The sequence below is a fragment of the Pagrus pagrus genome (genome assembly GCF_965226575.1).
Source record: "Pagrus pagrus genome assembly, chromosome: 9".
Classification (NCBI taxonomy): Eukaryota; Metazoa; Chordata; class Actinopteri; order Spariformes; family Sparidae; genus Pagrus; species Pagrus pagrus.
The window spans coordinates 19,198,016-19,258,963 of NC_140193.1; the positions used below are offsets into that span (position 1 = coordinate 19,198,016).

General features: G+C 39.7%; 3 protein-coding genes across 4 annotated transcripts; 1 reads left to right on the forward strand and 2 right to left on the reverse strand.

Annotated features, from left to right (window-relative positions):
- Positions 1-15,770: 15,770 nt before the first annotated feature.
- On the reverse strand, positions 15,771-27,134 carry LOC311262244 (uncharacterized protein). Its single transcript, XM_084361509.1, has 12 exons — positions 26,857-27,134; positions 23,975-24,265; positions 21,808-22,071; positions 21,305-21,403; positions 20,905-20,967; positions 20,244-20,306; positions 19,910-19,945; positions 19,741-19,806; positions 18,797-18,904; positions 18,124-18,387; positions 17,864-17,923; positions 15,771-17,732 (listed from the first exon to the last, which is right to left on the reverse strand). Exons 1-12 carry the CDS (start codon positions 26,903-26,905, stop codon positions 17,335-17,337), a joined length of 1,761 nt encoding a protein of 586 aa, XP_084217635.1. The 5' UTR covers positions 26,906-27,134; the 3' UTR covers positions 15,771-17,334.
- A 912-nt stretch (positions 27,135-28,046) lies between these two features.
- Positions 28,047-38,261, reverse strand: klhl6 (kelch-like family member 6). The gene is made up of 7 exons (XM_084361508.1): positions 37,854-38,261; positions 37,610-37,775; positions 32,846-33,295; positions 31,470-31,707; positions 30,826-31,028; positions 29,372-29,585; positions 28,047-29,000 (listed from the first exon to the last, which is right to left on the reverse strand). Exons 1-7 carry the CDS (start codon positions 38,108-38,110, stop codon positions 28,702-28,704), a joined length of 1,827 nt encoding a protein of 608 aa, XP_084217634.1. The 5' UTR covers positions 38,111-38,261; the 3' UTR covers positions 28,047-28,701.
- Positions 38,262-41,994: 3,733 nt separating this feature from the next.
- On the forward strand, positions 41,995-51,172 carry LOC311263147 (immunoglobulin superfamily member 3-like). 2 transcript variants are annotated; one of them, XM_084363057.1, is made up of 11 exons: positions 41,995-42,400; positions 42,674-42,836; positions 44,179-44,553; positions 44,664-45,080; positions 45,244-45,648; positions 46,098-46,463; positions 47,583-47,957; positions 48,073-48,453; positions 49,373-49,783; positions 50,239-50,631; positions 50,719-51,172. In XM_084363057.1, exons 2-11 carry the CDS (start codon positions 42,764-42,766, stop codon positions 50,910-50,912), a joined length of 3,390 nt encoding a protein of 1,129 aa, XP_084219183.1. In that variant the 5' UTR covers positions 41,995-42,400; positions 42,674-42,763; the 3' UTR covers positions 50,913-51,172. The 2 variants fall into 2 exon arrangements, with proteins under 2 accessions (XP_084219183.1, XP_084219184.1); XM_084363058.1 differs by having other exon boundaries at positions 44,182-44,553.
- The last annotated feature ends 9,776 nt before the right edge of the window (positions 51,173-60,948 follow it).

Genomic DNA, 60,948 nt, shown 5'->3' on the forward strand with positions numbered 1-60,948 from the left:
ATGAGTTCTTATAGCTTTACAGCATGTAACATGACCTGTTGTCTTATTTCTTCATTTCCCCTGTAAAACATGTTTTACAGCCATCGAAAAGGCCTAATTATTCAATCATCAGGAGGGTGGCTACTTCCTTGAGCGCGCTTATGAGTTCAGGCGTCATCTCACCGGGGTGTGGCTCATATCATTTACATTTCATTAGAGCACGCTGTGAGACATCATTGATTTCTCTGTAAAACAGGAGTTTCCATGATGCAAGCTCATGGGTGGGTGGGTGGGTGGGGGAGGAGTGGTGGATGTGTCACCCATCAGGAGCTGTCAGGAGCTGTCAGAGGACAGGATCCAGACCCTCGGCCAGGAGAGGCCAGGCCAGCCAGCTGTCACCTCTCTGACACTGGCTGAGACCATCCATCTGGCTGAGAGAGGCCCACCATGGGTGGAGAGGAACTCGCCAGATCCCAGACGACGTGCACACGAAAGCAGGAATGCGCACACACTAGCAGACATGTTTCACGTGCACAAACATTTACGCACGACATACAAGCACCCCCTCTACGCATGTACAATGCTGCATGCCAGGGCTATTTTGGGCAATCAGCAGCACAATCTGCGGCTCCGTCCACATGAATCATTCCTCCGCAGACAGATCCGCGAAACAGAAGTGACACGCTGCCATCACGCTGAACAGACACAAATAAACAATCATAAAATTTGGCGGCAGCACTCAGCGTCGCATACAGTAACTCTCTGTCTCACAGTGAGCTTTAACAGCAGGAGTTTTTTCTCCGTGTACCTATGCATCATTATAGAGTACATAAAAAGCCCTCTATAATGTTTGAATCAGTGGCAAGCTTCCTCTGGTCCATATTTAGACACACTGCAGTAGTAGATCCATCTTGTTAGGTTTCACTGGCATTTTTACTGCTGCGATACTCATGTAAAGTAAAACAGCAACATCATCGCACACTGGCCGAGCGTGGAGCACATCCACCCTGGCAGTGTTAAAGTAAGAGGGGTCAGCGGAGTTGCCAGACATATGGAGAGCATTTGGACAGATTCAACCACAACAGAGCCAGACAACAGTGTTGTACATCTTGTTTTGGTAACATCTCATTTTCACAAAAATCTTGAATAGCCACAATTGTCCACAAAATTCTGGATCCATTTTACTAAAATAAACACATTTAACTATTATTCATTTGCTATTTTTCTCTATTCTTCCACTGAAGACTGTAATTCATTACGACTCGATTTATTGTCATTTGGACATGTGCTTCAGCTGAAAAGCATGTCACTCTCATTATAGCCGTTTGCATATTAGCAAACGAAAGTGGAATTTCTGTCTTTTGGGTCGGATCTTTGTTGCGCAATAAGGATTTATTCAGTTAGTGAGGACTCTGATAAACCAATTAACCCAGGCACAGTTTAAATGTGGGTGACCTCCATGTCAAACCTTTAGTCTCTACCTGCTGTGCTGTAAAACATCTTGCCTCCTACTGAAGAGTTCAACTACATCTACATATTTTTATTCAAGATACAGGGTTGATAACTTGATGACAATACTCATTTTTCCTGCTCTGTTTGCTTACATTTCTCTCCATGTGCTTCAGGCCAACATAACTTGACTAATATCAAGTGTGCTTCCTTAATTTGTGGTCAAATGACTACTTTTTGTTTATGGTAACCCAGATACAGGGGGTGGCTCATTTTACCCACTGGCTCGACTTATCCTGTTATCCTGTGGCAGAAAGCCATGCCATCAACAAAACAGCCACAAATACACCACCAGACTGGCAACTGTTACCTACAGCTGTGTTCCCAACACATCATTTCCTCCCATTATTAACAGAGGATGTTTAGAATTACAGTCATGTAAAGGAAATCATATTAAAAGCCCGCAACAAAAACAGTTAAAAGTGAATCTTAAGTGCACTCAAATATAGTATGAGGTCATCGTGATTCCTTATCACACTCAGGAGACGAGCGGCTACAGTGAGACATGACAAATGTTAGTGAAAGCAGCACAGGGCAGACTCAAAGACAGACGGAGGAGGAGAGCGGGAGACTGGGATCAATGATAATGTGATCTGATGACGTAGTTGAGCGAGCTGTTCCCCTCTGGTGGTCTCACCATCGACCAACCCCGACTCGAAGAGAGTGAATTTTGTTTGGATTGGCTTTAATCTTCCCATCAGACAATACGAGGCAGGCGGTATGCTGCGAGTGTTTTCCATTTTGTCACAAGAGAATTGTGTCAGGTTCTGCAAGTGCACCAGCGCAGATACGTCAGCGTGGCACACTGACAGGCAGCTTGTTCGAATAAAGAACTGACAAAGCTCTGAAGTGAGCGGCCACAGTGTTGAGAAAAGTATTTACAGGAACACATGCACATGACAACAGAAAACAAAAAACAAAGTGATTCCCTGTGCTGGTTCTCAGAGACTGTCTGTCCATGGTGCTGAAAGCATATATTTCAAATTGTTGAAAAGGGCTATGCATACTTTTTCCACTCCAAAGTTAATTACAAAATGGTTACGGAGTGGTTTGAAAAATGTGGACAAATGGAAAACATAAGCTTTTGTGACAGCTTCGCCTATGAAAAGTCAAGAGTGTTCAACAACTCGTGGGGAGCTAATCTTTGACAAATAGCGTCATATGGTGCTGGTTGTTTTTAGACACAAGAGCGTGAAACCAGATGATGAGTGGCGCTCACTGCAAGAGAAACTGTATGTAAATCAAAAATACTAATGTGTCTCCATCAATTGTATTTGTCTCAAAAGACTCCACGCTCCGCAGGACTTTTATCCATTTTTTATCAATTAACTGCATAACGTAAGAATTTCGTTGCAAATGACCAATTCTCTGTAACTGCTATGTTACCCTACATGTGAATAAAGTCCTTAAAACTTGAGCACAGAACTAGAGTGTGCAGCCATGCTTGCAGCATGTGAGGCTGTAGCTACGTACACGGGCAAAGTAGTGCTTTGTGCTGAATGCTAATATCAGCATGCTACCTTATAATGGCGATGATGACATGTTGTTTTTTGCAAACGTTAACGTTTCCCTTGTTCACTATCTATAGCCCCTTTCACACCTGCAGTCTATCCCTGAGATGTTAAGGAAAGCTGTACTATTAATTTCCCACCTCAAGACCATGTACAGTAACGTTACGGGGAAAAGCGCGTAAGAGCTTACGTCCGTCTGATGAATGACGCTTTCACGTGGAGCAAGCAAATCAATCACAAGACTCCACCGATGATGCATTTAAATCCACGACTTGTTTACGGTTGCCTTGCCAAATGCTGTAGCCAACTTGTTGAATACATTACCAAACCATTGGCATCAGATAAAAACAGCTCCTCGCCCACCAAGTTCAGCCCAGTCGCCGGGATAAAATGTTGGCACTGCAAACCACCGTTACGACCACATTTGTACAAGTCATAGGCTACGCACTATATTGACTTTTAATCAAAACGTATATTATGTTCCATTACATGTTAATGACCTAACTTTCATGTCTGGAGGTGGAGGGGATGGTGGTGGAGTTACAGGCGAGAAGGCTGCCGAGCCAGTGACCACAGTTTGTGACAGCATTTCAACATTTGTATGTGAAATGCGGAGCCATGTTTGTGGCAACCAAAATAAATATTTCAAGCCAGATGATAACCAAGTGTTTTTTGTGCTAAACCTAACCAGAGCATAAGCACAGCGTTGTCACAACATGAAATAGAAAACTGGACCTGAAAAAATGCAAAGTTGCAACATAGCGAAATGTACAGTTTAAACATATCAGTGGTCTTGCAGAAACGTACATTGGGGTTGCCAAATTCCTAAAAATAATTCCAATAATTCCGTTTTCCATCGCAGACACGTACTGTACATCACGACCTTGCACAATTGTCTTTTTCAATCTGCGTTTGCAATCTGTTTGACTGTCCATCGCACCATCCATTCCAGCATTACTACGGCCTGTGTGAAAAAGCGCAAGATGGAAATGTTCCTGAATGTAGTTGCATTTGTGAATAGTGAACATCAGTAGCAATGGTTAAAGGTTATCACTGTAATTTAGTGGGAGCTGTGTGTGAAAGAGGCTTTAGTTTAGCAATTAGCACTAAACACAAAGTATACAAAAGGCTGATGGGACTGTGATTGTGGTAGTATTGCAAGTAGGCCTTTAGTAAGTATAGTAAACATAGCTGAGTGTCTAAACCATAATTTAAGGCAAACCATCCAATATTTTCTCAGAATTCAAAGAACAATTTACCAAAAACCATACAAGTCAACCTGCTGGTGAAGCTAGAGGAAAATCAGGGCATCACTAAAGTTTCATGGGGACTGTAAATGACCAACATTTCATGACATCTATCAAATAGATGTTGAGATATTTCAGTCTGGACCAAATAACCGACATCCCTCAAAACAACATACATTATATGTTGATGAATGTTGTCAGTCATCCAGGTCATGGTAACTCTAAGTCACGTTAAGGACACGTGTGAGCTCTGACGACTAGCGACTCTGAAACTCACAGGTGTCCTTAACAACTCTGTAAGGACACTCCCACACAGAGTTTAACAGCCTGCAGCTCCCCTCCAGTTGGTTGGAACTGAAGAAGCCTCTCGGATGAGAGGTGAACTGAAGAACATCCAGTTTCCTACGACAGAACATACATTATACTACATGTACTACAGTCAAACTGATGCTTTCCAACGCTCGACGAATGAAAGACGCCTCCAAAGCAAATGCCCGAGAGAAACCAAAATGAAAACAAGCAAATACTAATGTAAACATTTCTCCTGCCCATACATAAGAAAATATTTAGTCACCGACTTAACAATTCATGTTTCGGATGGAAACTATTCTGTTATGTGACTCAAGGATGTGACCAAACCCCAAATTCCAGTTATATTTCAAGGAGATGTCTGAGACTCTGTAATTAGCTTCGAGCTGTCCCGGTGTTGAGGAATCTGCCGTGGAATCTCACGCAAACATGGCTGCCACTGTGTACACCTTCGCTCAGCCTGGAGGTCTAATAACCAGTGTTTATATTGTGGTCACCAAATATGAACATGGCAACAGCGCTGCGTTTGATAGATGCTGTGTTGTTGAAACACAACTCAAACAGTAGATAACATCCTCTAATTAAGCTCCTTATTAGAGGCGTTGTGACAACATGATAGCTGTATAAATCTCGCCGGGGATCTGATAAGGTGACTGGAAGTATTTGGGACTACTGAGATCATTTTTGGTTCAGAGAGTTTCTGTCTTCGACCCTACACCTATTTTATCTGTCCCTTTTGTAGCATTTTGGTATATAAGTAGTATATTAATAAGCATTTCCACTGTGTTGGTTGCCGCTGTGGGGATAATAATCTTTCCGCCTTGGGCACGGTTGAATTTTACATGATGAACAAATGTTTGCAGGAAAATAAGAGCATAGAGGTTGTGTTGGAAGCAGATACACAGTCGTAAACATCATCACCCAGGAGGGAAACCTTGTTAAATATAGTATAATAATAACAATGACAAACAATGCTCTACTATCACCTCTCGTAAAAGCCGAGTCCAAAGACAAATCAGGCCTTAATAGAGCTCTTTTATAGAGATAGGAAGGGGATATTATTTCATTATAATGTCTCCACCACACTTAACAATTTATCCACATAATTACCGTGGGCGCCCAGGTTGCAGTGTCACAGTAAAGTATGGCCCAGAAAGAGCCAAGAACTTTTTATTGAGCTGATATTAATTGATTTGTCCTGACCTACCCAGACCCGGCCTCCCCGGGCTCGGCTTCCTCGGTGGAGCAGTGCCAAGGTCTGTCCTAACTGTGCATAAAAATAAATGAGAAGCTATGGGGCTAGTCTCTAAAGCCAGAGGATATTGTTCGATTTCACGTCAGCCCTCCAGGAGGCAATTTAAACAACCCAGCATGCTAATCAACCTGGTATAAAAGGCACTTCTGGAGGGTGGCCCATTCTTCTTTTATTCCCCCCCATCTCTCCTATTGCAGCAAGGCCAAAAAGGACCTTAACAATCTCAGGAGAGGAATGTAATTGGGCCTGTATCTGAGGGAACATTACACTCCAGTGTAATGTAACTCTATGATGTGGAAAAGGAAACAAGTACTCTTGTGTTAAAAGGCTTTCGCTAGCCATGCCATCGTCGTGTTTTTTCCTTGGAAAAACTCAAAAAGGTCTCAAGAAAAGAAAAACTGATGCTTATATGTAATAAAAAAAATGTTGGCACTGAGAAACGATTGCTCCACTAGAAGACTCTAGATGAGCCAGGACGTGAGCATCCCCGCTGCCATCAACACATCAACAGCATCTCAGTGGAACCGCATCGTGACCCTTGTCTGAGGAGCCCCGATCCCCGCAAATAATTCAATACTCTAATATCCCCCTGGTATTTGTTGCGACCACAGAAATACGATAGCGTTCATTCCCTGCTTGTGCCCTGAACCCACAGGTCAGGTGGTAGCAGATCACAGACTTCTCTGTGACTCAGAGGTTAAACTAATCATGCATGACTTTCCCACATGGCCCGAGCAGTACCTTTAGAAATCTACACCAGCTTGTCATGCAGCAGTGGGTGAACCTGCTTTAACATGCGTTTACATCACCGAGCACTTTAGTCAGTCAGGCTGCTAAATTCACCTCCAGTTATTTAGACCTTAATGTCCAAAATGTGATGCTACTATTCAGTATCTCTTTGATCATGCACAGTCTCACACGTTCCTGTGTATCGCATTCACATAACAATTCAAAAACACCCTGCTATGAACTCAAAGTAATATCCTTCATCGGTATGTTTTAGTCTGGAGATAAATGTTCTGCAATAAATTCCTTTGAAAGCACATTTGACCATCATTTTTCCACTGTGTATTAAAGCTCGCCTCTATAGCTGAAGACGTCCTTCAACCGTCTGTGTTAAGATCAGAGCTAAGAAGAACTAACAAACACTGCCCCCTATTGAGAAAAAACAGTTCTTACAGTTATTTACAAAAGTGTATTGCATTTTAACAATCATTTCTCCCCCTGATTCATGGCTTCTCCCGTTAATACATTCCCTCTCCTTCTCTCAGCTTTAGAGGGAATCTACAAGAGAATGGTGCAACCATCAATAAATACTCTGGTGCTATTATGACTTTAAATACATCTGAGCTTTTATTCTATAAGAAAAATAGAAGACAATGGAAATAAACTACTCATACTTTTAATCAAAAACATTGATCACCGGTAAGGGAAAGCTACACAAAATACAAGTAAAATCTAGCTTTAAAGGTCATATTTGTGAGAAAAGTTTATTTTTTCATCCCCAATTTATCAGATAGGCTACTGATGCATGGGATGCCGGCCGACTCGTCTTACAATCCCAAAGCGTCGGTATTTGACAAGTTGAGAAATCAACTTTTCTTACAAATGGGACCTTTAGGCGTTATGCATATCACAAATCATTCAATAAAAACAACTTCACCCTGAGCTCCGAAAATTTCAAACATTGTCACATTAATGAATGAGCAAAAACAAGCTGAATAAATGACGGTACAGAAGAACAGCAAATACAGAAATGTATTGTAATGTAATATATTCATATTTTTCACAGTGGGTATGATGGTTACTTTTCTATTGTCACATACTCACGTGTGACATCACATTTATTTTTCATTCCTTTATTAATCCACGGGGATTATCTGATGTTTATGATGATTTCACTCTCATACAACATTTTCAATAAAGCATTTTTAAAAAAAGGCAAATATCTGTTTTTGTTCTTGTCCCATTGCAGCATGAAGTCTGCCTTTAGAGCAGAGATTAAAAAGATTAGTGGTTATTTCTGTTATTCTGTCAGTGTCTCTTTCATGTAAGTTTAAAAGTCAAAGCACGATGTTCATAAGATTAGTGCTATCAGAGCTTTGATTGAATTAAATATTCAAGTTATTTCTTAATTAGTTATTTATCAAATAAACACAAACATGTAGCCTCTAAGATCAATACTTTTTTTGTATCATTTAAAAAGGCAAGCAAAAAGAAATTTTAAACAAATGTAGTGTATAATGAATCTGTTAGAATGAACAATATTAAAAAGAGTGTAATAGTTAAAAGTAGTAAGACCAGAGAAATCACAAGAGAAAGAGAGTGATGCATGTAAATCAACGCAGTTTTCCTCCTGTAATCTCTGAGATTAATTTCTGGTCACTTCCTACAAATTATAAGTGTCATTTCTGTAGTGTCATTTCAGGTGTCAGCCAGCTGTCTGAGACTGTTTCCCTGTGTATAACATGGCTATCTCTGTGTTATTTTTACAGATCTGTCTAGTTATCTAGTTAGTGTTCTGTTAATGATGTTTTTTATAAAATGTTACATGAGAGAGAGGCAAAGGAGATGCCTCTCTCTCTCCATCTCTCCATAACATCCCTACAGCCATACAGCAAATACTTCCTGAGGACTATCTCAGACTGAAAGTCCTCCATATTCTTTGAACTCTGCATTTACATGTTCTTATTGATCTGTTCCCTTTGTCCCTTTGTCCCAGACTCAGTGTCAGGAGACTCTAGAAAGGTATCGGTGCTCCTGTTGTCTGGTTTTGTTGGTATGGGGCTCTAAGGCTGATGGGACTTCTTTTCTGAATCTGAAACACAGAAAAACATTTTTAAAAACAAGAAAGCTTCAAGAGATCAAACCAGAACAGCATTCTTAGAAACAATCCAGTAAAGTGCCATGTGTAATGTTAACAAAATATAGTACTAAACAATTGAAAACTTTTCAGAGGCAGTCTTGGTTTAAAATCAGTTGCTTTTCCTGTGACTATTCTGAGCGTAGTATCCAAACCTTGGTGTTCAGACGCAGTGGACGATTCCTTTGGTTAATTTTCCTTCTCAGAATCTGAGGAGTCACCATGTTGGACTTCTTCCTCTGCTGGTTCGTTGAGCTGGTCTGGATCTGCACCACTTTTGTCATTACCAGCAAGATTACTGGGATCCAGAGGAGAAGGTGACTCACTGTGTTGACTGGAAGGAGGAGACCCAGTTTGTTCACGCTCATCTGTGTTGTTTTCTAAATATGAAACACAGAAAAAGTTTTTAATAAAAAAGAACGCTTAAAGAGATCAAACCAGAACAGCATTCTTAGAAACAATCCAGTAAAGTGCCATGTGTAATGTTAACAAAATGTAGTACTATTGATTAATGAATTTCAATGTGCTGGTTTCAGCTTCTACAATTGAGTACTTGCTGCTTTACTGTCTTTTTATATTATTTTAAAATACATTTTGATGTTCTGAATAAAATGCTTAATTATTATGAATATTGTTATTACTATAATTATGTACATATTCTATTAGTTTAGACAAAGTTTTTATTGTTTAGTGTTAGTGTTGCAGACGTAAGCTTGGCTCAACTTGTGTCACACATAAGGAGAACCTCCACAGATTTTCTTCTCTCTATTCTCTCTATAACATGCACACACTACAAGATTTTTAGATATTGGCACATCACGCTCTTCAGATAAAGTCATCATAGCAGAGGGAGCAATGTCCAGTTTTGGGAATGTTACATTACGTTGTGACATATTACATATATCACATCTTTAAAACCTTATTCAAATTAAAGTGAAAATAATCAATGTATTAAGTGATATTTAAATCATTAGTTCTTGCTGTTAGCTAACAATTATTTTTTCTTAACTAACAAGAAGGTACCTGCTGAAGGTGAAGTCTCTCCACGAAAGCTTGACTCAAACTGATCTTTTAGTTTTTGGACATGACCTGGACAGAGTGAACAGTGACAAAAAGCAAAATTAATTTATAGCATCCTGAATACTATGTATAAGTTATAATGAATAGCCTTTGTGTTAGACTAACCTTCTTTAGGTATTTCATCCTCCTCTTTATCATCTTCTGTAACAAAAAGAAAGCATTTAGACCAAGAATGCTTTGTGCTGCAGTCTATAATAGTTTCAAGAGAAACAATGTAATGTCTTTGTTTATTATCTATTTGTCTTCAACACAAGTTGTGTTACTGTTTTAGCAACAGTAAGAATATGTGATAAACCTGCATATAGCACAAAACATGTACATACAATTATATGTCAGAAGCACAACAATCAGCCCCCTTTATCTTTTACGATGTCCAGGTCTGAATCCGTGTCTTCTATTTGATTTCTAGTACGGTCATTGAGCTTCATATTCCTATTACCTTGGCTAAGTCGCTGAGTAGAGGGAATTGTGGGTGTTCTGTCAATAAAAGGCCTATGTTCATCAGACCCTGAAACAGATTGAAATGCAAAATATAATAAACTCACAAGTGAGGAAGAGAGAAAAGAAAGATTAAAAAAAGATGTCAGACAAAATGAACTTTGATTAAAACAGTCCAATAAATAGCAGCATGTGATGTTAATAAGAAGCTGATCAACTTTTTCCACAAGAGAATCATGGACTGCATCAAAATAAACCACTGAATGCCTCATCAATTGATCAATTCATCAGTTTAACAGTGGATGCTTTATGGGTCAGCCAGGCAAGGAAATAGGTTTCACACAAACCGCAGAGCTACATGAGTGAATCTGTCACATGTATCCTATTATTTACTATCTCTGTTTTTATAGTGAAAATTGGGGTCCAGATGCATACACTAAACATTTTCAAAACATGCCTTATTATAATTTATTTACTGTATTAAAAGATTTTTTTACGCTTTGAAAGATCTTTACTTAATAAGTGTCCACTATCTGCCTGTAACTGTTTTAACTGACACTGTTGTTGATTTGTATGTTTGTATTTCTGGTTAGCTTTCTTTTTGTGCGCTTGATGTCTTTGTTCATACTCCACATCACAGGAAATGAGGGCTTCCCTCAAGTGATTCTGATGAAGTCTTTAATAAAGTTTTGAATGAATGAACATTTAAGCTGCAGCCCTAAAATCTGAGACTGAAAGAGTACAGTATCATACCTTCTGTTGCACCAGGGTGTGTCGGATTTTCTGGATCAGGTTTATTTCTGTTGGCAAAACATGCTGGAACAGAGAGCGAGAGGTCAGAAAAAGAAGGACGAAACAGTAGGTTTTAGTTTCATGCATTGTGAAGATTAGAGTCAATAAAAACAGCTGCTTATGTTCAGTAATACTACGCATTTAGTTACAGTAAGAATGAAATGGAAAAATGTTTGATCTTTAAATGACCAGAATCTTGCTGCATACAGAACTTATTACACTTGGTCGACTGTTATACACAGCGTTGAGAATCATCTTGGAATCAATTTCTCTGGTTAAGGTGTACCAACTGTACCTTTATTGTGTCGTTTGCAGTAGAATATACCCAGAGCCAGACCCAGACCCAGGAGGAAGAGTGAGCTTACTATGGTGGTGACGAAAGCACGAATCAGCACTGAATTGTCCTCTGCGCGAAAATACAAACATCAAAATATGGCAGCTTCTGTTTCATCCATTTCTAAAACAACAATCAGTCTCATGACCCTTGACGTTTCAGTCTAGTTTTAACACGGGAACACTGTCATCTCTCTTGACACTATAACCTAATATATATTAAAACAATGTCTGTATTTTTTCAGTACTATATTCATTTGAAAAGCCATGGAAAATGACATTTTAAACTCCCCTAACATAACATTTTAATTGTTTCAAACTACCACCAGTGCAAATGTGCAAAAAAGTTAGTGTACACTCCTGCTTGTGACATCTCACGTGTGGCTTTGGCTTACAACGTCCAGCCTACTTCACAGAAAATACCAAGATATTTATAGTGTATCACCATTCAGCCAAAAAGTACAAAATACAGAGATATGAATTTTGGTCCATATCACCCAGCCCTAGTATGATATGAAGTTATACATAAATCAATAAATCTAATGCCAAAAATATTCCTAAATGGCCCTGTGTTTTTGTTGTTATCAGATATCAATGAGTTTAGGAAGATAAAGTTAGTTTGATTAAGGTGAAGAAAACATCTTGGTCATGAACATGGTGAAAGGAAACAAACACTGTCTCCTGGAACAAGGCATTACATTAAAGTCAACATCCTGACTTTTTACTGCAATATAAGAAAGTCACAGTTATTAGTTACTGTGATTTGTACTTAAGCAATTAACAAACAACCAATATTTACTGGAGAGCAAATTCTCTCACTTAATACAAAAGCCATAATAAAAAGCAAAACATGTAAACTGTAAAATGCATTTTTTAGGAGACATATTAAGAAGTAATACTAGTTTTGATATCTAGATCTGTTCAATACAGTGTTGGGTGTTGAGAGGAGGTCAGGTCATGGGTATTTTCAGCAGCCTCATCCTTGCCATTGTACTAAGGACTGGCAAAGTGGCCAGGCAATGATCGTTAGCCCTTAAAGTGTCTCCCGTCGTATTCACAGCACTCCGACAATAAATATTTTTCTGTTGATCAGTGTCAAAAAAAGACATCCAGCAAGGTTGTAAGACAATAAAACAGGAAAAGATCTAACATTTTTAATTGGCGGTGGCAATGATATAATCTACGAAGAAAAAGGACATTATTTGTCTTTTTTTACAGGTAGTCTATTTTCTTTGTGTGTTGGGTTGTTGGTCTTTTAATGGCACTGAGTTGCTATCACTATACATCAACTTTCAGCTATAGAGTGCAAGTACCAATGTTGATTGATCAACTGTGTATAACCACATTGTTAAAAAAAAGCTAGTAAGAAACTTACCTTGGACCTTCAATTTATAATGGAAACTATGCAACACGTCTGTGCGTCCTTGCAATTCATAGTCTCCACTGTCCTCAAACCTGATGTCAGTGATCTTGAGTTCTGCAGAGTCCCGGTTGAGAGAGATCCTGTTTTCAAACGGGCTGTACACCTGTTCCTTCTGGCCGTCAAACTCAACTACTATCTTGCCATCATGTCTCCACTCAATTGCATTAAGGCGTCCAGTGATGTTTGGCTTGAAGTTAACTTCCTGCCCCTTGACTGCATATACTGGAGACTGTCCAGCAACTAGTCACATGAAATAGAGAGGCGTAGAAACATGCAGTGCAATGTGTTAAAACAGGTGAGAATACTGTGTGAACAGAGAAAACTGGGAACATTAGTGGGTCTGAGGGTATGTCCACAGAAGAAATATTTGTCAATGTTACCGATTTAAGGCATCAATCTGACCTAATCTGAAGAGAAATTTGAAAGCGTTGTTTTACTTACAAAATAATTGTTTACCCACACATTGTATAAGCAGGCTAGATACAGTAGCAATATGGAATTTACACAAAAGAGCAAATCACTCCTAAAGCCTTTACAAGACAAAACAAGATGACAAAAAGTGTCTTGGATAATTGTCTCATAGTAGTTTATCTATTATAGATTACACACTTCAGCTGTATCTTGGGAGATGGTAATCAATGTTCAGACACAGCAAGCAGGAAAAATGTAACAGATTTCCCCTAATTCTGTCCTTCTGAAAACAACAAGAGGCGATGTTGGGGATGTTGGAAACCACCCTGCAAAGCATGAAGGGATTTCTAGGATGACACATTAGGTACAATTTGCAGTGTTGAGTGGTTTAGTCCATCAACAACAATAATAATATTTTTTGCAACTTTTGTAATTAATTACTTTTTTAATTAGTTAATCTAATGTCATTTTTTCAAGCAATGTTGTCAAATATTCCTGTTCCAGCTTCTCAATTGTGATAATTTCATCCTTTTGCTCCTGTTATGTGATAGTAAACTGAACATGACATCACATGAGGTTTGTTGTTGGATTGTGATAGGTGATTTTTCACATCTTTTCTGAACTGGGGAGGAAGGGATTGAGTCTATAGGGCCATCGGAGTGACACGACAATGAATAGCTGATCTGATCTGATCTGATAATCAGCTGGGATAATCAATATTCATACTTAAGTGCATCTAAAATCAGACACTTTAAGATGTTTACTAAAGAACTATTTGTATGGGTGACATTCACTTTTACTAAACTCATATTTTAAGACAATATCTTCACTTTTATTCAAGTATGACTTTTGGAGTACTTTATACAACACTGAAAATCCATTCTCTGCAAAGGCTGCTTAAATGTATTAGCATCCATAAACTCTTAAAATCTCTAACACAGTTTGTAGCATCACAAACTTTAAGGCTACGTCTGATAACTAGAATGACACCCATCTCCTACAATGTAAACCAGTGGTGGAGAGAGTACTGAACATCTGTACAACTACAGGCATACTCAGAGTATTAGTTAGTTTTTATTAGTTGATGTTTAATGCATTGTCAATAGCAGACATTCAATCATAGAGGTTTGTTTCTCCAAATCTTCAGTCTGAAGTACTCTCCACTTCTGTTCTGTTCTGCTCAGTGGTCAGGTCACCTCTCCAGACCTGCACCTGCTGCACAGTTCAGTGTTTTCTGTCTGTATGTCAGTTTTCATTGGTCCGTTTATGATCTATAAGCTTATTGTCTACCGCAGATGAAACGCATACATATTAATTCAAATTGTTCTCAGTAAGCTACTCAATTATTATTTTAAAAGTAACCGAGTAGATTACATGGTGTAATGCATAGGCCAGCCTAAGTACAACTAACATTGAAAAAATACTGAAATATTTACCAATTACCCAAAAATGACTTAATTACAGTAATCAGAGTAGCTGTAATCAGTTACTTCCATCCCTCCCTTTAGAAACTAGTTTATTCATTGTAGAAATGTGACGTTGAAGCCGTTATTTCAACAAGTTCGGTTTGCAAAACCAAAACTGAGTTCAACCTCGACTCAAGGCCTGATCACCTGTGAAACACCCAAGATGGACGTTGATTTTTACTGGAAAATCGAAACGAAATTCAAAGTTGATTCAACCTTGATCCTCACTGATTTAAACAAGAATAAATGTTGGGACGCCGACACAAAGTGCACAACCGATAATCTGCAGACCAACTCACCTTGGCAGGAGGTAAAGATGAAATATGCCAGGAAATGCAAAAGAGCCATTTCAAAGAGGCAGAAAGTAACCTGGTCACCTTCCTTTCAGCTGCACCACTTGCACTTCGATCCCGCAGGTCGGGTTTATTAAAATATAGGTGCGTCATCAGTGGTGTGCAGTTATCTGCGGGTTGTAGCCCTTAACTGCAGGGATGCATTTATCTAATCACAAATCGGCCTACATCATATTTATTGATAGATCTAATTTTCAGCCTCTGATTGATAAAATCCTACATGCTCATAAAAATGAATCCTTCTTTCTTTACCTGACATGCCAACATTGCCTGGTCAACTCCATGTTCCCTTGAAATTAGGATATCATTTGTGTAAAGCCTATTTGTACTGTATATTTGTTAAGCTTGACCCTTCACCTAAGGGTGTACTTCAACCACCTCAGCATTACCTTAATAAAAAATGCATTTCTAATTTAATAAAAATCAGTCCATGACTAGAGGAAACAGCAAATAAACAGCCCCCTACTGACACAAACATTTTTATTTACTTACTCGTACTTTCTGTTGAAGTACAGTTTGTTTCAGATTTGTTGTGCTGTCATTAGTTTAGCAGCTTATTTTTCTCAAATGTCTCTGCAAGTTCATTGACTGCTCATCATTTCCCCACCTGATACCTGGATCCTCCTGCACATTAAGTCCCTTTCCGGCTCAACTACCAACTTTCAAAGGAATCTAAAAGAAAATCCTGCAATCTTCAATAAATATTCTGTTATTACTTCTAAATTACCTGGAACTGGGAACCTGAGCTTATATTATATAACAAAGAGGGGAGAAAGTGGAAATAAATAAATCACACTAGCATTGTGTTTATCAAAAACATTTATCACCAGTAAGAGAAGGCATAGAAATCACAAGTCATTCATAAACATTCAATAAGCAACTTCACCCTGAGCACCGAACATTTCAACAATCCCACATTAATGAATGAGCAAAAACAAGCTGAATAAATGACTGTACAAAAGATTTTTTATAAACATAGAACAAATACAAAAATGCATTGTAATGTAATATATTCATATTTTTCACAGTGGGTATGATGGTTACTTTTCTATTGTCACATACTCACGTGTGACATCACATTTATTTTTCATTCCTTTATTAATCCACGGGGATTATCTGATGTTTATGATGATTTCACTCTCATACAACACTTTCAATAAAGCATTTTTAATTTAAAGAAAAAAGGCAAATATCTGTTTTTGTTCTTGTCCCATTGCAGCATGAAGTCTGCCTTTAGAGCAGAGATTAAAAAGATTAGTGGTTATTTCTGTTATTCTGTCAGTGTCTCTTTCATGCAAGTTTAAAAGTCAAAGCACGATGTTCATAAGATTAGTGCTATCAGAGCTTTGATTGAATTAAATATTCAACTTATTTATAATTAGTGATTCATAAAATAAACACAAACATGTAGCCTCTAAAATCACTTTTTGTGTATCATTTAAAAAAACAAGCAATAACACGTAGTAACACATGTAGTGTATAATGAATCTGTTAGAATAAACAATATTAAAAGGAGTGCAAAAGTTAAAAGTAGTAAGACGAGAGAAATCACAAGAGGAAGAGAGTGACACATGTAAATCAACGCAGTTTTCCTCCTGTAATCTCTGAGATTAATTTCTGGTCACTTCCTACATATTATGAAGTGTCATTTCTGTAGTGTCATTTCAGGTGTCAGCCAGCTGTCTGAGACTGTTTCCCTGTGTATAACATGGCTATCTCTGTGTTATTTTTACAGATCTGTCTAGTTATCTAGTTAGTGTTCTGTTAACGATGGTTTGTTACTTTACATGACAGAGAGGCAAAAGAGATATGTCCATCTCTCCATAAAATCCCTACAGCCATACAGCACATACTTATCTTCCCGAGGACTATCTAAGGCGGAAAGTCCTCCATATTCTTTGAACTCTGCATTTACATGTTTCTATTGATCTGTTCCCTTTGTCTTTCTGCTATGTGGTATTTTCAACGTCCGCCATACTCAAGGTCTGAGCAGCAGCCCTTTGCTGTGTGTCGTCCTCTGTCTCTCCATTTATCTTCTATCTTTGGCTGCTTATCTAATTCTAAAAGTTAAAAAGCCCATAAAAAATATAAAAAAAATAATAATTTAAAAAAAACAACATAAAACTTGACTTTCTTCCCTTTTAAAGTTTCTCTTTGCAGTTTGCCAGTACAACAACTTCATCTTTCTTTTGTCCTTCTTTATGCTCACTAATATTCTCATTGGCCTGGCTTTTTTTCTTTTGGGCCACTCTGGACATCATTTTTTATCTTTAAGAGTATCATCTTCACTCTTACCAGACTCAGTGTCAGGAGACTCCTGAAAGGTATCGGTGCTCCTGTCGTCTGGTTTTGTTGGTGTGGGGCTCTAAGGCTGATGGGAGGGGTCTGAATACAGATCTGCTTCTTCACTGTTATCTCCACTACCTGATTCTTTTTCAGCTGCAGGAACTGGTTTGTCCATTTCTTGCTGCTTATCCTCACTTTCACTCTGTGACAGGTTTGGATCTTGGTCATGTCGTGTCTTTTCTGAATCTCTCTGTTCGTCCTTACTAGAGGCGCCTGATTCATTTGTTTCCCCTACGCCTGATGTGTCAGTTTCTCCATTGACCTCATCTAAGTTGGCGTCTTCCTTTTGTCCAGCAGTGGTCTCCTCAGGAGTCATATTTGGAGAGTTTTGGGCTGGGTGTGAACGCGGCTTCGGAACAGGAGTGACAGCATTTGCAGGATGAGACTTTCCTTCCTCATCCTCATCCTTCTCTATATCTGAAACAGACAGTAAAACAATGTATGAAAAGTGCACCTAACTGCTAAGAATTTGTAAAAGGATAATACTTTTCAGAGGCAGTCTTTGTTACTAGCAGGATTACTGGGATCGAGAGGAGAAGGTGACTCACTGCATGGACTGGAAGGAGGAGACCCAGTTTGTTCATGCTCATCTTTGTTCTTTTCTGAATCTGAAACACAGAAAAACATTTTTAAAAATAAGAAAGCTTTAAGAGATTAAATCAGAACAGATTTTTTAGAAACAATCCAGTAAAGTGCCATGTATAATGTTAACAAAATATAGTACTAAACAACTGAAAACTTTTCAGAGGCAGTCTTGGTTTAAAATCAGTTGCTTTTCCTGTGACTATTCTGAGCGTAGTATCCAGACCTTGGTGTTCAGACGCAGTGGAAGAATTCAGATCAGACATCGTGTTTGTTGACTCAGCAGCTGGCTTTGGTTCATTTTCATTCTCAGAATCTGAGAAGTCACAATGTGGGACTTCTTCGTCTGCAGGTTCGTTGAGCTGGTCTGGATCTGCATCACCTTTGTCATTACCAGCAAGATTACTGGGATCCAGAGGAGAAGGTGACTCACTGCGTGGACTGGAAGGAGACCCAGTTTGTTCATGCTCATCTTTGTTCTTTTCTGAATCTGAAACACAGAAAAACATTTTTAAAAACAAGAAAGCTTTAAGAGATTACACCAGAACAGCATTCTTAGAAACAATCCAGTAAAGGGCCATGTGTAATGTTAAAAAAATATAGTACTATTGATTAATGAATTTCAGTGCGCTGGTTTCACCTTCTACAATTGAGTACTTGCTGATTTACTGTCTATTTATATTATTTTAAAATACATTTTGATGTTCGGAATAAAATGCTTAATTATTCTGAATATTGTTATTACTATAATTACGTACATATTCTATTAGTTTAAACAAAGTTTTTATTGTTTAGTGTTATTGCATATAACAATCAGCACATTTCCCAGCAGTAAATAGTTGTAATAATCCTGTGTAGAACATCCCAAATCAGAAAGCGTAACATTCAGCAGTTTATACCTTTTACAGCGTCCGGGTCTCCCAAATGGTCGAGAGGCTGAGTAGAGGGAGGTGTCGGTGTTGTGTCAACAGGAGGCCTCTTTTCATCATCCTCAGCTGTCTCCTTAACTGATTCCAAAAATGAATGAAATTTTAAATATAATGTAACTCACAAGTGAGAAAGAAAGAGATGAAAGATAAAATATCTGAGATGATATCATATAATCTTTTATCGAAACAATCCATTAAAGAGAAATGTGTGAGGTAGATAACAAGCTGACAAACCATTTCACAAGAGACTGCATTGACTGCATCAATCGATATCACTTATATCATTGATATAAAATATAAATGAGATTTAACAGTGGATGCTTCATGGTTCAGTCCATCGTCTATATCCAGCTATAAATCAAGGAATCTCTCTTTGTGTCTGTCTGTTCGTCACATATCTTGAGAACCTTTCATCTGATCAACTTCCCACTTGGCAGGTTTGTTGATAACAACCCAAGGAAATGCAGTGTCAAATTTGGTATAATTTGGACACTCAACACACTCATGTTAATAAATTCTCAATAAACAGAGAACACTGCTCTGTGCAGCAGCAGGGGCATGTCTTCAGCGCTCTGGCTTTATGGCTCTGCAGATGTAAGCTGGGCTCAACTTGTGTCACACATAAGGAGATCCTCCACAGATTTTCTTCTCTCTATTCTCTCTATAACTCTATAACTCCAAGATTTTTAGATATTGGCACATCACGCTCTTCAGATAAAGTCATCATAGCAGAGGGAGCAATGTCCAGTTTTGGGAATGTTACATTACGTTTTGACATATTAGATACATATATCACATCTTGAAAACTTTATTTAAATTAAAGTGAAAATAATCAATGTATTAAGTGATAATGAAATCATCAGTTCTTGCTGTTAACTAACACAATTAGTTTTTCTTAACTAACAAGAAGGTACCTGCTGAAGGTGAAGTCTCTCCACGAAACCTTGACTCAATGTGATTTATTTTGTCTCGGACACCACCTGGAAAGAGTGAACAGTGACAAAAAGCAAAATTAATTTATATGTATGTATGTACATGCATCTATGCATAAGTTATAATAAATAGCCTTTGTGTTAGACTAACCTTTTGGAGGCGTTTCATCCTCCACGTTGTCATCTTCTGTAACAAAAAGAAAGCATTTAGACCAAGAATGCTTTGTGCTGCAGTCTATAATAGTTTCAAGAAAAACAATGTAATGTCTTTGTTTATTATCTATTTGTCCTCAACACAAGTTGTGTTACTGTTTTAGCAACAGTAAGAAGATGTGATAAACCTGCATATAGCTCAAAACAGGTACATACAATCATATGTCAGAAGCACAACAATCAGCCCCCTTTATCTTTTACGATGTCCAGGTCTGAATCTGTGTCTTCTATTTGATTTCTAGTACGGTCATTGAGCTTCATATTCCTATTACCTTGGCTAAGTCGCTGTTTAGAGGGAATTGTGGGTGTTCTGTCAACAAGAGGCCTAAGTTCACCTGAAACAGATTGAAATGCAAAATATAATAAACTCACAAGTGAGGAAGAGAGAAAAGAAAGATTAAAAAAGATGTTAGACAATATGAACTTTGATTAAAACAGTCCAATAAATAGCAGCATGTGATGTTAATAAGAAGTTGATCAACTTGTTTCACAAGAGAATCATGGACTGCATCAAAATAAACCACTGAATGCCTCATCAATTGATCATTTCATCAGTTTAACAGTGGATGCTTTATGGGTCGTTTTTTTAGTGAAAATCAGGGTCCAGATGCATACACTAAACATTTTTAAAACATGTCTTATTACAATTTATTTACTGTATTAAAAGATTATTTGACGCTTTAAAAGATCTTTACTTAATAAGTGTCCACTATCTGCCTGTAACTGTTTTAACTGACACTGTTGTTGTTCTGTATGTTTGTATTTCTGGTTTGCTTTCTTTTTGTGCACTTCATGTCTTTGTTCATACTCCACGTCACAGGAAATGAGGGCTTCCTTCAAGTGATTCTGATGAAGTCTTTAATAAAGGTTTGAATGAATGAACATTTAAGTTGCAGCCCTAAAATCTGAGAGTGAAAGAGTACAGTATAATACCTTCTGTTGCACCAGGGTGTGTCTGATTTTTTGGATCAGGTGTATTTCCGTTGGCAATACATGCTGGAACAGAGAGCGAGAGGTCAGAAAAAGAGTGAAGAAACAGTAGGTTTTAGTTTCATGCATTGTGAAGATTAGAGTCAATAAAAACAGCTGCTTATGTTCAGTAATACTACGCATTTAGTTACAGTAAGAATGAAATGGAAGAATGTTTGATCTTTAAATGACCAGAATCTTGCCGCGCACAGAATTTATAACATTTGGTCGACTGTTATACACAGTGTTGAGAATACATGCACATTAGTGAATATATACTGTATAGATCAGCTAGTACTCCGTAGATGCTGAAAAATAAATCATCTTGGAATCAATTTCTCTGGTTAAGGTGTACCAACTGTACCTTTATGGCGTTTGCAGAAGAATATACCCAGACCAAGGAGTAAGAGTAAGAGTACTATGGCGACGGTGACTACAACGCCAATCAACACTGAATTGTTCTCTGCGTGGAAACACAAACATCAAAATATGGTAACTTATGTTTCATCCATTACTAAAACAACAATCAGTATCATGACCCTTGACATTTCAGTCTAGTTTTAACACGGAAACTCTGTAGTCTCTCTTGACACTATAACCTAAGGATATATTCATTTTAAACCATTTCAAACTCTTCTTATTGAAAAGAGATCTATTAATATATATATTCTATCATTATTACTATTATTGTTTATGTAAAGGAAACACCATTTGTGAATTTCATTAAAGTGCACGTTTCTTAATGAAACCTAAGACTTATGTTGGGTAAATTACAAAAATATTCGATGTAATTTAGTGTCTAACAATAAATTTGCTTGAAATAACAAATCCAACAAAATGAACAATAAATACTCAGTGCAATCTTACCAGGGTAGCAATCCTTTGCTGTGAATGTAGCTGTTTCTTCACTTAAAGGGTTGCTCACCATGCAACTGTATTCTTCATCATCATATTTATCCCCCAGAGATATTGTTAACTCTGGGCCAGGCTGCACGTTTCCATGTGATCGCCACTCAACCTTCATTAAGGAAAGAGGTTGTCTGGGCTCTACGGAGCACAGCAGCGTTCCAGATTTGTTAGAGCCGCCACCATCGTTCATCTCACAGGATATAGTGGGCCTGGCAACCTTGTCTATATGAAGACATAGATGAACAGACAAATTAATACATATCTAAATGAATGTTTCTATTATGTTACCTTTATTATATATATCATGACAAACATTACATTAATGCAACTAAATTTTAAACATGACATTGGACAGTGGCTCTCAAAGTGGGGGGCATAGAGCCACTATGAGGAGAGGGTGAGTAAGCAGGGGATAAATATGGAGTTGGAGTTATATGGAGTTAAATGAATAAGATTGTACGGGATGTATAGGAAATGTACAAAATAGAGTTTTTTGGCGTCTAAATGAGGGCATGCCAGAAAAAGTTTGACATCCACTGGTATAGGGTATAAAGAACATAAAGTTCTTAGTAGGAAAAGTTTTTTTAAAGGGCAAACAAAAAAACACTTTTGGTCATAGGACATGACATTACGTTTTACTGCAGAATAAGAAAGTCGCAGTTGTTAGTCGCTGTAACATTTACTTTAGCACTGACAGTACATTGTTTGAGCAAACCAAGCAAACAATTTTTGGGCTACTCAAGAGCAAAGTGTCTCAATTGATACTATAAGCCATCATAAAAAGCAACGCACTATAAAATTCATTTTATAGGTAATGTATTAAGAGATAACAGGGGTTGATGTCTTGATCTCTTTACTACACTGAGTGTGAAAGGGCCGCACTGGTTAAATATCTCTCCTTCAGCGAGGCTGTGATAAATACATGAATTTAGGTACCAATTACAGTTATTCACTATAAAGAGTGGTTGGGGAACATTTCAGGGGAGACAAATTCCCTGTCTAGAAAGTGAAAGTGAAAACAACAGCACACAATGACTTATTTATTCCTTAAACTAACCCAACAATGTCCTTCATTGACAAGGTTAAATAGAAATGTAAATCCAAAAACTTTAAGGAGTTAATTCAAAAGCATGAAAGGCTCAACAAACCCTCGACCATGATGAAATGAACAACTTGAAACATAAACAGTGTCAAAGGTTCAGTAGCTCTAAAAATATTCCCCACCTGCACTACCACACCCATTTCAGCTTTCACTGCACGAGTGAATGACAAACCTTTCTGATTAATGGATAAAACTTGTGTAGTGAAACCAAATCTGAACAAGTCCCTATCGAATTGGGACACTTCTTGGGTCAATACTAGCAGCAAAACGCCTTGACTCTGTATCAGCGTTAAACATCTGACCACATTGTCTCTGCTATATTTGTTTTTATAGGTATGTAAGCAGCATTAGTAGAGTTTCCTGTTTGTAATTCCCCCGTTCTGTGTTTGTTTGTCTTGTCTTCAAGCCACATGGATGAGCAAAGCGCCATCCATATGACTAAAAATATCGCTGTCAAGTGTTTGATTCATGACACAATGGAATAAAGGATATAGAACAATACGCATTTTTCTATCATCACACAATATATATCATCATATCGCACAACCATCGCCACCAATATGCTTCAAGTCGCGTGTTTCTGATGCAGTGTGGTGTTTGACTTGTGCAAAAAAACTATTTTATTCTATTTTTCCATTTAACTGAATGGTAAGAAAGCTCTTTTGTTGTCTTATCAGAACGTATATGTGAAACCTGCCTTAATTTATTTATCTCCAATCTCCCCTGGAATACACAGCCCCACTATAATGCTGCAACAAGTAAACTAACCAAGCAGCAGTTGAATGCACGTGGTGCAAACAATAAAACATGAAACAATCTAATATTTCTTATTGGCAGTGGCAGTGTTATAATCTATTAACAATATATGTATATATCCTTTTTCTTTATTGCAGGTAGTCTATTTTCTATTTTATTGTGTGTTATTAGCCAGATCATGCATCCCTCAATTCAACAGAGTGCATTTACCAATATTGATTGATTAACTGTGCATAAACACTCAAAATGTAACAATTAAAAACTCACCTATGACCTCCAATTTATGAGCTGATGTGGAGAATTGTTTGTTCATGTATATTTCCAATTCATAGTCTCCGCTGTCTTCAAATCTGAGGTTGGTGATTTCGAGTTCTGCAGTGTGCCAGTCCAGGGAGATCCTGTTTGCATACTGTCCGTACACATCTTCCTCCTGGCCATTAAACTCCACCACTTTGTTGCCATTACGCTTCCACAGAATACTATCAGGTTGTCCAGGGATGTCTGGCTTCAAGTTGACCTTCTGCCCCCTGAGTTCATATCCCGTAAATTGTCCAGTAACTAGACACATAGAATAGAGAGGTATAGAAACATGCAGCATAATGAGCGAAAGAGTTCAATATGTTTTAAACATCAGAGGGTATAATGCCAACTCAAGACTGACTCCAATAAATAAATCTGCAAAAAATACCATTCACATTAAAACTTGCAATGTGCAGAGAGGTGTTGATTCAAATCCACTATCATTTTTGAGACTGTAGTTAGGTGTAGTAGGTATCAGTTTAAATTATTGTTTCTTATATTTTATACCCTTAATGTATGACGCCGGGCAAAATATTAGAAAAGGCTTTTCATTGTAAGTGTGAAAGTTAATTCTTGACCTTGGAAAAGTAGTAGTTTGTAAATAAAATCTCAACTTAAGGTCGACTCATTTGCTTGTTGTGGAGCTTTTGAATGCACAGTCTTTGACTGCAGATGGAGTTTGCTAAGTTGTCATGGAGATAGAAAAATTAGCTGGTCGTACCTGACAAACAGACTGAGTGAAAACAGGTGTCGTGTTAAAATGTTTCCCATTCCTTGCCCTGGTAACAGAATAGTTATAGCTCATATTGTGCCCCCTCTCTCTCTACTTGTCTGCATATTCACGTTGGACTATCTTATGAAGGCAAAAAATGCCAAAAGATAAAAAATACCTTTTCCAGTAGCTTGCATGGTAGCTAAGCTTAGGTTATGGTAGATGTCACAGGGTTGACTGGTGGAGAGCTGTAAGTCAATTAACTTTGATTTTTCAAGAAAAATTACCAAATATTGTTTCAGCAGTTGACAATTTCTTTCTTTCTTTCTTTCTTTCTTTTTTGCATTATGTAAAAATAAACTAAATATCTATACACCAAACAATTAACTGAGAAAACAAACATTAGATGAATCAGTGATGTAAATAACCATTAATACAGCCCTTGACTTGACTTAGGTTAAGGCTAGGTTTAAAGCCCACCCGCGACTCTACTTTTAATACTGATATTAAAGAGGCTCAAAATTCCAATAACAATACGTCGGTCAACATACACGTTTTTGGCAATGATCCTTCAAATGTGGTTATTGGCAATTAAACACTTATGTAATGTAATGCACACCTCTGCACACTGTCATCAGCAGCCAGAGGAGCCAGTTCAGCGACAGGCTGCTCCTTCCAAAGAGCCGGACAAACAGACTAAAAAACTCCTTTGTCCCCCGTGCCATAAAACTGTTCAACTCCTCACTGGGGGGGAGGAGGGCGAACAGATGAATAGATGTACAGATGTACAGTGAGACAGAGAGAGACTGAAGGACAGTCTAAAAGTATATATATATACAAGTGTGTGTATATAATACATTTAACTTTGTTCTTACAGTGTTTTTTTATATTTATATTTATCTATTTATATGTATACTTTCTACTGTGTGTGTAACAGTGCTGTGAGTGACATGGAGCTTCAATTTCCTTGAGGGAACCTCTCAAAAGGATTAATAAAGTTGTCTGAGTCTGAGTCTGAGTAATGTAGACAGGATATTTTACAGATTAACAATACATGTACTTATGAGTGCACTGAAACACTGGTCTCACTGGGAATTAAATCATTTTAAATGATCCCAAACAACTTTCCCTGCAATATAATCTCTAAAAAGACAGTTTTCGTATCGGTCCATATCGGGCAACATATAAGTGACAGGCCAATATTGGAAAATAATATGGGGCAAACACTATATCAGTCAGACTCTAGTTACCTTGACATTAAACACTGCATGAAAGAACTGGTCGGGTGATGAGATTGAGTACAGCAAACAGACAATATTAGCTGTCAGAGTCAGTGAATGCATGGATTTAAAAGAGGTCCAATTCATTGACCAGGAGTCAGTCGGCACCAGAGAAAGATCAACAGGACATTCACATATGATGCAGGAGACAGACGGATTGCAATCTGCTCGCAGGTATGTTCACCTTATCAACTGAACCATCTCTATGTCAGCTGAACAAAAATCCACCTACTGGAGAAGACCATAAGATGCAGTTGAAAACTCCAGAAAAAGCTTGTGAACAGATAAATCAACTGTATTTTGTCAAATATCTCAATATACTTAAGTCCAACATGACAAAAAAAGACACTACAGCCTCAAAAAAGTAGCCTGAGAGAGCTCTCTGACACTGTGTCAGCAAAATGATATCAGCTAGCAAACACATGGTGGATTAAATGCAGGGCTGTTACATTAGATGACTGTACAGGTGTAACTACAGGTGTAAAATCAGTGTCATTAAGAAAACTGTTTTATCAAATCAAAATGTATATTTTATCATTATGTGTATTTCTTAGCATTCCCTTACTAATCAGACGCTTTTTCCATAATAATCACATACTTACTAAAAATCAAACAGTAGGCCTGTTAACTGAGCTTTTTGTTTTAACCACAGGAGTTAAGAAAAAGGAGGTCATTACTAACTAATGTAGTGTAGGCTGCAAGCCACAGCCATTTTAACTGCTGTTACTCAACTTCAGATAAATTATTAACAGGCCTATGGGCTGTAGTTCACTGTAGTTTTCATTTAAACACAAAAGTGCCAAACTTTAAAAAAACAAACAAAGAAAAAAACAACTATAACTCGCAAATAAACTCACCTAGACTGGATGTAAGAAAGAAATAGACCAGAAAATACCGACGAGCCATTTCTGCAGGAAAAAAAGCAGGAAAATGCCGGAGCTTCAGCCTCAGAACATATTTACTTTCACTTTGCTGTCGTCTCAGGTGTTGTGGGGAAACAAACTATTTAACTGCCGTTCGTGAATCTCTGGTGTTAATTAAGTTCCTCGAACAAGCTGGAACAAGATTATAACCACACACTTGATTGTAGCTGCCAAAAGCGAAGGTGAGTAAAAGGGTGGGGGCAGGCGGACTAGTCTCAGCGAAAGTAGTTTATCCAGGGAAACAATCTCAGCGGCGAACAGTTTCCGGTCTCTTTGATTTCCCCTGCCCTTCACAATAAGTTCAAATGAAGAATAGTAGAAAATACTATGAAAAGCATATTTGTCTCTGTGTAGTGGAGTAAACGTACAATGAAGTTGTAATATTGTACAGTACATCTACTCAAGTGCTCTACTTAAATACAGTTTTGAGGTACTAGGTAATTTTCTGCTGCTTCGTACTTCCATGCCACCACATTTTGGAGGCAAATATTGTATTTTTACTCCACTACATTTACTTGATCACTTTAGTCACTGGTTGCTTTGCATTTTTTTTTTAATTCATTTATTTAATCGACAATCAGATTAAAAACAAAAACACAGATTCCAATAATTAGAAAAATGCTGACTAATGGATCCAGGGCTGGTTTTATCAGACACACATACTATACCATATAAACATATACACACCTGTAGATAAATGTATAATTGACTTTTCCTTCTACTTTTGATAGTCAAGTACATTTATCACCAGAAAATAGATAATTAAGTACATTAAATAAAGATGATTTAAGTGTTTTACTCAAGTTCTATACGTATAGGTGACTTTCACTTTTACCAAAGTCATATTTTTACAGGTTATCTTTACTTTTACTCAAGTATGACTTTTGGGTATTTTTTTACAACACTGGTATAAAGTAGCATAAAAGGGAAGACACAGGTACACAGTACAGGTAGCCTACTTCAAAATTTTACTTATGGTAGGTTTGAGTGAATCTTCTACTTTAAGTACTTCAAATTGAACACAAGTTTTTTGTCATTTATTACTGACCTTCATGTCAACATGTTTTATTTTGAAAATATACTGACTCAAAGATTTGTAATTTCTGTGAAAACAGATTTGCAGTGTGGATAAAGGGCAATCCAAGACTTTTTTAGATGAAACTTCAGATTTTTATCTTCATAGTTTTAAGCCTGCATGTTTGTATAAATAAAACAAAACTCAGAGTTATGTTGACCACTTGATGGCAGTGTTCACTGGAAGATAGACACACAGGCCTGCAGAATCACATTTGGTGTAAACACCAGGTGCTGTTGGGCTTTGGTTTGGTTCCTCCTTGAAAGTCACACCTCGTGTTGATGTGCATATTTTTAGTAATTAAAATGCATATATTTGTTTTATTCTGTTAGGAATGTTTAATCGCTTAGCATGATTAAAATCATCTCTCTGTTAACCTTTTTTTTTTACTGTAAAAGCCATGAAACAATGTATCCCATGGTATTAATTCTACTTTAAATCTACTTTTAATTTTACATCCATCTGTTATTATTATTTGTTGTTTTAATCCTAATTATTTAATGTTTATCAGCTGCTACTGTAATATAGCATTATATTGCCAAAGGTAAACATAGTGATTGACTCCTATTTGAAAGTGACAAAAAAATGACATAAAATTAGCATAACAATGCACTCAAAAATGTCCTTTTTCATCGCTTTCTTGCACTCTTCCTTTTCCACCACTCTCTCAACAACAATATTGTCCTGTTCACATGAAGTCTTTGTCATTGGCTCTCTGCAGCAGGTGTTATTCTGTGTATGTGTGTGTAGGATTTCATCAGTGTCACACTGCCATGGTGCGACACTCCCATAGGTAAAACACACTCCTCCGTCAACACCCCTCGGTCAACGTCCCAGCACATCACCGTTGAGATGACTTGGTTCTTGTTATCCCGTCCCCCGGTGATGAAGAGTTTGTTGTTACAGGCAGCAATGGCGCAGCTTGCCCTCTCCCCCAGCCGGGTCACCAGGGACCAGGAGTCTGACAGAGGAGAGTAGCAGTACATGGCATGCATGGCTCCACCTGGGAGCAGACAGGTAAATAATTAAACAGTTGCCATATTAAGGTTGATAGACATGTTCACATATGTACAGTATGAACATTGATTTCTTACACAATAAACCAGACACAGGTGACCAATTTCTTCAAAAACAATAATTATTTAAGCAGGTTTTCCGCTAATAAGTCATCTGTGCTTATTTTAATGTTACACTTTCACACTGTGTTCATCTCATTTAGGAATTTGACTCTTTATATACATTATTATGTGGGATGTATAAAGAAGTATGACACGAAAATGCTCATGTAAAGTAGAAATACCTCAAATTTGTCCTAAAGTACAGTACTTGAGTACATGTACTTACAGTAGTAACCACCCACCACTGCCAACTTACCGACTATATAGATGCAGTTCTTGAATGTGACTGCATTAGTGCATTTGGTTTCAATGGGAATGGGCGCTCTCAGCTCCCAGCAGTCTGTCCCAGGCTCCCAGCACTGGACCTGATCAGTCGCCAGCTTTCCATTTGGCCCGCCACCGATCACGTAGATCCATCTGTCAAAGCTCGAAGCAGCAAAGGAGCTCACACCAACTGCAAGAGGTGTCACCTGCAACAATCAAAGCATCCAAGTATACATGACATGGAGCAGCAGATCTACTTTATTAATATACACAGTAATAGTACAGTAACTATCAAGGTTATTATGAAGCACCAATATGTTCAACATTAAACTTTCATTTCAAGATGCCCTTTTTCATTATTTCACAATGGCATGTTCCCATGCCACTTGTTATGTCATAATGTCACTTTTCATGGCAGTGGTGTGGTCACAACCCTCTCACCTTTCAGCCAATCACATCCTCTGCTCAACAGCTGTTACTAGAATTAGCCAGTTAGCACCTTTTAGCTAGTTAGAGCAACAACAATTTCATTCAGTCATTGTGAATCAACTTCCCAGCTGCCGCTGTAAATAGTAAACAATAAAAGACAAAGGAACTTTTATTGCTTGACAAGGCTGCACATAACTCCACAGCCACTAGCCACTAATGGCATCCACTAGCTCGTTAAAAAGCCATAGTGACATAGAAGACTTACGCAAGAGGGCATTTTGCAATAAAAATGTCTGTAATGAAACAAAACTTATATCCAAGAAAACAGTGTTATGTTATGTTAAAGTGAATGATGGAATAACCTTTCAAAATAATGAGTTGTGTTGTGCCAAACTTTTTCATTTAGGTGCACCAGCGCATCGTTTAGGGGCACCTAATAATACTTTTAAATTTCTTATTTCTCTCTTCAAGAAATTGCAATAACCTCAATTGTTAAAAAAAGGAAACCTCTCAATTGCAGGTGCACTGGAGAAACCAATGAAACATCAAGTCACACTTCACAGGTTTTTGGGCAACTTGACCATATTTGGATTAGAGTTTCCAAATTCATCAAAAAGACAGTTTCATTGGGGATTAAATCAGGTGAGAAGAATGTTTTTTTGTTCATAGGCTTATATACAATCAGACATTGCTGGCCATTAGAAGAGAGTGCAGGTTTAAGGTTCTTATGCATTGGCTTCACTTTTCAGACCAAGAAACTCCAAACACTTTAACACTATTAATACAGTCTTCGATCTTCACCAGCTTCTGGCTCTTTAACTGCTAAATGTTCAACATGTTCAGCAGTAAGTTGCTAACTTTGTCTGCCGCTTGGTGCTGGACAGGTATCTCACAGTTGGAGCATTTTAGCTGGAATTATCTACGTGGCAACGAGGCTGATGAAAGCATTGAGATAGAACTTAAAATAACATTCAGTGTAAAATTACACAAGAGCACATTAATAAAGAATTATTGTACCTGTGACCAGCGATTGTGAAAGGGATCATAGGCCTCCACAGAAGCGAGTCTCTGAACTCCATCAAATCCACCCAGTGCGTACACCTTCCCCCCATGGACCGCCATCTTGTGCCTCCAGCGGCCAGTCGTCAGAGACTCGATCTGGATCCACTTGTCCAGGGCGCCATTATATTTCCAAACATCATGCTGTGTCTCTTTACCTCCTGCAACAACAAGAGGATCATAGAAAACTGTCACCAGCTGCATGGACTGCTTTCATCCCAAAACATGGATGTTTCACTCAGTCTTTAGTAATGACTGTGTCTGTGTGCTCGTCCTTGGGCAACCCACTGTAAAGTCCCATTACCCATTTTTAACTTTCACACTGTAGCTGAACAGTTTAAATAACCTGAAGTGTCACTTCCTGAGTTGGGAAACACCTAAAACCACATAAACTGTCGGTGCAGATGATGTCACGCCTTCCTGTTGTTTTGTTCAGTTGCAGACAAGACATTTTCAACAACCTGCTAACATGATGAAGATTCAAGAAAAATGTACACTTGATAAGAGGACCATAACTTGGCAGATAAATAGTCAGTAGATGGTGAACAATTTCACTTTCACCAGCACAATAGAGGGTAACTTGAATACGTGACTTCTCTCACCACATATGTACACTTCATTGCGGAAGGTGGTGCAGGCAAACTCCACCCATTTTCTGTTTTGGGATTCATCCTCCATCTCTGTGATTGGTAGCTTGGCAACCTCCAGCCGGCTGCGTCTGAGGGGGTCCAAGCAGGTGACAGTGGCGATGAAGCGTTCATCCTTAGTGCAGCCTCCGATTATAAGGAACACCTCCGATAGAAAGTGATGCACGCGGGGTTTGGTTCGTTCGGAGACCACCTGTCATCATGTTAGACATGAACAAAGCACTATAATTAAAAAATCATGAAATACAGCAGAAATGTATTACAAAATGAGGTATCCACAAAAAGGAGTTTTTTGCTCTCACTCTCATGCCTATTTTTACACAAAAAATGTGAATCATTTTAACAGTATTCCATGATTAAATAGTGAGAAAATGGGGAAATAAACTGTGATCGCAAATGCTTTTTCATGTTTTTACCTGTCAAAAAAGATAGCAGACCCCATTACACCCATACACCTGAGATTCTGAGATGGCAGCTGTTTGATTGACAGCTCACTTGAGCAAATCTATGAGCTTCTATGCCCGCCTTAAAGCCTACAACAGACAATGAGTGATTGTGTAGACAAGTGACTCACTCACACTTCTTTCTCCTCTCTCCTGCCTTTGGATGACTGATGCATCATGTAGCCTATGAGATTTCAAATCCAGCAATATATGGTTTATTACAGTTTTTGAAAGCCCTAAACTTTGAAATTATGCAAAAGTATGTAGTTTTATGCATTTTGCTCTTTGCATAGGCTGTTTTTCCACATAAGCGCTTGTTTTGGACTATTTCATATGAATAAAGTTAGTGTAAAAAAGGAAATAAAGAACTTTATTGAGTTTTTGACCCTGTTACTCTGTAACGGCAGTGACAGTGAGTCATTTTCAGTGACATTGGTTCAAAATTCTAATTTGGGCCATGTAAGACTATATGATGTGGACATATGTATTTTCAAGCAAATAGAATCATACAGGACAGTTGCATACATATTTTTCCATCCAGATAAGTAGGCGAGAAAAATTAATAAATAATTCAGTGTGTTCAAACGCCCATAGATTAATGCCAGAAGAAAAAAATCAGCTTTATAATGTTTCAAAAGAGCTCAAACCATGCCTTACACTCCATATGGTTCAACAACAACTTTGAATTTAATTTGGGCTACACCAGGGTAGGTGTTATAGGATAATTTGTCATTAATTTTCAGGAACAAGAACACTTAAAGGATAGTAGATAGCTTCTGCTATGGATGGACAAAGAGGTGCTTCCAAAATAGTGCACCAGAATTTTACAAATTAACTTCCCTAATGTCCGACGTGACAACACATCTTCGGTTTTCCCTGTATACTGACCTCACTGCCGGAGAGGTGATAGGTGCGGGCCTCTTGCAGCAAAGGGAAAGCCTCACTGCAGCGTCGAATCAGCTCATCTGACTCCACTTTTTCCACAAAGTACGCAGGTTCCAACAGCGGCAGTCGCACATGTGAAAGCAACCTGGCCAGTAGAGGATAGCGTTCTTCCTGCTGGGCCCTCACCCAGAGCATGAGTGCCTCAAACACACACTCCTCACACTTGACATCGAGGTCGTCCCTCTGCAGGACGGTCTCCAGTGACTCTACCGGCAGCTCCAGGAAATCCTGCTGCTGGACCAGCTGGGAGAACTGAGTGGTGATGTAGTCCTGAGCCCCGGTCTTCAGGGTCGTCAGGACGTGGCTTTCAGCAAGATTCAGGATCCCAATGCAACTCTCCAGGTGAATGGACTTGCTCAGGAAGCCAGCACATGCGTCCACCACACGCAGGAACTACAGGAGACAAGGCCAACATGGGTGTTATTATCACAGTTAAGACGAAAATTGAGTAAGCACTCTGACTCAGAGTTTCTCTGTGTCACTGATAAGCACATAAACCTACATGGGATTTCTAAGACTGATCAGTGGAATTTAAAGAATGCAAAACTAAAACTGACAAGACATCTTGAAAATTTACTTAAAAACCTCAAAAGTGCCATGGGCCATAAAAAGTTGAAACTTCGTGCTCTAATCTTCAACAACATTTACATTGTTTTGTATACTCCTTATTGTTTTACTGTTTTAGTGTGTTATACCTTTAAATTGTTTCTTGTGATCTGATGATTTTAGCTCTTTAACACTTTAACCATTAACCACTTTGTAACTGAAAAGAAATGATCACATGCATATCCTCAAACTGTACCCCTAATCTTAGTGAGTGACACTATAATAAGTGTAGAATTCATAGAGTTAAGTCATGGTTAACTAATACAGTATGATTCAATGCATTAATTAATGCAGGATGCATCGTGACTTCCTGCAGAGGTGGCAAAAGTATACACATGCATTGCTTAAAATATATCTTACACAAGTGCAGATACTTGTGTAAAAAGGCTCTGGTAAAAGCAGAAGTACTGATTCAACTTCTTTATCTAAGTAAAAGTCAGAAAGTAAGCTAAAGCTAACTTAACCTGACATCATATTAATATAATTCAAAGACTATTAAACTTAAAGGAAGAATCATTAGGATCCTCAGGTTTTCATAAATGCACCACAAAGAGAGTTGATTGCTGAGTCGCATTCCCAGGACGTCAAATAGCCACGTTTCGGGTTGGTAAAGCATCCCGAACAGCAACAAAGTGAGAAAATAAGAAAATCCAGGCAGAGGGCTGCAGGGTCTCTGCAGATGCGAGACACGAACATGTCTTTTCTCCCCATTCCAGTGTCCCTCTCTGTCTTTTTACATCTGTTACGCGATATGAAGCCTACTGATTGAAATCGGTCTTGTGATGTCGGAAAAGGTGGTGTGCAATGACACAAAATAAAAATAGTCAATAATTCCCCCCAAATGCATTAAAACTAAAGTAATGAACCTTTTTTTTTAATGTAAGGAGTAGAAAGTACAGATATTTGTGTTAAAATATAGAGAGAATATTTTAAAAGTCAAGCAAAGTACAGATACCTGAAAAATCTACTTTTGTTGTAGTACAGTTATGAAGTATTTGTGCTTCGTCACTCCCCAACACTGAGTTCCTGTTAAAGATCATTAATTCACAGTTACTTTGTACATTCACATGTGACCAAATTAGCTTGATTACAGTAACATAAACCTTTAATTCAGACCCATGTGTTTGATCAGCCTGTTCTCAAATACGAGGCGCTTTTTTTTTTATCAAACTGGCCATCAGATGCAAACGTTTACATATTTAACATAAGTACACAAATACAGTACATGATCAGTTAACATTCCTTACCTGATCATCTATTTAGTGCAAACTAACAAAGAAAGTCATAGTGACTTGATCATTTGTTAAAGTGTAACGCCACCAATTTTACATTTAAGTATTTTTGACAGGTGTTGGGGAGTACTACCGCATGTGAGGGAAAAAGAGTAGTAAAGGCTTTTGTGGCTCCAGAGGAAGCTGCATGTAATCTGATAAACTGTCTCCAGTGATGTCACTCAGTGGCAAGTTGCATTGTGGGTAATTCAGGTGCCAAGTTTTAAACAGCAGTCCACTGGTCTGGCATTGTAGTTCTATAACACTGTTGGACTCATTATGGACAGTTTTGAACACAAATTTTTAAACATCGATACAGCAGAACCAGAGAAATCGCCATTTTTATTCCACACATTCTTTCATTCATTTATGTTTAAAATCATCATAAATCATGCATAAGTTAATCAATACTTCTGCATACGATTTGTTCCCTTAACCTAAAACTACCTATTGAAGACCAGAATGCCTGAACATTTTCTATTTCTAATATCTAAAACTCAAACTGTCACAAAAATAGAGGTGTAGGTATACAAACATCTGCCCACTCAGTTGACTCACACAGCTGTGTTGTTAATTTAAGCCTGTATGGAAAACTGATCCTGAGTGTAAACAACTGGCCAACTTTCACTTCCCTTTTACAACGACCAGTGAGATGTTTGTCACATGGGGGAAGGACTGTTTAAAGCGAGAAGCTCTGAACAATTGGAGGATTTTAAATGTAGTTCTACACTACAGCAAGGTTGTATTGCTGATTGCTGATAATAACTCACTGACACTGAATTAAAATGTCATGAATATCAACTATATTGCATAAACAGTAAGCTGTTGCTGTTGGATGTTTAAACTTTATGATTTATTTTTTTTATTTTCCACTGAATGATCACATGATCGTTCACGTGGTGACACGAATGTGAAAGTGTTAGAATCCTGTTAAAAACCCCTAACACATCAAATCAGAAATATACCAAGCAAAAAATACCAACTCTTTCATCATTTGTTGACTTATTTTTTTGAGTTCATCGGATTGTAGGTACTTTTCAGTTTAGCATAAGGTTTTTAGAGTCAGTGTCTTTGCATAAGAGCAGTGTTGGGGAGTAGTGATCTACCTGTAATTAAACTAATAGTTTACTTTGGCAGTAGGTTGCTGATAGTTTTACTTCATCAACTACAAAGTGAACCAAGTAGTGAAATTGCTTTTTTTCCCTTTTTTTTTTGCCATTTTTGTGTCATTAACCACTGAAGCTACAAACAATTTTGGACAATAAAAGGAAAGAAGAAACATAAATATATTAGGTATCAATGAGTCATAAGTATTGACTATTGGCAAATGATGTTGTTGCACGCTATTTTAGAAGTTAGCTTACAGTAGCCTGAGTAATCAGTGAACTGAGTCATCCTGCTGGGTGTAATCCCCCCATCTGGACTCTAGTTTCTGGAAGGCAGGTGTCTCACTGATGGCCAGTGTATACAAACCAAAGCTGACAGTCACACTTTCCCAGGAACAGTGGGGTTTTTCATCTTTTTAGTTTATCTATGACCTGTAGGCAGTTAGGTAGTTTTTTTGCAATAAACTCAAATGAGGGGCATTTCTTTCTGACGTGTGACCTTTTTAAATTACATTTTGTTATAATGTAGTATGACATTGTCTTTTCTCTCATTCTTTTTTCAAAACTAGTTTGAGCTAGGGTTACTGTAATATTGCGATATTCACGATGACCGTGATAGTAACAAATGAAATATTAATGTTGTGTTAATAAAACACATATGATAATATTGTGTGAATAATCCAGAGAAAATGTTTGGTCTTTTGCAATTTTTTGTCCATCTGCTTGCCTTTTTGCTAATAATTAAGTGTAATTGTTCTTTTTGTGCATTTCTTACAGTTATGGTTACAGGCTCTCTCTCTCCACCTATACACTCATACACTACACACTTTGAGCATAATTTATTTGCCAAAAATTAGACAAAACACACAGACAAAAAAGTTATGGATAGATTTCATGGTTCGCATTTGTTTCGATATTGCGAAAATTTGTCAGCGTGAATTCGCTTGGCCACTATTTTGAAGTACTTTTTCCTGAAACAAACAAGATTTCCGTGGTAGTTTTCCTATGGTTCAACCTCTTCCAGTGTTTACTGCTTGCAAAGCCATGCTACAAAAGTAGCTTTTACAGCATTGCGTAGAAGACACATTAACATGAAATCGAATTTCAGTTTTTTGTGAATTACAGTCCAAACTAAGATGCCTCTCAGTAGAGCACATACCTCCACTGAGGCCCAGCTGTCCCCTTTAATTCAATCAAGCCTCATCCAATATCAGACTCGACAGCCCTTTATCAATCTAAATTTTAAACCACCCATAACTGCTTAACCATAATTTAAGCTCACCAGATAGAGGATCTGTGTCAAATTGTACTCACTCTTAGAGACCAATGCAAATGTCCAAAAAAAAAAGCCCTATCACAACCTTAAAGAAAGTGAGAAACCGTGGATCCGTCCCTTTATCTGGATCAGCACCAAAACTGAAAGGGGTTTATTCTGGGCCGAGACCCATTCTCTATCCAATTTTTCAGGAAATCCATTTAGTAGTTTCTGCGTTATCCAGGTGACAAACCAACTAAACAACCACCAAATAAATGGACACAAGTGAAAACATAACCTACTTGGCAGAGAAAATCACGTAGAACTTTTTGTCTTTACTGGCAATCAATTTGTGAAGAAAAAAAAAGATTGCTGCTGATAAGCTGCTCAAGATTTACAAGGAACTCTGTCTGTACCAGATAAGGATCATGCAACGTAAACTGATTCAGTGTAAGTGACTGTCATTTACCTGAAACTGACTGGCAGCCTCCAGTATTCTCTGGACATTTGAGTGTGTAATGAGAGCCCGACTGGTGTAGGTATACTCCAGGAGCGATCTCATCGTCCCGCTGTCCAACCCCTTTATTTCAACACGCTCCTCGTGACTTTCTTTCAGGCCACTGCAAAACATCGCCCTGCACAGAAAAACATCTGTTCAGTAAAAACAGCAGCGCCATCACAATCCAGTTTGACAAGACTAGAATCAGTTTTACCTGAAGTACTGACTGGCAGCTGCGAGTATGGCTCTGTGGCAAGGGAAATCATGTCCCTGAACACTGAGCACCACGTCGGTCAGCTCTCTGTTCACTCGTAAGGTCTCCATCCCTCTCTGAAGCTCCCCTGGCAGACCTCCATCTTCCCAGTGTAACTCACTCGAGTCTGTCAGGTTCTCTTTCTCCTCATCTGGGCTGGAGTTATCTCCAGGAGGTGGCAAGGGACAGTCTGTAGTCCTCTCCAGCGAGGCACTCATCTTTAAAGTCAGAAGCTCTTCAGAAACTCCTCTCAGAAGAAGAGCGTGCAGCCACTCGAGGTGCACCTGCACTAGTAAAAGGAGCCCTGTGGTTTACGCTCGCAACAGTTGAGTTGCGCTGAGATGTGGATTTGTTTTTTCCTGTCCTCTTCATACTTCCTATTCCTGTTCTGAGAGAAACATGCATACGTAGCTTTGCTTTTTTCTAGACACTTCCTCTTCTTGCGTCTTGTTCCTCTAAGTTACTCAATTTTCCTCTTAACTCAGAACCACAGTCGCCTGCTCTCCTCCTCCAGACAACATCACATAGAGAACCAAGCAGTGATATCTTAACTGCATGGGAAGTGTTTAATCCCTAACTTTAGATACTGCATGCTGTAATGGGTCTGTCAATTTAACATGAACTCACTTCTCTTTTAAATTTCTGACTCTGTCATTCAGACATCTAAGTGGGACATGACTGATTGTAATCACAAGAAACTGACTTGTGATCTTGAGGTTGGGAGGAGAGAGGAGGCCGGTTTTTCCCTTCACTCATTACCACAGCTAAGGTGCCCCCGAGAAAGCTAGTTGTAACCCCGCAATGTGTCACTGTGTCTACTTGTGACACACATCTGTGGGTTGTGAGCGATGGAATGCGATTCTTAAATTGTTTAATTTTGACAGTTTTTAGAGGGAAAGATAAAAAATAAACCAAAGTTTCATAGCAGATTGTTCGTTGTGTAGGATTTAGTGGCATCAAGCAGTGAGGATCCAGATTAGAACAATTTGACACCCCTCGTCTCACCCTCCCTACGGTGGCACCCTCTCTGTAAGGTCCACTCTAGAGCCAGTGTTTGAGGACCTACTCCCTCTGTCGGCTCACTCTTAGGTAACAGAAACACAAAAAACATTCAGAAGACTATACACTGAAAAAATGATTATGTTTAATTCACAATTATTTGAATTATATACCATTTCTGCAGAAAGATCATCACAAATCAAATCAAATCAATTTTATTTATATAGGCCAAAATCACAATCACATTGCCTCAGTGGGCTTTACAAACTGCAACGACATCCTCTGAAAAAAAAAACCTTTTAACAGGGGAAAAAAAGATGGAAGAAACCTCAGGAAGAGGGAGGGAGGAGGGATCCCTCTCCCAGGACGAACAGACATGCAATAGATGTCGCATGTACAGAACAGAGCAACAAAATCGCAGTTTATAAATTGCACTGACTGAATATCTGATATTATGTAAAGTGTGTGGATCCAGGAGACGACTGAGCAGGTCGAAGCATCACCAAGTGGTGCCCGAGCCAAATAAATCCTACACACTGGACCTTTAATTGATACAACAACAACAACAACAACAACACTAACTGCTGCTAACTACAGCTCAGCTAGCCATGCAGCTTTCAGTCAGAACTGGAAGTTTGGAGTGTTGGAATGTTTACACCACTAGCACAGGAACTTTAGACCGGTCGGGGCTCGCTGGTTAGCATGCTAACTTGAGTAGCTATATATCTTTGCAACACAATACACAGATTTCACAATGTCAGAACTGTTATCCACATTCTATGGATAGTCCAGTTACTTTTTGAATGTTTTCAAGTAAAGTTTATCTATTTAAGTTGAGTATCTTTGACATGTAGGTAGCAGTTTATGGAGCACGAATATAATTAGCACTGTATTGCTTACTATTGCTTATTTCACTACATGATAGCAATATAATTATGTTACTATATTGTTATTGCTTTATTTTCATATTACATGATATTATATCATGATATTATTTTACATTTCCACTATTATTATCATGTATTATCATATTGTGTAGTGTGCATTTATTACGTATACCTAATAAATATCATATATAACAATATATTTTCATATACATTAAATCAAATCAAAACAATTTTGTTTATATAGCCCTCACCTTGCTTCAGTGGGCTTTATTATCTGAACAGTGAATGACTTTCTCTGTCCTTAGACCCTCGATTCGAGTGAGGAATATTGAATAAAATTTTAACAGGGGAAAAAAGATGGAAGAAACCTCAGGAAGAGCCACAGAGGAGGGATCCCTCACCCAGGGTGAACAGACATGCAATGGATGTCGCATGTACAGAACAGAGCAACAAAATCACAGTTTACTGTATATGATTATTATTGATACGTACCTGCCTGTACTTATGCTTATGTTCTTGTAAACTTGATTCTTGGTTCTCCAGTCCCTCTGGGCTATGGGCAATAAGCAGGCATACAATTTGTCTTTGGTTACTTTTCTTTAATCTTCTTTTAATCGACAAACCAACACGGCAAGATGGTGTACATCACACTCTTGGGGATCACAACTCTTCTCCTAATCGCACGTTACTCTCTTACTTTGTTACACTAACACCTGTCCCTCCTCAAACAACAGCAGGTAGGAACAAACATTCACTTAGGCAAAGGGACATAAAGTGCAACTTGAATGTTACACATGTAAATACACCAATGAAATTATTGTTAAATAAATGATGATGAAATAATTGTTGTATTCCAACTTAATTTTGCATGACCAAAATAATGTTGTGGAATCATTCTTACTAGAATAAAATAATTTACTATAATATTCTGTTCAACTTAAAGGTTCACTATGCAACTTTTTTACAGGTCTATAAACAAAAAAGAGACACAGCTCTTGATGTGTTGCAGTTTGCAAGAGCTGACATGAGCTTTAGATGTACTTTAAAGCCATATATTTATATTGGTATATGTTAACGTTAGAGCAAAACAGGCTCGCATTTTGAGTTGTGGTGGGTTAAGAAGAGAAACAGCACTGCCCATCTAGAAGTCCCACAGTGCAAGAATATAGGACTACATACCAACACTGTACTTAAAAAGGTTCAACGCACACAACACACTTCAATATGGGTCATAACAAGCTGCAATCTCTATGGCCATTATTTTTCTGATGAGGAAGGGCTGAAAAAGTGACATAGTGCACCTTTAAATAAACACACAATCAGCAATATAACTAACATAATGAAATGAACCCAAGGCAAATGTAATGTGTACAATAACTATTGTTATTTCATAAATACTTCACATATTATGGCTGCCAGAGTTGTACCACTGGATTCTGGATTTCCTCTCCACAAATATTTTTACAATTCTCTTGTGTAGTCTGGTTGTAATGTTAATTGTATAAATATATTTTAGGTGTCATATAACCTTCCTAATTGTTTCCTATTTTATTTGTATTTAGTTTGTTAGTCAAGTAACTCCATCCTCATCTCATCTCATTTGATTTAATCTCATCTCGTCTCGTTTTGTCTCATCTCATTTTGTCTCGTCTCATCTCATCTTATCTCATTTTATCTCATCTCATCTTATCTCATTTTATCTCATCTCATCTCATTTTTATCTCATCTCACTTTATCCCATTTAATCTCATCTCATCTCATTTTATCTCATCTCACTTTATCCCATTTAATCTCATCTCATCTCATTTTATCTCATCTCACTTTATCTCATTTAATCTCATCTCATCTCAGTTGATCTCATCTCACTTTATCTCATCTCATCTCATTTTACCTCATCTCACTTTATATCATCTCATCTCACCTTATCTCATATTATCTCATCTCATATTATCTCATATCATCTCACTTTATCTCATTTAATCTCATCTCATCTCATCTCATCTCATTTTATCTCATATCATCTCACTTAATCTCATTTAATCTCATCTCATCTCAGTTTATCCCATCTCATCTCACCTTATCTCGTTTTATCCCATCTCATCTCATCCTATCTTTCTTTTGTTAAAACATCCATGGAAAATAAAACAAAAGAAAGAGAGAAAAAAGGAAAGATTTCAATCTGTTCCCATTTGACCCATCTCAGTCCTACAGCACAGAGATGTTCTCCAGCAGCACTGTATACACTCAGCTGCAGCAGACATGTTGCTCTCATATTGTCCACTGGGCGGCACTGTTGCCTCGTGGGTCCACACGACGCCACCACTGAGACACAATCTAAACGAGCCCACACTTATTTCCTGTTTCAAATGTTTGTCGAAGTAGGTCACACTTGGACCCACGCTGTTGCCTAACAACGCAACCGTAGGCCCTTCATCTCCGTCATTGTTTCTTCGTGCGAATGAATAAAACCGGAAGTCGCACCTGTTTTATTCTGAAATCCAGGTAAAGTTGATGCAGTCAGGTGCACGGGCAAAAACTCTGAGACATGGAGGGATGACGGTGTTTGAGGATGCTGCCTGCTGCAGGGGCAGCAGCAGAAAACGTCACAACACGTTATCTGAGGTATGGTAAAAATAAAATGAGCCCTCACATGATGCACCAGGTACCCATGATCGCGTGCAGAAACAAAACGGAACAAGACCTATATGTGGGTCTGTATTTGATTATTTTTTTATATCCACTCCACCACATGCACCTGTGTATTTTTGAAACATATAAGTGACAATGACAGATTTACCAGCACGTGATTGCGATGATGAGTGTGCAGGAAACATTTCAGACTTCCTCTTGGTGTACCTACAGGAAGCATTAAACCCTCTAATGTCTCTGTGACAGCAGACAGATTTCCACAGTGAGACTGACTGACGGCTCGGTCACAACTGGAGGCTGGTGTGAACACTGTGTTACTTCTGAGGGAGGTTCAGGATGAGCTGTTCCCTGCAATCCTGCTCTTGGAGGGCTTATTTGCTCCTGTGTCTGGGGCTTTTTCTGCACTGTGGTGAGTAGTACACTTAGTCCCTTCCTGCAGTTGGATTGGATCCTGGTGAGTGATCTGTTGGTAAAAAAAAAAGAAAAAGGACAGAAGAGAAAAAGTAATTATAAAGTAAGCAGAGTGAGGAAACTTGTTGTCGCTGAGTGCATTTTAAGTGGAATATAGTTATTTGTGCATCTGTAATTATGTCCATCTTAATTATCTTCTTCTAATAGATAAAAAGAAATAATAACAACCACTAAAATTACATTTAGCAAGACTTCTGTGATTAAAACCAGTGAGTCATAACAGATGATTGATGTGTGTTATTCTCTCCGACTTTTTTTAACCAACAATTTAATTTGATGTCAGCGAGAAAATTACTGAAAATCATTTTCACAAAATTGAAAAAGCAGCAATAATCTTCCTGTCATTCAGTGAGGATCAAAGCTCTGCAACAGTCCTTTTTCACTATTTGCAGGGACCTTTTCTCTCAGATATTATTAATCAACACTGATCTAAGTGTATTTACCCAAGTACCGTACTTGAGGACAATTTTGAAGTACATGTACTTATTATTCTATTTTCTGCTCTTGATACTTCCACTCCACTACATTTGGAGGCAGATACTTGGTTGAGTTTAGTTTAGTTAGTTTATTTTTTATTTAATTTATTTAATTAGCAATTGAAAAAAAAAAAAAGATCCTAACCATCAGAAAAATGCTGAATGTATGATTTCCTATACTTGTACTTATGGTACTGAATTACATTTATTGCCAGATAGTTGCTTTTGATACCGGATTACATTTGATATCAGATACTTTAAGACTTTTACTCAAGTGCTTATCCCTTGTGACTTTCAACCATACAAAATGTTTATATGTATTGCAATGCGCGTAGCAATTTGAAGGCTACACTGTAAATCTTTAAAGTTGACTTTACTTGAAAAAAGTAATGGATTAGCTCAGAATCAAGTAAAGTAGACTATTACTGTTGTAATGATGTACAAGCAAAAACGTAACAACTTAAAATGATCAGCCTACTTTACTTGGTAATTTTGACTGTATTCTGGTAAAGTTACAGAAAAAAAGAAGTAATTAGATTACAGATATAGTGAAAAGGAGGACCACTAATTACAAATTAAAAAAACAGAATGATTCCACTAGTGACAACACTTTTTAACAGGTAATTAGTAACTGTATCGGAATAAATGTATACAAATAACCCTCCCAGCCTGGTACAGAGTTATGCTTTATACATCAACACTCAAACATAGTTCAGACCCTGTCGTGTAGCACACTTATAAACACGACTGACACTTAAATAACTGCAGTATTCAACATCTGTGTTTTGTCTGTTCTTCACTCAGGAGAGGCCAGAGTGAACACTGAAGTGCAGGCTGGGCCTCTGTATCGTGTGGTGGGCGCTCCGCTCTCCATCTTCTGCAACGTGAGCGGCTTCTCCGATCCCAACGCCAAGCAGGAGTTTGAATTCCGTGTTAAGCTGCCTTCAAATCCAACAGCTGAGATCAACATCATCAGCACCAGTAACAAAGGCTTCGGCTATGCCATATATTCGGATCGCGTGAGCAGCAAGGAAATCACTCTGACACATGTGTCTCCTACTGCTGTCCTGTTTGAGATACAAAGACTGGAGAAGAATGATGAAGGGGAATTTGACTGTAGTGTGATCAACTCAGAAAGGGTTTTTTTTGGAGCCTACAGCGCTCAGACAGTAGTGAAAGGTAATCTGTCAACTTTTAGCCATTTCAATATGACTACGTCGCTGTACGGTATGACAGTTAAAATGTGTGACTTTCTTGTCTTTGTGTCTTTTCTCCCTGTGCTTCCACAGTGATTGACAACTCTCTGAGTGTTTCGTCACCTGCCTCCGCCTCACTGAGCTTTAACGAGGGTGATCCTCTCACTTTAACATGCCAAGCCTCCAGCAACACCTTCCAGCACACCCATCTGTCTATTGCCTGGTATCTCCATAAAGAAGGCGAGAGCGACGCTCGGCGCATCATCTCTATGGACAGAGACTTCACGCTGAGCCCAGGCTCGGGGTTTGAAGGGCGTTATCAGGCGGGACTCATAAGGTTAGATAAAATGGGAGAGGCCACATACAAGCTGACGATTGCTCAGCTGGAGGTGTCAGACCAAGGCCAGATCTACTGCCAGGCTCAGGAGTGGATTCAAGATCCTGACCGCTCCTGGTACAGTATCGCACAGAAGGATGCGGCGGAGACTACCCTGACCGTCAGAGCCAGAGGTTAGACGCAGCTCCCATTCGAATGATTTTATCTATAACACATCACATCCTGATGAGCTGACACCTTCATCTTTGCTCTTCCTCTACACAGTTGTGGCTTCTTGACAGGATGCGTGCCTCTGTATTTGTCTCACTGTGCTTTTTTTTTTTTTGCTTTGAACAGAGGTGTTGCCAGACACGTCGTCTCTGGTAGTGAGAATCTCGTCTCAGCCGACCACCCTGCAGGAGGGGCAGGAGCTTTCTCTGTCCTGCAGCGTAGACACACAAAACCTGGAGGAAAAGTTCTTCTCTGTAGCCTGGCTCAAGGGAAGTGTTGAGCTGGCCCGCGTCGGCCCTACAGGCATTCTGTCCGTGGGGCCGGAGTACAGCGTGCGAGGGAAAGAAGGAGAGCTCAGGGCAGCCCGGGTAGGGAGCAAAGATTACCGTCTCATATTGCAGCCCGTCAGAACTGACGACCGTGGAGAGTACACCTGTAGAGCATGGCCTCAGGACAGAGGCCAGGATGGTGCCTTCACACAGGGGGCAGCCCAAGAGTCCAGCCCCCAGCTAGTGAGCATCTCAGCCACAGGTCAGTCAGAGAATCCATACTGAGCGAGACACAAACAAACAGACCGTTATAGATTATTTATAGAGATATAGATTTATTCAGGGTTTCATTTTCTCAAATGTATGAGTTTATTTTATCTTCTCAGTTTGATCTGTTGCAAAGGATACTGTTATTAAACTTCTGTGTTTTGCTAGAAGCAGGTTATTAGTTTATGTAAGTGAAATGTAGCGGATTTCTAAGCTAGCGCTAGCTACTATTGCTCTCTGTTAGCGGAACGGAGAGTGAGGAACTGAGACGAGACTGTGTCCAATAAAAAAAGTGGTTAATATCTGTGAATTGCTACAAATAGTTACAAAAGATAGTGATAAGACACTCTCTGATGAGATAGTGTATAATATTTTTATAAGCAGTTGTTGTGATATCTATTTTTATCCTCTCCAACATGTCTGTTGTCTCCTGTCTCATCACAGAAAGTGGGCTCTCACTTGAAATGCAAAACAGTGTGAAAGTTAATGAAGGTGACAAGTTGGAGCTCACATGTAAGGTGCAGGGGGTCAAAGGTCAGCTCTCAGTCACCTGGCAACGCAAAGCAACCTCCACAGCCATTTTTACAAACGTCATCAGCCTGAGTCAGGAGGGTGTTATGGAAACCGCGGGGGAGTTCACAAGACGCAGCGTGAAGGCAACGCGGCCAGCGACTGACGCCTTCACCCTGGAGCTCGATGAGGTCTCGCCTTCAGATTCGGGTGTCTACCAGTGTACTGTGTCTGAATGGAAAATCAACAGCAAGACCAACAGCCAGTCACAGACCGCCACTGTCACAGTGGATCCTGTAGGTAAGACATGTGTCTGTGTGGCAGAAGTGGATGATGGGACATGGATGATGAAAGCTGCATGTTGACACAAAAGGTTCCTCTTATTACGCAGATGGTTTGATGACTAACAAGATTTCACAACGTCTGAGAGGTCAAAACATTTGACACTTAACGGTTTAGTCCAGAGAAAGATATCTGGACAACTGCTGACTGGATGGCCATGACATTTATGCTGTGTACTCATGTTTCTCAGAAAATAATTCCTAATGTTTTCGCAGCCCCTCTGATCTTACCTGCTGAACCACCATCGGGCCAAAACCTTCATCTGAATGCAAGAAATATCTAAATCTAATTGGAAAGAGTTTACTGAGTGCGTTCATGCCCCACAGAGGATGAACCGTTTCCTCAAGAATTCAAACCTGAAAGGGACTTATTATTCTTCCAAGACAATCAGCACAAACTAAGCACTTAAAACCCAACAATGAGTAAAGATTTTAGATTTAAAATTCATCTTTTTAAGTGTAATTAATTACACTATTTTATAATTGATTTATTGGTTTGAGAAAAATGTCAAAGTTCTCTGACTCCTGCTTCTTAAATGTCGATATTTTCAGGTTTCTTTACTCCCCTATGACTGAAACTGAATATCTCGGGTTGTGGCGCGACCTTGGTCTTTAGGAAACACTGATCGACATTTTTCACAATTTTAAAGACCGAACAACTAAAACTTCTAGTTTAACTATCAGACCTAGTTCTGTCAATTACTTTTGTGTTGTCCTTTAGGGTGTGATGGATATTGCAGGGAAGTTTTTTGTGCATGCACATGTTGAAGTGGGACGAACAAAAGTCTTGCATCATATTTGCAAATAATGAGGAACACCTGATTCTCTTCAAAGGATGTTTAATCCTTTAAGTGATCATTTTCATGTAAAGACAAGTATTTTGACATAGAAATACTTTATGTCTAATGCATGAATGAACCTTTTGTTGTTTTAAAGTAGGAAATGATCCTGAGAACAGACGTGCAAGTGTCAGGGGAGAAAGACAGTACTTTTGGAAATGTCGTTTTCTCACATCTCTTTTTTTACTCTGAACAATTGAAACTTCTCCTTTCTTACCAACCAACGCTTTGTGTTACAGAATCCTTTGTGACGGTGAACCTTGTAAGTCGCGACAACATAGTGACCATAGGAGAAAATGTGGCATTGACGTGCCGGGTCAGAGGGCCCCATGTGCCGATAACACTGACTTGGAGCCTCCAGCGTGATGCCACAAGCCTCGATAACATCCTGACACTGGGCTACGACGGTACCGTCAGCTGGTCTGCTGGATTCGAGCAAAGCTACCAGCTCAAAGTAGAGAACCAACAGAATGAAGCCCGTCACTATCTTCTCATCAAAGGTGCGAGCCAACGGGAGGCAGGAAGCTACCGGTGTAGTGCGTCAGTCTTCAGGGAGAATGCGTACAAGAGGCTGCCTGCATCCAACCCGCTGGCCGTGAGAGTAAATAAACCAGGTAAACCCTGAGATCTCTAAGGCAACATCTTTGGAGCATGTTTAGATGAAAGCTGCAGTGTAATCTATTCCTGTTTTCTCAGCATATACGACTCAACTTTGTCTCTTTCTCCTAGTGAGCACGCTCGACCTGACCTCCGCCCCCACCTTGACAAGCAACATCAACACTGACATAGAGATAAAATGCTCAGCCATCTCCAAACAATCTCCTTCCTCCCGCTACGCCGTCACCTGGCTGCTCCAGCAACAGATCTTAGTACGCTCGGACCGGGATGCCCTCCTAACATTTGGATCCCAGATAGAGCCGAGCCACAGACAGCGAATCAGCGTGAAGCGCACTGAGGGCCCGAGCTTTGAGTTGAGCATTCGACAAGCTCAGATCTCAGACAGAGGCTTGTACACATGCAAGGTGGTGGAGTGGCTGCAAGATCCTCGTGGTGACTGGTATGAGCTCTCGCCAGTGTCCAGAACTACAAACATAACAGTGATTGAACCTGGTAAGTTTGTGTGTCTTTAATTAGCTCACTGAAAATGTCTCCAGATGAACATATGTTATCAACAACATGTCGTCCATACTATTTTAAAAGCCCTAAACCTGTTTTCTCAACTAGCTTAAAGGTCCAGTTTGGAAGAAAATCAACTTTCTTAATACCTTTGTAATAATTTTTCTGGGGCCATATTCACAAAAGCGATGGGCAGTGGTGGCCTAAAGGTTAGAGAAGCGAACTAGCGACCCCTACCTCGTTACCACCACTGAAGTGCCCTTGAGCAGGGCCCTTAACCCGAACCACAGTCAGATCTGCAGACTGTGGCTGAACTGGTGTTAATGCCAGGTGTGTGGATTTGATCAGGGCGTTCCTGAAAACCCTCCCTGAATAAATAAAAAGATCTTTTTCTCCTAAACGCAGAGAACGAGGTGTGGCTGACTCCATTGCTGTGAATGACATCATGTTTTTACGACTGAACCTACTTGTTAGGTGACCTGTTTTGTGTCAGTGAAAGGGAAATTTAATGTTCATCAATACAAAGTGGTTATGTGATTGTTTTGACTTGTTAGTGAGCCAACTGAATCCTTTATTAGTGGCCAGGTTCATTGTCATTCTGTTCTTACAAAACACTGACAAGATGACACACCTTACCTGAGGAACATTACTAACTGTGTGGTCTCAGTGACTTAGGAGTCCTCCTGATTGCCTCTAACCTAACTCTCAGAAGCCTCTGTGAAGTGCTTGTTGACCCAAAAGTTTTGTTTGTTTTGTGAATATGACCTCTGAACATTTACTTTTGTTTTTATATTTATTGTGTCTTTCTATTATCTTATTTATTAGATTTGAAAGTTTCATCGACTTTAAACTACAACAATTTCAGTTCTCGGTTGACTCAGTTGTTTTTTCTCTGCCCACTTTCATTTTCCAGTCAATGACCTTCGTTTGGATCAGACAGAGAGGTTGTTGAATTTCCACGAGGGAGAAGAGGTGGAGCTCGAGTGTAACGTCATCTCAGGCGCACCCAGTCCTTCTTTTTTCTACAAAGTCACTTGGCTCTATACTGAACACGACTCTTCCTTCACAAATACCCTGGTGGAGCTTGATCACAGAGGCCTGCTGAGTTACCCAGAGAATGAGAAGGTCCGAGGCCTGCAGGGGCGGCTTCGTCTCTCCAGACCCACTCAGAGCAGCTTCCGCCTTGGTATTCAGAGGGCACATGAGGGGGATGGCGGGACCTACAAGTGCCAGGTGGAGCAGCACCAGCTGGATCATGAAGGTCGCTGGCAGCAAAAGGCTTCAGAAAGCGGAGGTCCCAGCACGCTGACAGTAAATGTTCCAGGTATGATGACATCTTATAGAGCAGCTAAATGAATGTGGAGTAAGACAAGAAGATTGATTATATTCCCATAAAACTTGTAACAAGTCGTAGTCCAGTCATACTAATATCATATGATGGTGTGCATGTTGGTCTGCATGCAGTTGTCTCGCTTCAACCACACATGGAAGTTGTGTCTCGGCAAGAATAACCACTTCCCTAATTTTGCTGCTATGTTTTGCTCTGGTAGTTTTGATGATTTTATGCATTTATTTCTCGCCACTTTGTTACGCACATCTGTCCTATTTGTTCAGCACTTTCAGTTTAAAAGTTTTGTTTTGTTGCATTGTCTGTTTTTGCGTTTTTGCAAAAGACGTACCGTGGAATTTAATTTAAAGTAACATTGATCTGTTTGCCTTGTTGAATTAAAATGTCTTTTTACGGCTGTGCTTATTTCTTTTTGTTTTTTGTTTTTACAGAAAATAACCTGTCCATTGAAAAGAATGAGCTGGAGCTGAATAGGAGCACTACCCAAGATTTCACTATCCCCTGCCACATCACCAAACAATCCAGCAGTGACTCTGAGTTCAAGGTCACCTGGTTTCGGCAGAAAGAGGCAGAGACTAAACCACGCCCCATATTCACCGCTTATCGAAACGGCACCCTACAAGATAGGTTTGGGATGGGTGATCAGCTAAGATTTAGCCACCCTTTGCCCAACCAGTTCAGCCTCACAGTCTTGAAGCCAGGTCTGGGAGATAGTGCTCTGTACTTCTGTGAGGTAGAGGAGTGGATCCCATCTCTGTCTCATGGGTGGAGGAGGGTCGCTGTGGACAAGTCAGGAAATTTGACAGTTTATGTCAACGCAGAAGGTAAGCGTGTGATTTGCAGTTTGTCTCGGCAGGTATCAGGGATTAAAGATCATGTTTAATCATCAACATTTGCCTTCTTCTTTGCAGGAGATGCTAGAGCCGTCTCTGAGCCCAAATGCAATTCGGATATGTGGATAGGGATTTTTGTAGTCTTTGTCATCTGCGCACTGGTGGTCATAGTCATACTGGTGCTGAAATTGTGTCAGAGCAATGGAGGAAAGAAGCCTGAAAGTTCTCTGTGGACCGAGCAACACCCTCTGAAACCCAGTGCAGGGGACTGAACATCGTAGACCAGCTGAGGAGAGGAGAGAAAAATTGCCCTCATATTTTTTTTATGTTACATGTAATATATGAAATAATGTTTTATAATTCCACTGTACATATTTTTCATTCATTTTTTATCCAAAGTTCAATCATTCTTGTTTAAATGAATCTGTTGATAATGTTCCATAAAATACTTGTTTCAGTGTTTTATTGTGCAGCTGGGAGGAACTTTATGCCTTTATGAATTAATAAAATTCATTAAACCTTTAACATTAAACAGGCTCTTTCCATTTTACAGCTAAAACTTCTTTGCATAATTACCAGCTTCTTACCGCCTGCAATGGACAGTTGAGCTAGGCAGCGGATCAACTTTGTGGCTTTGCACCTACAAAACAACATGATCTCTCTGGCAGATTCCTTTTCATGCAGCAACATAGCAGGCAGCTTGATGCTGTGCCTTTGATGTGGGGAAGTCAAAGCATAGCATGTTTCAGGGAGCAGCTAGGCACAAAATGTGGTAAAATGTAAAACTTTTCTTCATTAGTACCACCAGCAATGAGTCAACCAGGATGTGCTCTGTGGTTCTGTGAGAGCACAGTTTGACTGCGGTCTGCTGAGATGTCTGTGTGACAAGCATACGTGCAGACAGAGAGGTTTAAAAGGGTTACTTTCTGGCAATAGAATTAAAATTAGCGGAAATCACACATTACTCATTAGTCCTGCTAAAGGTTGTTCATTGTTTCTGATGAAAGATCCTAAATACTCTGCAACAAGAGGAGATATTCACAGTACAATAACCATCTCAGAAAATATCATGGTTTCACAGTATTACAGTATTAAAACAGGTTTTCTTGGGGTTGAACAAACGCTATATTATCATCTCACAGGATAATATGTGCTGACATACACATGAAACTTGAAATATATGTACTTTTTATTAACACTAACACAATAGAATTCAATACCGTTGGTAAGAAAGTGAATGTGGTATGATAACTGTCAATTTTAATGTCACGGCATATCTTAAAACCAGAATACCACTGCAACCCTACAGAGACAGGGCATTGTGGGCTAGAGAGATGGGCTAGAGTGTTTCACTTCTTTAACACAAGACTAAAGTTAAATCCCATCTAAACATTTAAAGAGTTGGAATCCAGTGTTTAGCTTCTGGGGGCCACGGCCAATTTTAAGGGGGCTTCTGAAGTAGCCAGCAGATATCCAGGGCCAGACTTCCATTTCCATGTGCTGGTCATAGTTTACAATCACATTAGCAACCTGAGATGTGAGAATGGAGACCAAGCCGAGAGATGACGTCTACGATTGGAATGTTTCTGAAGCAGAATGCAGATTACTTTAAAAAAGCAAAGGAGAAGTGAAAATGTCAGTGAATGCCTCCATTGTCATTGCACCGAGTACAACAGAATTTCAGTGCAACTCCTCAGTGGTCGTATGTATAAAACACCAGTACACAGCAAATGAGACGACTCACACACAAAGTATAAAATCAAGTAAGTAAGTAAAAAGTGTATTGCACTAGTCTTGAATAAGACTCAGCAGCATAGTATTGCACTTTAACCAGATATATTGCACAGGATATATAATGAAAATACATGTAAAATATTGCTCATAGTCAGTTTTTGACAAGAGTTCAGTTCTTTGATGGCACGTGGGTAAAAACTGTTGTGAAGTCTGGAGGTGCGGGCCTTAAAAGACCTGCAGCGCCTTCTAGAGGGCAGCAGAGTGAAGAGGGGGCTTCCTGGGAGAGATGTGTCTGTGATTATGTTAGTGGCCCAGCACACACACAATGGGTTCTGTATATGTGCTCAAGTGAAGGTAACTGTGTGCTGGTGATTTGTTGTGCTGTTTAAATGACTCTGTAGTGCTTTTTTGTCAGCTGCAGTGTGGCTAGAATACCACACCAGGATGCCATAAGTGAGTATGCTCTCCACAGAGCAGCAATGGAAAGACAGCAGCAGCTGCTGGGACAGGTTGGCTCTCCACAGTGCCCTCAGGAAGTAGAGCTGTCGCTGCGCCGTCTTCAACCAGAGAGATTAGGTCCATGTGAGGTTCGGGGAGATGTATGTGCCGAGGAATTAGAAGGTGGTTACTCTCCACCATGTCTCCTCGTTTGAATAGTGAAGCAGGTTCATCTCTCTGTTTCCTGAAGCCAATGATCAGTTCCTTTGTTTTGGAGGTGTTGAGTGCCAGGTTGTTGATGGAGCACCATTCTGTTTCTGGACTTCAGCCCTGCAGAAGGACTCGTCACCATATTGTAACAGTCCCACAACCATAGTGTCATCCCCAAACTTAATGATGACATCTATGCTGTGGGCGGATGTGCAGTCGTGGGTGTAGAGGGAGTAGAGTAGAGGACTCAGGACGCGACCCTGCGGAGCTCCAGTGCTGAGTGTCACAGACGAGGAGTGATGGGTGCCCAGCCTGACAGTCTGTGACTGATTTGTTCTTAGACTGCATTTCAGCAGCCCAGTGACCAGGTTATAATGTTAGCCATTAACATTTCTGTGAACCACAGATATGTTCATGGTTGACATTTGTATCAAACGTGGCATATTTCAAGTTCACATTATATGTTTACTAGCTGACTCTCATATTGGGAGATGGAGGGGATGCCGGAGGTGTTAATGAAGCCAACAAGGTTGCCAAACGGCCGACTGCAGTGTCACACCAGCAGACATCTGGGGACATTTCCATCCCTCTATGTGGCGACCAAAAGCTGCTATTTTTCACAGGAAGTCAGACGATCTCCATCCGTGAACCTGGCAACCAAAACAGGTATTTTGAGCCAAAACATGTTGGGTTGTTTTTGTTTTGTTTTTTTGCCTAAACCTAAGCAGAGCATAAGCACAACATTGTGACAAGAGAGGAATAGAAAATGCAACCTAAGCAAACGTAATGTTGCAACATAAAGAAACGTTCAGTCAGATCCTATCTGTGGTTTTGCAGAAACGTACTAAAAATCATTTCCCTTGCCTACAGATTCTTCATTCATATGTAGATATCTGTTTAAGGAGATTAATCATCGCTAAAAATCTGTTGAGTTACAGACTTAATGTAATTGATTGCTAGGGATTTGCAACCGATCTTCATATACTAAACTGTCCTTTTTAATTTTGGTCGCCTTAAGTTGGAACACTGGGCCTGAAGAAGATCTATAAATCCCACATGGTTTGTCTGATGTGGGTAAAAACACCTTTAAAGAGATGAAACAGCTCCCACTGTACCTGCACAGTCGTTTGCACATGAATGCATGTAAGATTCTGAATCTCTGCCATCGTGCAGTTGCCACTTTTTAACAGATGTTCCTACTCAACAAAATTGGATGCCGGAGAGTAATCAAGTCGAACCTAGAGGAAAAAGGGAGTAGTGCCTCTCTGCCTCTCTCTCACTCTCCCTTTCTCCCTGCATCAGCCCTATCAATGTTTAACACCCCATCTGTGTAAGAGACAAGAATAGAAGCCATTTCTTGCTTTCACTTTTGAGGAAACAAGCCTCAACATCACATAACTCCCATACAGAGAAAGGCTCTTGTCCGATGAGTGTATACCAGTTATGTAAAGCTTAAGGTAAAAGTAACAGCGGTTTCTGAAAGATGTGAGACCAAAAGAACAATGAGGAAGTTTAAGAAAGGCTGTAGTCCTCTCAGCCCCCGAGAGATGATGTAGCACTGCCTTTGGTCTTGAATTATACCAGCCCTTCACAGTCTGGTGGACGAGCTCCCTCTTACAGCCTCCCTCTTAACTTTACTGTAATTCCACTCCCCTGTGTTTCCATGGCAATGCCTGTCAGAGCAAACAAAGAAACATTGAATTTGGGAGGGAAATCAATGCTTGTGCCTATGCAGCAAAGACTAGATGTAACAGGGACAAACTAGCGCGTACATCAGCAGCCATCCTAGACTCCCTCAAAAAGTCAAATCATTAGTTCTTCTTTTGACGTGAGATGCGGTGCACGAAGCGCAAAGAGGCAGTGATAAGACTACATTCCTTGATTCTTCTCTTTCCCAATATCCAACAGCTAATAGTTGTTAGAAGATATTTTAATTCTTAGTTTGCCAACATGTAGCTGGATGCTTCATGAGCCGGTTATCTCTGCTGCTATGATCTCATTCCAGATCTGATTTGGCATCAGCTCGATGCACTGTCCTTCATGTGCCATGAATGGAGTGGATTTATGGAAACCATGTAGCCATTTGTTCCATAACATCTTTGAACTGCAGCTACTTGAACTGCAGGAACATTAAGGCCGTAAATACACACACATACAGCGATCAGCCATAACACTACAAGGACTGACAGGTGAAGTGAATTACAGTGATCATCCCGTTACAATGCAAGGCTCTGCTGGGAAACCTTGGCATTCATGTGGATGCCATTTGACACGTAGCATCCACCCCAAACACTGTCGCAGGCCAAGTACATCCCTCATGGCAACGGCATTCTCCAATGGCTGTGCTCAGGATCGACCACATGAATGTTATTAGCATTGACCTGGCCTCCAAATTCCCAACATCCCAATCCAATCGAGTACCCATGGATGTGTTGGAACAAGTCATATCCATGGCGGCCCCACTGTGGATCGGACTTGGCTCTGACCCATCGAGGTATGGTCACAGGACCACAGTTGAAAATCCAACAAAAGCAGTCCTCTCTATGTCCAGTAGATCAATTTCAGTAAAATATTTAGTCCAAAATGTGGCAACAAGATTAAAAAAAACCTCCCCTATTTGAAAGCAAAATGGCATTAAACTGCAATACAGATTTGCCTAAGATGCCGACCTCTGACCTATCGATTGGCATCTCATTTGACCTGTTAGAAGCCTATATGCCCGCCATGTGGCCTGCAACAGTGACAGAACGATTTCAAGACAGGAGACCCACTTCTTTTCCCATCTCCTCTTTGAGCCACTTACACACCAGCCTCCAAATGAGTGACCATTTTATGTTTTAAAGCCCTGACAGAATGCAACTCTCTCTCTGTATAGGCTGTCTGTCCACCTAAGGACTTGTATTTGACTATTTTATATGTGTAAAGTTAGTGTAAATAAGAAAATAAAGAACTATAATATATATAATGTAGAAAATGCCCATTTTTGGTGATATTCAAATTGAACTGGGGCCTTTGTAAGACTATATGATGTGGAGCTATTGTGTTTTCCAGCTAGTAGGGGCAGTTACAGGTCATCTGCAGGCTTTTTTGAAGAAGAAGAAAAATAAATAAATAATTCAGTTTGTTCAAACTCCTATAGAAGCCGAGGCATTTACCGAGCTTCTGACTTCAGGGGGAAAAATCAGACTGTAACCTTTCAAAAGAGCCCAGAACCGTGTCTGTACTCCAGATGGCTTTGAACAGCTTTGAATTTAGCCTGTGACAAGCGCTTGATGATAATTTTACCTCAATTTCCAGGAATTATAACAGTGAAACTGAAAGAAGGTTACTCATAAGAAAACTAAAGCACGGCATGCTGTCTGTCTGGTTTATTGGCTGACCTAATTGGCATGGTGCCATCTTTCAAGTTATTTGTTTCACCTTTGTCTTGGGGATCCTCCTTCTTTTCCTCTTGTGCCATCATAAATGTGATGTTTTTTGTTTTTGGAGAGCAATGTCTGAACAACTACTGGATCAATTTCCATGACATTAGGTGCATTCATTCATGGTGCCCAGAGACTGGCACAATTATGCACGGACATTTGTAGCTCCCAGGAGGTTAATCCACCAACTGTTATGATCAGCTGACTTCTCCTCTAGTGCCACCGTGAGGTCGACAATCTTGGTACAAGTGAAACGTCTTTTGGATGGTTGAACTTTGAACGTGAACTTCGTTAAAGACAATAATGTCTCCCTCAGAAGGAATTACAATAACTTTGGTTATTTGGACATTTCCATCAGTGCTGAATAGCAACTAAAATTGTCATGGTCCTTAGATTCCATCTTCTTTTATTAGTGTTTTGTGTGTTTTCTGGTGTTTTTGGTGTTTGTTGCCCTGTTTCCCTCCTGTGCTTCTGCCCGTCCTGCTTTCCCTCCACACCTGCACTGCATCACCTAAGCCCAGCCCTGTTCCTAGTGTTTTTCTACTCATTACCTTCACCTGTGTTTCTCTGACTCACTCCACCTGCACCTCATCTTAGTTTGTATTTTTAGTCCAGTCTTTAGCTCAGTCCTTGTTGAGTCATCTGTTCTGTTCCTCTGATCCTGCTCTGTTTTTCTCCGATCCTGCTGTCGTGTTTGCCTGTTCCTTGTGTTTACTTGATCGTGAATAAAACTTCTCCCATTGATCTTCCTCCTGCCTGCCGTCCCCTGCATTCGGGTCCACCTTATCTGCTCCAGTGTGACAAAAATAAGATATTGAACATTGTAAACATTATCTGCAAGAACATTAGTGTGTTAGCATTGCCACTGTAAGCCTGTAAGGAGCCGACTTATTTTTTCTACCTTATTTTTTGGTTACAATAAGTCAAATTGTCCTCTTTCTTACTGTTACCTGAAGCATAGAGAATGAATATGTGAAATCTGTGTGCATGTAACTGTGCCCTGTAGAAGCACACACATACTCAAGACAGAAAAAAAACCACAGCACAAGCGATCAAAGTTTGCCTCAAAGCTCCTGAACAAGAGGATAATGTGTCCTGGCAGTGGTAGGGGCGACACGAGGGGGGGAGAGACACTCAAACTACCATCTGCACAAATTACGTAACGGCTCTCCTGAAATCTGAAAGTCTTCTCTGAAGCACTTTTTGATTCCTCTCACCTCAGCTCACTGAATCTCTCTGCTCCCTCTCAGCCCTGTCTCGCTTTTGATTTTCGCTTTTCTCACAAGGAGAGGACACAGGCCAGACAGAGCTGCCTTATGCTCCTCACCCAAACCATAATCTGCACGCTTTCACTCCCCTCTGTCTGTCTCTTCACGTCAGTCTTATCACCTGTCAGCACTAGAGGGAGCTATTGTTAGCCAAAAGGACAGGCATACAGTACAGAAGTCAACAGGTTAACGTAGAAGAGGATGAGTCAGGGTGCTTCAGAGCTTGCACACAATCTGAGAATAACTTTCAAACTGTAGATTCTGTCTCTGCCTTCGGTTGCTGATATGAGCTCTCTTGGTGCCCAGAGCCTGGTGAGTGTTTTTTTTGTGTGTGTGTGTGTGTGTGAGAGAGAGAGAATAGAGGAAAAACTGCCTACAGAGTTGTGTGAAGACAAAGGTGGAGAGGCTGGAACTCAACTCAGACTACACACTGTCACCTCAGCAGTAGCAGCCTTTGAGAAACAAAATTCGAACCAAACTCAATGTGAGTGACAGCCGGGGTGTTTTTTCCACAGAAATGCAGAGAGGATTACCTCATTTAGCCAACACAAAAAACATAAAGACGCACAAAACTGTAGACGACTCTCTAAACTGTGAGGAGCTGTCTGCCTTTTCTTGTCGAGGCCTGATTGTTATCCCCAGAGACGACGCCGGCTGGTAGAAGGAGCTGGAGAGTCCAAAATAAAAACAGCTTAAATGGTGCAATATGAAGTAATAGCCTGTTCTGCTCCCTGTCAAGGGAGCTCTCAAGAAACTCAGAGCTCCCATTTTTTTTTTTATTATTCTTTCACAGCTGTACTCTCACATGCTGGAACTGCACAGATGAACACCCCCAAAGCTGCTCTATCTGCGCTTCTCCTGTTATGATAATGTAACCCACATGCACGTGTCTTTCATGTTAGCATGTGAACACGTGTGTATGTGCTGCCACTGCTACCTTTAATCGTATGTATGGTTGCTGCAGATCTCCCTTGACAGGGGATAGACAAAAAAATGGAGAGGATGATCATAGAGTCAGATTTCATTATCGCAGCACGGTGAAGCACGTATTGATTCATCTGTCAAAATGAAATCAATCTTGCTTTTTTTTGGGTTGTTGTTGTTTTTTTAAGCATAATATTGCGCCGGTAGGCACTTGAATAAAACAGTGAATCCTAACTGACTCTTGATTGAGCATATTTCCTCCTCGCCCATTCTCCACAGACAGCTCCATTTAACAGGCAGCAAAGACGTTTCCATCCCTCTGACAAACAAGAAATAGATTTTTCGTTCAGGGATTAAATTCAACATACTTCGCAGGGCTGATAAAAATGAACAAACACACCGACGGCGCTGCTTTATAGGACTGCAGGGGCTTCTTCTAGGAGACTGCTGCCTTCCCGTGGTGTGAGCCTTGCAGCTACTGTTGGTCGTTATCATAACTGTCATCGTTCATAGTAGAGCCGTTCAGAAATCCTCTTTAATAAATCATCAGGCGTTTATATCAAAGAACTTCCAGTGACAGCAACATGTGCCGAATCTGAATAACTGATGACATATACAACTAATCCTGTGCATCTATTTGGCTTGCAGATGAAGTGCTGGCGAGGGCAATCTGAGTCAAAAGTAGCACGGAGTCTGAGATGTCAGCTCGAGCAGGGAATTTTTAATTCAGCACAACTGTGATTCCCCGACTGAAGCTGTTGGCGTGAACTTTCCTGGGTGAGGAAATGGGAAAACAACAGTTAAGCCGGTCCAACGCTGTCTGTGTACAGTCTGACGTTATCTGATTTTGGTACTGACAGAGCTGCTGCAGAGAAGAGGCCCTCTTAGCCGAGGGAAATGTCAGCCGCGTCCAAAAACATTCATTCGTCGGTATCTCCCGAGCAGGGCAACAAATATAGCTCCTCGGCTATCAGGCAACTCTATCAGCAGAGGCCACGCAAGCCGCTAATCAGCCAATATATCAGCCCGTGGCACTGAAGGCTTTACTCACACACCCGCTGCCCGTCAGGGTCTCGAATCCAAAATGTTTTCCTGGAGGGCAGAGAGGCGAGAAATGTCATGGTCAGTCTGACTTTAACCAATGAGAATCGATGGAATGAGACCAAGAAAGAGATTTCTGCCACAGTCTGGCTGTTAGCTACGTGGAAAATCCGGCGTAAGACCATGTTTGCATCTTCCTTCATCTCCATCTTTGGTGGTGTTGCTTTCATCTAATGTCTCTCACTAAGTGTCTGTTTTACCTCGTCTATTTCTTATAACCAGTCTTGCTTTTAACTTCAGTTCGCCTTCTTTTAGCATTTATAACTTACTAGTTTCTACAGCTACACAGCTGTGAAGCTCACGTCGAAGAGATTGATATTCTTTTTCCATTATATTCATATTCAGCCTTCACATTGTCATGGTAACACCATAAATACAATGGGAGCTACCTGAAATTAAAAATGAATAAAGACTTTCCGTAGCCTTCGCTGCTTTAAGCCACTCAATCCCTTCCTGTGTGGATTACTGGTGTTTGCTTGTGTACCCAAACAATCCTGGCAAATAAAGCAAGAAAGACGAGCTCATATCAGACAGCTCCATCAAACAGAGACAATCTGATAGTATTTGCTGTTTTCCTAAGTTTAGTTCTGCACATTTGACTAGCTATGGAGTGCCACCAGGACGCCACCATCCCCACTGGAGGGAGATAATTGTGTGTTCACAGGCACAAATGTTTCAGCTCAGTGTGCGCATCTGACGATTCTTCTGTGCAATATATTCACGCCATAATGCCAGCTTTGACGGCTGGCTCGCCTGTGACTGAGCATATCTGTGCTCGCGAGCTGATGTCTTCATTAGCAGTGGTTTGGATGCTGTCACAGCCCCTCCTCTCCCTCAGTCACCAGCAACGACGCTCTGCTGCGCCCATCAGCTCCCATCAGCCTCTCTCTGCGTGTGAGGCGCTCCCCCAACTGCTGTCGCACTAACTCATGTTGCTAATTAGCTGACAAACACTGTACAGTTCGACCAAGGGCCTGGTGCACTTACAGTACTCGTGTTTGTCTACAGCTGCAACTACACACACACACACAGATACCTTTATGATGCATGACGCAGGGCCGTAAGAGGTGCACGTGTTCACTTAAAGGTGCACTATGTAGTTTTGGGGAAGAAGAGAAAGATTATTTTTATCTTTATTATTATTATTCATGACTGAATAAGCTGAAGGTCAACACAGCTTCATACTGTTTTACTTTGTCTATATGTGGCGG

Coding starts and splice junctions, on each gene's coding strand:
- LOC311262244 (XM_084361509.1), bottom strand. CDS start 26,905: ATGGCTCGTCGGTATTTTCTGGTCTATTTCTTTCTTACATCCAGTCTA. Junction 24,266..26,856: donor CTTTCTTACATCCAGTCTAG/GTGAGTTTATTT, acceptor CTATGTGTCTAG/TTACTGGACAATTTACGGGA. Junction 17,733..17,863: donor TCCTCCTTCCAGTCCATGCA/GTGAGTCACCTT, acceptor TGTCTGTTTCAG/ATATAGAGAAGGATGAGGAT.
- klhl6 (XM_084361508.1), bottom strand. CDS start 38,110: ATGAGTGCCTCGCTGGAGAGGACTACAGACTGTCCCTTGCCACCTCCT. Junction 31,708..32,845: donor ATCACCTCTCCGGCAGTGAG/GTCAGTATACAG, acceptor ACATGATGACAG/GTGGTCTCCGAACGAACCAA. Junction 29,001..29,371: donor GAACTGCATCTATATAGTCG/GTAAGTTGGCAG, acceptor GTCTGCTCCCAG/GTGGAGCCATGCATGCCATG.
- LOC311263147 (XM_084363057.1), top strand. CDS start 42,764: ATGAGCTGTTCCCTGCAATCCTGCTCTTGGAGGGCTTATTTGCTCCTG. Junction 46,464..47,582: donor TGTCACAGTGGATCCTGTAG/GTAAGACATGTG, acceptor TTTGTGTTACAG/AATCCTTTGTGACGGTGAAC. Junction 47,958..48,072: donor CGTGAGAGTAAATAAACCAG/GTAAACCCTGAG, acceptor TCTTTCTCCTAG/TGAGCACGCTCGACCTGACC.